Source organism: Xenopus tropicalis, chromosome 4, assembly GCF_000004195.4.
Source record: "Xenopus tropicalis strain Nigerian chromosome 4, UCB_Xtro_10.0, whole genome shotgun sequence".
Classification (NCBI taxonomy): domain Eukaryota; kingdom Metazoa; phylum Chordata; class Amphibia; order Anura; family Pipidae; genus Xenopus; species Xenopus tropicalis.
Genome location: NC_030680.2, coordinates 10595613 through 10667701, shown reverse-complemented (window position 1 = coordinate 10667701; position 72089 = coordinate 10595613). Strand labels below are relative to the sequence as shown.

Genomic DNA, 72089 nt, shown 5'->3' with positions numbered 1-72089 from the left:
TTGCACAGCTTTTTTTTACTGAAGAAGGGCAACTCTCCAGGGCTATAGAGATCTTTATCCTAAGCTTATGCTAAGGGCAGTTAGTCAGTGAGCCAAGGCATCTGGGATCTGTTATCTTGGAAACCCATTATCTAGAAAGCTCTGAATTATGGGAAGGCCATCCCCCATAGACTTAATTTGTAATCAAATAATTCAATTTTTTTCCTGATTTCCTTTATCTCTGTAATAATAAGACAATATCCAGAAACCCGTTATCCATTAAGTTCTATATTACGGGAAGGCCACCTCCCGTAGACTCCATTATAAGCAAATAAGTCTAATTTTTAAAAATCATTTTCTTTTTCTCTATAACGAAACAGTACCTGTACTTGATCCCATCTGAGATATAATTACCCCTTATTGGGGGCAGAACAGCCCTATTGGGTTAATTTCATGGTTAAATGATTCCCTTTTCTCTGTAATAATAAAACAGTACCTGTACTTGATCCCAACTAAGATATAATTACCCCTTATTTGGGGCAGAACAGCCCTATTGGGTTTATTTAATGGTTAAATGATTCCCTTTTCTCTGTAATAATAAAACAGTACCTGTACTTGATCCCAACTAAGATATAGTTACCCCTTATTGGGGGCAGAACAGCCCTATTGGGTTTATTTCATGATTAAATGATTCCCTTTTCCCTGTAATAATAAAATAGTACCTGTACTTGATCCCAACTAACATATAATTACCCCTTATTGGGGGCAGAACAGCCCTATTGGGTTTATTTAATGGTTAAATGATTCCCTTTTCTCTTTAATAATAAAACAGTACCTGTACTTGATCCCAACTAAGATATAATTACCCCTTATTAGGGGCAGAACAGCCGTATTGGGTTTATTTAATGGTTAAATGATTCCCCTTTCTCTGTAATAATAAAACAGTACCTGTACTTGATCCCAACTAAGATATAATTACCCCTTATTGGGGGCAGAACAGCCGTATTGGGTTTATTTAATGGTTAAATGATTCCCCTTTCTCTGTAATAATAAAACAGTACCTGTACTTGATCCCAACTAAGATATAATTACCCCTTATTGGGGGCAGAACAGCCGTATTGGGTTTATTTAATGGTTAAATGATTCCCCTTTCTCTGTAATAATAAAACAGTACCTGTACTTGATCCCAACTATGATATAATTACCCCTTATTGGGGGCAGAACAGCCCTATTGGGTTTATTTAATGGTTAAATGATTCACTTTTCTCTGTAATAATAAAACAGTACCTGTACTTGATCCCAACTAAGATATAATTACCCCTTATTGGGGGCAGAACAGCCCTATTGGGTTTATTTAATGGTTAAATGATTCCCTTTTCTCTGTAATAATAAAACAGTACCTGTACTTGATCCCAAGATATAATTAATCCTTATTGGAGGCAAAACATTTGGGTTTGTTTAATGTTTAAATAATATTTTTTTAGACTAAGGTGTCGAGATCCAAATTACGGAAAGATCCCTTTTCCAGAAAACACCAGGTCCCAAGCATTCTGGATAATGGGTTCCATACCTGTACTAAGATACAATTAATCCTTATTGGATGCAAAACAATCCTTTAGGGTTTAACTAATATTTCAATAATGTTTTAGTAGACTTAGGGTATGGCGATCCAAATTTTAGAAAGACCCCTTATCTGGAGGACCCCCGAGCTGAATTTTGCCTCTATTTTTGCACTTTTTAGTGCATTCAAAAAAAGCCTTAGACCATTTTTTGAGTGTCAGTGGCTGCTGTTACATGAGTACTAAGGGGCTCGCTCCTGTGCTCCCCCCGGGGGTTATAAATGACCCCATAGATGTAGCATTTCTAGTGTTTAGCTTTAGTTCTACTTAAGGTGTAAGTTCTATGACAGCCAGGGTGCTTGCGTAAAAGTTCCTCTCCCGCGGGCAATAAAGTGCCCAAATATATATCCAAGCTTGCTGGGCAATTTCTATTCAACTCAAGTTGGGGGGGGGGCACTTAGGGGCCACATTTTCTGCCCATACACCCAGCTTGTTCCTAGGGAGTATCTCAAAAGCTTTATTCCCTTCAGAGCCTTTTATTTTCGAGACAATTGGGAAGAATGGAAACAACAGGAGACACGGACGTTGGACCAATAGGGGCATGTTTTGGCCGCAGTCTGTTTGTCGGAAACTTGCTCAGCCATTTCCATATCGTCAGGGGAAACATATTTACCCAGCATCTTTCCTCTCTGCTTCCCTTAAATGCACAAACACCTTATTGTAAGGGCAGCGCGAGAGAAAACATTTTTGTTTTTTAACTCGAGTTTTTTTTTTTTTTTTAAAAAAAGGGAAAAATCTTGTCGCTCTTTCCACTGATTAACCCTTTATCCGCCAGCCTCATACCATCTGATATTAAAAAGTTGTACCATGGGGATATAGATTCTGTATTCTTTGGGGGGATCTCATGATCTCATGACAGCCAGCAGCTTTAAGTTAACTTTTAATATGTAACAGAATGGCCAATTCTAAGCAACTTTTCAATTGGTCTTCGTTTTTTTTTTTTATCTTTTATAGTTTTTGACTTGTTTGCCTTCTTTTTATGACTCTTTCCAGATTTCAAATGGGGGTCACTGACCCCGGCAGTTAAAAACTATTGCACTGCTCTGCTACAGTTTTATTGTTACTTTTTTTATTACTTATCTTTCTATTCAAACTCTTTACTATTTATATATCAGTCTCTCTCGAATTGGACCCTAGCAACCAAATAACTGCTGAAATTCCAAATTGGAAAGCTGCGGAACAATAAATAAAACAATAAAATAGCTATGAATAATAAACAATGAAGACCAATTGCAAATTGTCCCAGAATAGCACTTTCTACATCAAACTAAGGACGAAGACACATGGGGCAATTAGTTGCTGTGACTTTTTTTGCCATGCAGTAAATTGGCGACTTATGGAGGCTAATCCCCCCCATGTGTCTTTCACAAAGGTGAAAAATCCCATTAAAGGGGTTCCTGTCACCCTAAGACATAATTCCAAACTTTTTCCTATTGTGTTTGTCTGACACTATAAAATTTGGGGATCCATTTTGGGATCCACAAGTAGAGCACATAGACAGCCATTTTGTAAACACTATTATTGAGTCAACTTTTGCATTATCCCAAAATAATGTGTGTGCGCCACAATGGGGGACCCGATGCCCACGCACAGGCTACACAATTATAGATGGTGAGGGGGAATTTGAGGAATGCAGTGACCTCTAGGAAGTGCTGAATGGAAAGTGAAAGCCCCACCTCTATGCCTGAGGCAGGTCAGGCAATATATGATAGACAGTTGAGGTTTTTAAATACCTTTACAGGTATGGATGTGTTCATAAAAAAAAAAGAATTTGAGTTTCATGTTTAATCTGAAAAGGACTTTTACTATACAACTTTTATGTCTGGGTCAGAGGCAACCCGGCTGGCCACTTTGCCCTCCCCTGAAGACGAAACGCCCACATGTGCAGTGACATCATGGGGGTGCAATGACAAGCGGCAATGGGGGCAAGAGAGCATGGACTAGGGGTAGGCAGAAGAGGTACCTGCCTAGCTTCCCCCCCCACCATTGTTGCACCCTAGGCAGGTTGCTCATCTGCCTACCCCTAGTTCCAGGCCTGGTCTGGGTGACAAGTACCCTTTAAACCAGATGCAAACCTTTACACCAGTTAGTAAAATGCGTCCATTTGGGCTCAAGTTCCCCTGGTGGATGAGGAAGGGTAAGGGGCAGGACACAAGTGGGACAGGCGTATGCCCTTCTATAGGCTCAGTGCATAAAGGGAGCCCTCTGTATAAAGCTAAGCCAAGACAGTTTTTATGACAGGGCCCCCAAGCCTGCTGCAACCCAAATGTTAACCTTCTATATACTCCATGCTGTATGTGTAAATGGGCACAGTTCTGGGCTGAATTATAACTCCCAAGCAGAGGAACAGCAGCTGAAGGGTCACAGTGTGGGCAATGAAAGTGGTTGTTTGCTAACTCAGTTCCCAGAGTAACCTTGCCTTGTTTGATGGTGATCTTCGTTCTTTTTCAGAGAGACGGGAGTTGCAGTTCGGACCTGTTTCAGTGCCAGAACAGCAGCGCACCTGGGAGAGGGCGAGAACAAAGGATAAGGAGGAAGATGGAAATAAAGACAGTACTGCTAAAGAATCAGAGCAGGTACAGACAAAGGTACATTCCTACTGTGTAACCAGAACCAGCAGTCCCAATCACTTGCGGATCTGACTTTTTGTATGAATGGTTTAACTTTGTCCAGGTTGGTCCCCCATTCATTGTATGGGCTCCCCCTAACTTGTTCCCTTAGGAGTAGTCTCTGTTCTACCTGAATAGATTACTGCATGTGTGTTTCCTCTAGACCTCTTCCAAAAGTGCCAAACATCCTCTAGAACCCAATGGAACACATATGAGGGCTCGTTTACTGATGTCTGGGCAGAGTGTAAAGTGCAAAAAAAGATTCAAACTGCCATGTTTTTTGCCCTTTGTACGAAGCAGGCCCGGACTGGCAATCTGTGGGTTCTGGCAAATGCCAGAGGGGCTGCAGTAAGGTGCCACAGACAGTCACTATTTATTGGGCTGGTGGGGGGGCTGTTTGTGCCTCTGGGTACTGGGAATGCCAAGGGGGCTGTAAGGTGCCACAGACAGTCACTATTTATTGGGCTGGGGGGGCTGTTTGTGCCTCTGGGTACTGGGAATGCCAGGGGGGCTGTAAGGTGCCATAGACAGTCACTATTTATTGGGCTGGGGGGGGGGCTGTTTGTGCCTCTGGGTACTGGGAATGCCAGGGGGGCTGTAAGGTGCCACAGACAGTCACTATTTATTGGGCTGGGGGGGGCTGTTTGTGCCTTTGGGTACTGGGAATGCCAGGGGGTCTGTAAGGTGCCACAGACAGTCACTATTTATTGGGCTGGGGGGGCTGTTTGTGCCTCTGGGTACTGGGAATGCCAGGGGGGCTGTAAGGTGCCACAGACAGTCACTATTTATTGGGCTGGGGGGGGGGGCTGTTTGTGCCTCTGGGTACTGGGAATGCCAGGGGGGCTGTAAGGTGCCACAGACAGTCACTATTTATTTAGCTGGGGGGCTGTTTGTGCTTCTGGGTACTGGGAATGCCAGGGGGGCTGTAAGGTGCCACAGACACTCACTGTTTATTGGGCTGGGGGGCTGTTTGTGCCTCTGGGTACTGGGAATGCCAGGGGGGCTGTAAGGTGCCACAGACACTCACTATTTATTGGGCTGGTGAGGGGGCTGTTTGTGCCTCTGTGTACTGGGAATGCCAGGGGGGCTGTAAGGTGCCACAGACACTCACTATTTATTTAGCTGGGGGGCTGTTTGTGCTTCTGGGTACTGGGAATGCCAGGGGGGCTGTAAGGTGCCACAGACACTCACTGTTTATTGGGCTGGTGAGGGGGCTGTTTGTGCCTCTGTGTACTGGGAATGCCAGGGGGGCTGTAAGGTGCCACAGACAGTCACTATTTATTGGGCTGGGGGGGCTGTTTGTGCCTCTGGGTACTGGGAATGCCAGGGGGGCTGTAAGGTGCCACAGACACTCACTATTTATTGGGCTGGGGGAGCTGTTTGTGCCTCTGGGTACTGGGAATGCCAGGGGGGCTGCAGTATGATGCCATAGACAGTCACTATTGGGCTGCTGGAGGGCTATTTGGCCCTCTGTGTATAAGGAATGCCAGGGCCTATGTTGACTCCCAGTCCAGATCTGGTCCGAAGTGTTTTTACATGACCCCTGTGTTATTCCTAGAACCTCTAGGACTCTTCCTATGTATTTTCTACTTTATGTTGTGTTTAGAACTCTTCCATATTCTTTATGTCCTCCCTCACATTTCGTTCCTGTAGTCCATGCATTTTATATTTTCCATAGAACGTTGCCTAGAACTGTCCCCAAGGCTATTCTCATTAGAAATTCTCTGTTTTGCTGGGTTTTTTTCATCAGGTTGATAATTACTTGGATCCCTCCCCTTATGAAACAGATAATGGAGATGTTACATGTTCTGGTTTTGGTAAGTCTCCATTTTAATTCTCAGCTCTCCATACCAATACTTCAGTGGGGTGTATTTATCGCTGGCTGTTTCTGTTCTGCAGAGTTGCTTCCCGGTGAGGCAGAGAGCGAGGGGCCTTCCTACATTCCGTCTTGGTGCCGATCCACTCGCTTGGACTTCCGTACCCTTCCCTCCTGCCAGGAAACTGCTTCTACTGTGGTACATTCACTTTGTGTCTCTCTTGCTTCATTCTCTAATAATATCCTTTTCTGAATCTCAAAGACACTGGCATTGTAATGAAAATGAATACAGAACATTACGGGGGGTAATGTAATGGCAACTGCTAGCTGCTGATAACCCATAGCAGCCAATCAGATGTTTGCTAATACACAGCAGCCCAGTAAATGCTTCCTGCTGATTGGTTGCTGTGGGTTACTAAAACTTGAATGCATCCCCATTTGACCTCGGTTATTGCTAGTCAAGGGACCAGGAACCTGTGGCATAACTAGAGAACTGCGCCCAAAATTATTTTAGGACCTGTCTTAGGGCTGTAGCTGGGGGTAGTCAGAAGAGGCTCGTGCTTAAGGGTGGCCATTCCGATATGCCCACCTACGGGTGGGCTATATCGGGCTAATTCATTCATTTGGCCCTAGGGATAAACAATCGAATTAAAACGATGGGCATAGGCACCGTCAGTTCAGGGACTGCATCGACGAGGTTATGAGGTCCCTAATCCGACGTAAAAATTAAACCTGCCCGATTTCAGGCCAGATGTTGCTCGGCAGGCTCGTCATTAGTGCCCATTCACGGGCAGATAAGCTGCCGATTCAGTCTAAAGCTAAAATCGGCCTGTGTATAGCCACCTTACGGCACAACGCTTAAGGGGCACTAGGCACGTACCTTTAGTCTTCAGGCCCTCAATTCCCTCTAGTCCTTCCCGCTTCACGATGCTCGCTTATCTATCCACCCCCCTCCCCATTGTCATCAAATGTGAGGTGGGACAGGGTGCTGGGTTGCCTAGGCCCAGCAATTCTCTACATTAGAGGAGATAATCTATTTAACACACATATATCAAGACTATGGAGGATTGTGGCGATTCACTGTAAACAGCAGGGAGACCCATTTTTGGTCCCAACCCATAGGTTAAGAATTTGTGGTATAGAGGATCTCTGCAGGTATTGTACCAAGCTGTGCCGGAATACTTGGTAACTTGTCTGCAAATGATTAAATGGCATGCAGGTCACATGCTAAGTCCCAACTTTCACCCACTCACATTGCATTTTTATTGTCTTGTTTTTCTCAGAGAGACCTGATAGAAAACCTTTCTCTGCCTGCTTCCGCTTGCTATTTAGTGGAAAAGGAAATGGCCTGCATACGGCAGACACTTGTCCCTGTATTCATTATCACATTGACTTTCTATGGGATGAAATGTAAAAGAGTATATTATAGGTATCTTGGAGGAGATGTGTTTAACATATACAGATATATGTATATGTTAAACACACAGAAAGGACACAATAGCCTTTACTCAATGTGAAAAACAAAGCAGGCAGGCACTCCGAATTCCCAAAAATGATGTAGAAAAAAGCAGCTGGATACTAATAAAAAATTGTATAGTTTATTTAATCCATATGTAAAAAATAAGAGAAGCCTTACGCGTTTCGTAATGAGCCTATGATTAAGTACCCTTCGGTATGAAATGCATAAGGCTTCTCTTGTTTTTTTACATATGGATTAAATAAACTATACAATTTTTATTACTATCCGGCTGCTTTTTTCTACATCATTTCGGAGTGCCTGTCTGCTTTGCTTTTAACGTGTTTTTCCCATGATGGCTCCCTAAGCTGAAAGGTCTGGGGCATGAGCACCCGGATCTTTACTATTGGTAAGATTTACAACTCCCTTGCTAAGTTTGTGATTATCCTTCAAAGTGTTTTTGGATTTCAATGGCTAATGTCTCTTGCTTTGTCATGGGCCCTCTCAGGAGCAGACAGAGGAAGTGCAGCCTTTTGCGCTGGAGGAGGGGTTTGATTATGACCACGTAGCTCTGACGCCCAAGTTTTCTGTGTCTGAACTGAAATACCTCGAAATGGAAAGACACGGGAAGATCGGCGAGGAAGAAAGCACGGAACAGACCGAAATTTAGGGGAAAACAGAAACGTGAATTCATTTTTATATTTAATTATCCGTTGTAAATAAATAGGCATAAAGTCACACTATGTTTTGTAATGAATATGTCAAAACCAACTCAGAACTTATGTTTTCTAGAAAATAAAAATCCATTAATATATAAGAAAAGATAAAATATGTATAAAACAACAATGATGTGGCGCTTGCAAGCTCAGGGGAAGAGAGATAAAACTGGGGCTAGACATTTGTGTGCGCCGGGCACTGAACTGACGTGTGATTTCCCAGTACGAGCCCACACCTGTGACTGTGCAGCTGAGGACACATTACTGAACTCTGCCGATCAGATAACCCCACCACAGAGATGAGAGCTGCTGATATGGAGGGGCATTCCCACCACAGAGGGGGGCTCTTATGTGGTGAGTTGAACGGTTGGCACAGGTGGGACTGAAAGAACTCAGCGTTTGGACACATTCTCCCAAAGACACCAAAGCCTTTTCTCCCTTTCATAGTGGGTCACGCCAGCCAGGTTGAAGGTTCAGGGGGACCTGCAGGTGTTTCTCCCTGCAGTTTGTGAGCCAGGGAGAAGTTCTGTGGCAGTTTACTCTGTGGTTTCGTATACACGGCCACAGAAAGCAGCTGCAATCCTTTACTACAACTTGATGAGTTATGAAAGCAGTTACCACTGACCTCATGGTGGCATAGAGATTCTTAGGAAACTGGCAAAGCAGGTGATGTCATTTTAATATTTATTAATATTAGTTTGTAATAGTTACCTACAGGTCTGCACTGGGATTCAAAATAGGCCCTGGCATTTCAAGTACCCAGGGGCCCAAACAGTCCCCCAGCAGCCCAATAAATAGTGACTGTCTGTGGCACCTTACAGCCCCCCTGGCATTCCCAGTACCCAGAGGCACAAACAGCCCCCCCAGCCCAATAAATAGTGAGTGTCTGTGGCACCTTACAGCCCCCCTGGCATTCCCAGTACCCAGAGGCACAAACAGCCCCCCCCCCCAGCCCAATAAATAGTGACTGTCTGTGGCACCTTACAGCCCCCCTGGCATTCCCAGTACCCAGAGGCACAAACAGCCCCCCCCCCCAGCCCAATAAATAGTGACTGTCTGTGGCCACCTTACAGCCCCCCTGGCATTCCCAGTACCCAGAGGCACAAACAGCCCCCCCCCCCCAGCCCAATAAATAGTGACTGTCTGTGGCACCTTACAGCCCCCCTGGCATTCCCAGTACCCAGAGGCACAAACAGCCCCCCCAGCCCAATAAATAGTGACTGTCTATGGCAGGCGTCACGTCTAGGGTTCCCTTTGCCTGCTGTGCCAACAAGAGCTCCTACTTGTGCAAAGACTCTCTGGCAAGCCCACATTGTCTAAACTAGAGCTAGATTTGCTAAATGGGTGCACAAGTGCAATTATGGTAGAATGTGAGATAAAAACAGTACATTGTAGGTGAAAAAACCCCAATGATTTGCACATAGCCCTACTTATTTTGCACATAGTGCTGCTTAGTACATTAGACATCTAGACTACTTGTCCTATAGAGCTTAAAGGGTTGGTTCACCTATAACTTTTTATATATAAGCTTTTCATTTTTTTTTTTATTATTATTTGCCTTTCTCTGCCTCTTTCCAGCTTTCAAATGGGGGGTCACTGACCCCTGCAGCCAAAAACTATTGCTCTGTGGGGCTACAATTTTATTATTATTGTTACTTTTCATTACTTATCTTTCTATGCAGGCCCTCTGCTATTCATATTCCCATGTCTTGTTTAAACTACTGCATGGTTGCTAGGGTAAGATCCTAGCAACCAGATAGCTGCTAAAATACCAAATGGAGAGCTGACCAATTGCAAATTGTCTCAGAATATCAAAAAGTTAATTTAAAGATGAATGGCCCATTTGAAACCTTTTTGGCATTTGCATCTCCAAGCCCTGCAACAGGAATCCTTCCTCTTGTGCACTAGGCTTTGGCATTAGGGTTCTTCAGACCATGCCCACTAGTGCCCACTGCAAATGCTGTGTGCACAGTACAATTTCTGGCACAAATTGATGTGTGCTTTGCCTACGATTTGCTCATTTGCAACTTTATAAGAAAATTCACTTTGACCTCAACCAGGTATTACATGTCATGTCCAACCTGTGGCCCTTCAGTTAATGTGGTACTACAGTTCTCAGCACTCTCCATGTTGTATTTTCTGTCATTAGTCATCATTGCTGTCATCACATGGGCAGTTCAGACGTCATATCATGCATTTCTCCTAAACTGTCTGTGGGCTTTTGATTGGTGGAAAGCTCCTCCAGTCAGCAGATTTGTCAGTTACAGGTAGGCGGTTAAGGGCCATATTTCTGTTCAAAGGAGAAGATCTGCAAGAAAAAGTACACCTGAACACATTTGGGATTGTTTGGGATGGAGTTGCCTATCTGTCCCTGGTTAGACTGAGTACAGACAGTCTCTAAAGGTGTGTGAAAGTGTGCCCAATCCATTAGTACCCAGGTTGAAAGTTGAAGGTATGGATCAGAAGTGGGCAAAAGACCTATGGAAAGCACCAGTAACAGAGATGCCCCGGGCAAATAAAAGTGTTCAGATCGACTATCCTGTGGATGGGTTTTTGGCCCTTGCAAGATCCGAGTCCAAAACATTGGAGACAGCCAACTTAAATGTACGAAAGAGACCTTATGAGGAGGTGCATATGGGAGAACATCCCAATTTGGAAAACCTGCCGCAGAGTGCAAAGAGAAGATGTTACTCTTTAGAGATGTCAGCACCACATGTTAACTCTGGCTTTATCTACAGCGAATGCCAACCTGCGCCAACTCTGCCAACACAAACATCAATTCATGGAGCTTTGCAAATACAGGCCGCTCAGCCCTCGGTTAACCAAGTGGCTTACCAGTTACCTGCTCCACAGCTCCAAGGCCATGTTTATCCAACGCCGCCCCGCCTGGACTATTCCAGCTCCTATCTTTGGCCTCGCTTGCCTCAGTCCGGTATGTGCCAGAACGCCCAGCCTCCAGCAGCCACTAAAGACCTTTCTGCAGGGGATTTTGCTTCCCCGCCTGGAGACAATTTTGCTGATTTTTCAGCAGATTTTCACTGATTTTACTTGGTGTGCGTGTGTGCCAATTTCGACAAGGATACATTTTAAGAGCTATTTTATTTTGTAGCTTCAGGTCATGTGATGAAGTTTACAATTTCTAAAATATTGTGCAATAAATTAACACTGCAAGAAACCTGTTCTCAGCTTATTCATTTACAATCACATGAACAAGAGTATATGATATTATTTCCTCATTTGCTTTACTGGGTCTAAATTGGCTTTAGAACGATGTCCTTTGGCATAGTTGTGCTATTTGCAGCTACTCTTAGACGACATATAGTCACTTTTGTGATTGTTTGAGCTCTGACATCACGTAAAAAACTCCCCTGAAAGCCTGATTTTATTCAAATGCTGAAAGGCCACATATACAGGTATGGGATCCCTTATCCGGAAACCTGTTATCCAGAAAGCTCCGAATTACGGAAAGGCCATCCCCCATAGACTCCATTATAAGCAAATAATTCTAATTTTTAAAAATGATTCCCTTTTCTCTGTAATAATAAAACAGTACCTGTACTTGATCCCAACTAAGATATAATTACCCCTTATTGGGGGCAGAACAGCCCTATTGGGTTTATTTCATGGTTAAATGATTCCCTTTTCTCTGTAATAAAACAGTACCTGTACTTGATCCCAACTAAGATATAATTACCCCTTATTGGGGCAGAACAGCCCTATTGGGTTTATTTAATGGTTAAATGATTCCCTTTTCTCTGTAATAATAAAACAGTACCTGTACTTGATCCCAACTAAGATATAATTACCCCTTATTGGGGCAGAACAGCCCTATTGGGTTTATTTCATGGTTAAATGATTCCCTTTTCTCTGTAATAATAAAACAGTACCTGTACTCCATCCCAACTAAGATATAATTACCCCTTATTGGGGGCAGAACAGTCCTATTGGGTTTATTTAATGGTTAAATGATTCCCTTTTCTCTGTAATAATAAAACAGTACCTGTACTTGATCCCAACAAAGATATAATTACCCCTTATTGGGGGCAGAACAGCCCTATTGGGTTTATTTAATGGTTAAATGATTCCCTTTTCTCTGTAATAATAAAACAGTACCTGTACTTGATCCCAACTAAGATATAATTACCCCTTATTGGGGGCAGAACAGTCCTATTGAGTTTATTTAATGGTTAAATGATTCCCTTTTCTCTGTAATAATAAAACAGTACCTGTACTTGATCCCAACTAAGATATAATTACCCCTTATTGGGGGCAGAACAGCCCTATTGGGTTTATTTACTGGTTAAATGATTCCCTTTTCTCTGTAATAATAAAACAGTACCTGTACTTGATCCCAACTAAGATATAATTACCCCTTATTGGGGGCAGAACAGCCCTATTGGGTTTATTTACTGGTTAAATGATTCCCTTTTCTCTGTAATAATAAAACAGTACCTGTACTTGATCCCAACTAAGATATAATTACCCCTTATTGGGGGCAGAACAGCCCTATTGGGTTTATTTCATGGTTAAATGATTCCCTTTTCTCTGTAATAATAAAACAGTATCTGTACTTAATCCCAACTAAGATATAATTACCCCTTATTGGGGCAGAACAGCCCTATTGGGTTTATTTCATGGTTAAATGATTCCCTTTTCTCTGTAATAATAAAACAGTACCTGTACTTGATCCCAACTAAGATATAATTACCCCTTATTGGGGGCAGAACAGCCCTATTGGGTTTATTTAATGGTTAAATGATTCCCTTTTCTCTGTAATAATAAAACAGTACCTGTACTTGATCCCAACTAAGATATAATTATCCCTTATTGGGGGCAGAACAGTCCTATTGGGTTTATTTCATGGTTAAATGATTCCCTTTTCTCTGTAATAATAAAACAGTACCTGTACTTGATCCCAACTAAGATATAATTACCCCTTATTGGGGGCAGAACAGTCCTATTGGGTTTATTCAATATTTAAAGATCTCTTATCCGGAAAACTCCAGGTTCCAAGCATTCTGGATAAGGGGTCCTATACCTGTACTTCATATATTCCTGTAATTATAAACATGCAGTGGATGTATTTGCCCTGCCTTAGACAGTCAATTGTCATTCAATGCTCAACGACCTCCCCAGCCAGGCAGCAGTGTGGTAAATGTAAAGGGGCATCTCAGGCAAAGACTCATTAATCCTTGTGTGAGACACTTCCCCTAATATTAATTTTCGTATTTATAATCCGTGCTGTAATGTGACTAAAACTCAAATAAGTAACTTTCAGTCAAAAATGGGTTGAAAAATATATTTTATTCAAAAACACACTAGGCTACTGTACAAACTAAAAGCCTTCCCAGACGGGCTTACACATACCGAGGGGGAATGAATGAAAGGCAACTACTTGGGGAAAGGTTTAGCGGACGGACTAGAGCCCCGCCTCCAACTCTATGGTATGTGTGACGCCGCGGTACCTGCGCTCGTTGGTTTTTACGTGACTTCCGCATTGTCAGCCTGTGCGTTCCAGGGAGGGATGGAGCTACGGGCGTAAGGCAGCTGGAGGGGGCGGCCCGGGAGCTGCTGCTGCCATTGGGGGCCAGGGTGAGTACTGGGGGCCTTGGAGTAACCTACTTTTACCGGGAGGGATTGTTATTAATGTTTATTTTTACCAACCTTACAGACCTATAACGTGTGGATTTGCTGCTGTGCTACAGCGCCCAGGGTTCATAGCTACATGGGACAGGGAACCCTCAGATTTATTTCTTTATAACAATAATAATCGCCCCACCCGAAGCTTGTGTCGGGGCAGTTGGAGGGCCCTTGGTTGGGCTCCTCTGCTTTTTTCTCCCCATGGGCTCGGTAATAGGGGGGCAGTGAGTAGCTATCAGCCTGCCTGTGCTGTAGGGATCAGTGTTCCAGCCTGGAGGCTAGAGACACCCCCCCCCCTAAAGTGGAGGCTAGAGACACCCCCCCTAGAGTGGAGGCTAGAGACACCCCCCCCCTAGAGTGGCGGCTAGAGACACCCCCCTAAAGTGGAGGCTAGAGACACCCCCCCTAGAGTGGAGGCTAGAGACACCCCCCCCTAGAGTGGAGGCTAGAGACACCCCCCCCTAGAGTGGCGGCTAGAGACACCCCCCCTAGAGTGGAGGCTAGAGACACTGCCCCCTAGAGTGGAGGCTAGAGACACTGCCCCCTAGAGTGGAGGCTAGAGACACTCCCCCTAGAGTGGCGGCTAGAGACACTCCCCCCTAGAGTGGCGGCTAGAGACACTCCCCCCTAGAGTGGCGGCTAGAGACACTCCCCCCTAGAGTGGCGGCTAGAGACACTCCCCCCTAGAGTGGCGGCTAGAGACACTCCCCCCTAGAGTGGCGGCTAGAGACACTCCCCCTAGAGTGGCGGCTAGAGACACTCCCCCCTAGAGTGGCGGCTAGAGACACTCCCCCCTAGAGTGGCGGCTAGAGACCCCAGGCTGCCCCCCTAGAGTGGCGGCTAGAGACACTCCCCCCTAGAGTGGCGGCTAGAGACACTCCCCCCTAGAGTGGCGGCTAGAGACACTCCCCCCTAGAGTGGCGGCTAGAGACACTCCCCCCTAGAGTGGCGGCTAGAGACACTCCCCCTAGAGTGGCGGCTAGAGACACTCCCCCTAGAGTGGCGGCTAGAGACACTCCCCCCTAGAGTGGCGGCTAGAGACACTCCCCCTAGAGTGGCGGCTAGAGACACTCCCCCCTAGAGTGGCGGCTAGAGACACTCCCCCCTAGAGTGGCGGCTAGAGACACTCCCCCCTAGAGTGGCGGCTAGAGACACTCCCCCCTAGAGTGGCGGCTAGAGACACTCCCCCCTAGAGTGGCGGCTAGAGACACTCCCCCCTAGAGTGGCGGCTAGAGACACTCCCCCCCCCCCTAGAGTGTCCGGGGTTAAAGATTAAAATTATTTCTCTTTACCTTCAGCCTCTTTCCAGCTTTCAAATGGGGGTCGCTGACCCCGGCAGCATCTATAGCTCTGTGAAGCTGCAATTCTATTTGTTTTCATATTCCATATCTTTCTATTCATCTCGCATGACTGCCTGGTTGCTAGGGTAAATTGAACTCTAGCAACCTGGTAAACAATAGTCATTCCAAACTGGAGAGCTGCTGAACAAAAAGCTGTCACTTTATGGCTTGTAAAAGACTGCACATAGCGCTAATCTCTGATTTCCCAGCATGCACTGCAGAATTACTGTACTATCCGGTGTTTATCTCTCTCTTCTGCCTATCAGCTGATTAAGCACTTTCCTGCCTTTCATTAACAGATCGGAATCTGGGGAGGAGGGGGCCAGTATGTGTGCCTCGGTCAAGTACAGCACACGGGGTCCCGTCCTCATCCCCAGGATGAAGTCCAAGCACCGCGTCTATTACATCGCTCTCTTCTCCGTGGTCCTGCTGGGCCTCATTGCCACCGGGATGTTTCAGTTCTGGCCTCACACCATCGAGCCTTCCACCGACTGGACCGTGGATAAGCGAAGCGTCCATGGCGTGCCGTCGGTCAAGCTCTTGCCGGACAGCCCTCTCCCAGAGAGGGGGGACTTAAGCTGCAGGATGCACACCTGCTTCGACGTGTACCGCTGTGGATTCAACCCCAAGAACAAGGTGAAGGTGTACATCTACCCGCTGAAGAAATACACCGATGAGTACGACGGGTCAGTGGGGGGCACCATCTCCCGCGAGTACAACCAGCTTCTGAGTGCCGTGTCCCAGAGCGACTTCTACACGGAGGATGTGAGCAGGGCCTGTCTCTTTCTGCCCTCCATCGATGTGCTCAACCAAAACAGTCTGCGCATTAAAGAGACCGCACAAGCGCTGGCACAGCTTCCCAGGTATTCTAACATGTCTGTCACTTTAACTGACCTGTGCAGCTTGCTGTCTGTATCAGGCCCGGACTGGCAAGCTGTGAGGGGCTGCTGTAAGGTGCCATAGACACTCACTATTTATTAGGCTGGGGGGGGGGCTGTTTGTGCCTCTGGGTACTGGGAATGCCAGGTGGGCTGTAAGGTGGCATAGACACTCACTATTTATTGGGCTGGGGGGCTGTTTGTGCCTCTGGGTACTGGGAATGCCAGGGGGGCTGTAAGGTGCCACAGACAGTCACTATTTATTGGGCTGGGGGGGCTGTTTGTGCCTCTGGGTACTGGGAATGCCAGGGGGGCTGTAAGGTACCATAGACACTCACTATTTATTGGGCTGGGGGGGGGCTGTTTGTGCCTCTGGGTACTGGAAATGCCAGGGGGGCTGTAAGGTGCCACAGACAGTCACTATTTATTGGGCTGGGGGGGCTGTTTGTGCCTCTGGGTACTGGGAATGCCAGGGGGGCTGTAAGGTGCCACAGGCAGTCACTATTTATTGGGCTGGGGGGCTGTTTGTGCCTCTGGGTACTGGGAATGCCAGGGGGCTGTAAGGTGCCACAGACAGTCACTATTTATTGGGCTGGGGGGGCTGTTTGTGCCTCTGGGTACTGGGAATGCCAGGGGGGCTGTAAGGTGCCACAGACAGTCACTATTTATTGGGCTGGGGGGGCTGTTTGTGCCTCTGGGTACTGGGAATGCCAGGGGGGCTGTAAGGTGCCACAGACACTCACTATTTATTGGGCTGGGGGGGGGGCTGTTTGTGCCTCTGGGTACTGGGAATGCCAGGGGGGCTGTAAGGTGCCACAGACAGTCACTATTTATTGGGCTGGGGGGGGGGCTGTTTGTGCCTTTGGGTACTGGGAATGCCATGGGGGGGCATGTGTAATGTCGCCCCAGGCCGTGTGTAATTTCGCCCCAGGCCGTGTGTAATTTCGCCCCAGGCCGTGTGTAATTTCGCCCCAGGCCGTGTGTAATGTCGCCATATGACTTTAATTAGGAGCTTTAGAAACAAAGCTGAACTTTACAGAAGCAGACACCCTTGTAAAACTGCAAATAAACTGCTTTCAGGGCTTTCCTGGGTGACTCCATGGGGCTCAACATTGTTTGCAAACTAATTAGACAGGGAAACTATTGGATAATAAGCCAAGGATCATTTTAGCTGTAGTGATAAGCTGTAAGGGTTGCCTGACACGTGACTGAGAGGCAGCTAGTGGGGTACAAGTTTCGTCACAACTAGACGTTCCCTATATTATTCAGGAAACCTAGTTATTCCGGCATCTCCTAATAATGCCCCTGTAATGTGATTAATACCCTAGGGGGAGGGGCTAGAGAAATATAATGTGTCCATGGGAATGAATTGGAATTCTTTGTTGATCTCCTAATGTTTTTGCCAGGTGGGACCGTGGTTCCAACCATCTGCTGTTTAACATGCTTCCTGGCGGCCCCCCGGATTATAACACTGCTCTGGATGTACCCCGAGACAGGTAAGGGGCTCTGCATGACCAAACCCACCTCCTTAGTTATCTCTGTTGATATTTTGGGGAGAATTACTGCACCTTTAAGGGTAAGAACCCACGGAGCGGTTCAGTCGCCCCATGATGGATCTCTGCTATCACGGGCAACTTACCTCTCCCAAATGGCTTTCCTTTGGCAACAAGACGAGTCAATGGTCGAAAGCCCTTCCAATCCAAAGTCTCGCAAAGTTTCTTTCCTGCAGGCAACTTTGCGTGAATTTGGATTGGAAGGGCTTTCGACCAGTGACTTGTCTTGTTGCCCAAGGAAAGCTATTTTGGAGAGGTAAGTTGCCTGTGATAGCCCATGTTGCTGGAGAAATCCATTTCGGAGTGGTATGTCACTCACGGTAGCAGAGATGTAGTTAGTAGTTAGTATGATGTAGTGAGTGCTATTCTGAGACAATTTGCAACTGGTCTTCATTTTTTATTATTGATAGTTTTTTTAATTACTTACTTTTTGTTCCGCAGCTCTCCAGTTGGGGGATTTAAGCAGTCATCTGGTTGCTTGGGGCCAGTTTACCTTAGTAACCAGGGAGTGGTTACAAAGAGTGGCATGTATGAATGGTAGAGGGGCTGAATAGAAAGATAAGTAATAAAAAGTAACAATAACAATACAGCTGAAGCCTCACGGAGCAATAGTTTTTTGGCTGCCGGGGTCAGTGACCCCCATTTGAAAGCTGGAAAGAGTCAGAGAAAGAACCTATAAAACTATAAAAAAAAATAAATAAATCTGGATGCTCTGAATTCCAGATTCAGTTCGGGATTTGGGCTGAATCCAGACTTTTAAATAAATAATGAAGACCAAATGACAAGTTGCTTAGAAATGGCCATTCAGGGACCCACCCCTTTAGGTTTTTTCAGTTGTGGTGCAGCAGGATATTTGGCCACTAGGTGGCAACAGTGTTACACATTCAGTCACTATAATCACATAGTACATGTGCAGGGAAGTATCATTTTCTTACAGAGGTTTGAACATAGGGGCAGTGGGGCACTTATGGTTAAGGGAAAATCGATACCGGCCCTTTAATACCCTATCCTCCTTCAGTCGTTCTATGTTAATATTAGGGCACGTGCTCCTTCAGCATTCTAGGCACGTTGCCTAGGTGTGTAAATATCTGCAGCTCCTACAAAGGACTTTATTGGGAAGGTGATGCTTCTGTGTCACTGGGGGCTAAAGGAGAATTACCTGCCCCTCAGTGCAATTAGTTTCCTTTTTATCGTCTTTTAATTGTATATGCCCAGCCCCATCCAGATCTATGCCGGTGGTCGTGCCACTGTGGCTAATGAAAGATGGCTGAGTTTTGAAGCATCCAGGGGGGGTTGTACCATACAGACTGCCCTGTGTTACCTGTGAGCTGCACTTACATTAACCTGCTGAGGAATAAGTAACCAGCGCTTTGTTCTTCTGGCCTGTCCCCTGTTTGCCCCTGCACCATAATTACAGCAATTATATGTAATGAGATGGGCCTGCGGGTGCTGACAGGGGCAGGGTAGGGACAGGGTTAACACTATCCGTGCCTGCATAACCTGACACTATAGATAATATACATTTTTTGGACACTGTGTAGATGTGGCGCTTGAGTTGCCTTTGTCTCTTACACGTAATCCTTGGGCACCCGAGGGCTTATTTCTGTTGCATTTGTCCCAGTGTAACTGCATATCCATGGGTTATGATAACATGATAGGAGGGTTATGGGAGATAATGTATTCTCTGGGCTTCCCAGTGAACATTTTAGCATCTCTGTTTTATTTCCCCATCAGAGCCTTGTTGGCTGGAGGAGGATTTTCGACGTGGACCTACCGGCAGGGTTATGACGTCAGTATCCCAGTGTACAGCTCCCTGTCTGCAGAGGTGAATCTGCCTGAGAAAGCACCCGGGTAAGGGCACACTGCTGTGTATGATTAGGGCTTTGCCATCTGTTTATTAAATTTGGGGGAAATAAAAAGTATACCCTAAAAATTACGACCGTATCCCTTTATTTCTAAATGACACTGTTACACAGCAGATAATTCCCTCTGCCATTTAAACTTTTATTCTTGAACCAACAAATGTATTTGTAGCTGTAATATCGGTGTGTAGGCGCCATCTCCGTGCATTGTGCCTGAGTCTGAGCTTTCAGCCAGCGCTACACATTAGAACTGCTTTCAGCTAACCTATTGTTTCTCCTACTCCCATGTAACTGGAGGAGTCCCAAGCCGGACTTGGATTTCTTACTATTGAGTGCTATTCTGATACCTACTGGGAGCTGCTATCTTGCTCCCTTCCCATTGTTCTGCTGATCGGCTGCTGGGGGTGAGGGGGGGGATATCACTGCAACTTGCAGCGCAGCAGTAAAGTGTGCCTGAGTCTGAGCTTTCAGCCAGCGCTACACATTAGAACTGCTTTCAGCTAACCTATTGTTTCTCCTAGTCCCATGTAACTGGAGGAGTCCCAAGCCGGACTTGGATTTCTTACTATTGAGTGCTATTCTGATACCTACTGGAAGCTGCTATCTTGCTCCCTTATCATTGTTCTGCTGATCGGCTGCTGGGGGGGAGGGGGAGGAGGGGGGGGCACACTCTCATCTGTAGTGTGCATGACAGACAGGGTCGGACTGGGCAGAGCGACCCCCAACGACCCAGGCCTGTTCCCCCGACTGATAACTACGGTCACTAGTACTTCCTCTCCTATCATGACTGCATATGGTGGAATTGTGGACTGGAGGGGGGGCCCTAGGCAGCAGCCATAGTGGGCCTCAGACCCCCCCCAGTCCAACGCTGATGACAGATCATTGCCGTGCCTTTTGTTTAAGGTTCATCCCTTATGTTCCCATTTCCAGCCCCCGCGCCCACTTCCTCCTCTCCTCCCAGACTTCTTTGCACCCAGAGTTCCGCTCAGAGCTGGAAGCCATTCGGGCAGAGAATGGAGAATCGGTGCTGATCTTGGAAAAGTGCAGTAATTATACCGACGGTGCCGCGGCACACCGCAAGCGCTGCTACAGGAACGTGGTGTACGACTACCCGCAGATCCTTCAGGTACAACTGCTTGTCTGCTGAACTGCTGATGCTGTGACACTTCCCATGATGCTTTGCTCATTTAGCATCATCTCCTTACTCCATTTTGGCTACATTTGTGGAAACACACACCCGGTTCTGAAGTATGTCCCTTTACATGCAGGAGTCCACCTTCTGTATAGTGCTGCGGGGGGCTCGGCTGGGGCAGTCGGTTCTCAGTGACGTCTTGCAGGCCGGTTGCGTGCCAGTTATCATCGCAGATTCCTATGTGCTTCCCTTCTCTGAGGTCCTGGATTGGAAAAGGTAAGAGTTCATTTTTTTTTTTGGTTTTGGAATCTCCAGAAAGTAGTGTTCTGGCTATTCTGTTAGACATCTGCCCACTCCAGCCTTTATAGATTACATTTTTGCCTAATTAACTATATTACAAATAGTTTTTATTTTGAGCAGTCTGTCCATGTGACCCAGTTTCATTTTTACACTGAACTGTTCTTTTAAGCTCCTCCTTACATACTCGCATAAAGTCCTTCTACATCAGTGATCCTCAAACTTTTTAAACAGGGGGCAAGTACATGGTCACTCAAACCTTTTGGGGGGCCGGACCCCCCCCCCCTCCAGCTCCCTGCTGCGTCCTCAAACTATGGCTACTCCTGTGTCCTCCCTCTCCCTGCTGCGCTCCCCCGCTGCATCCTCTCTCTTCCAGCTCTCCCGCTCCCAACTCTGTCCTCTCTCTCCCAGCTCCCCGCTCTGTCCTCTCTCTCCCACTCCCAACTCTGTCCTCTCTCTCCCAGCTCCCCACTCTGTCCTCTCTCTCCCCGCTCTGTCCTCTCTCTCCCAGCTCCCCTGCTCCCTGCTGTGTCCTCCTGCTCCCCGCTCTGTCCTCTCTCCCAGCTCCCATGCTCCCCGCTCCCTGTTGTGTCTTCCTGCTCCCCGCTCCGTCCTCTCGCTCCCCCACTTCCCAATGCCAGGGGTGAGGATGCAGTGGGGGGCCGGGTAAATTACCTTGCGGGCCGTAGCTTGAGGATCCCTGGTCTACATTATCAGGGCTTGAGTAAACACCTTGCAGTCAGATAGACTTGAACTCCGCTATACAGTGGAGTAAATAATTATTTGACCCCTCACTGATTTTGTAAGTTTGTCCAATGACAAAGAAATGAAAAGTCTCAGAACAGTATCATTTCAATGGTAGGTTTATTTTAACAGTGGCAGATAGCACATCAAAAGGAAAATCGAAAAAATAACTTTAAATAAAAGATAGCAACTGATTTGCATTTCATTGAGTGAAATAAGTTTTTGAACCCTCTAACAAAAAAAGACTTAATACTTAGTGGAAAAACCCTTGTTTGCAAGCACAGAGGCCAAACGTTTCTTGTAATTGATGAGCAAGTTTGCGCACATTTTAGGAGGAATGTTGGTCCCACTCCTCTTTGCAGATCATCTCTAAATCCCTAAGGTTTCGAGGCTGTCTCTGTGCAACTCTGAGCTTGAGCTCCCTCCATAGGTTTTCTATTGGATTAAGGTCCGGAGACTGACTAGGCCACTCCATGACCTTAATGTGCTTCTTCTTGAGCCACTCCTTTGTTGCCTTTGCTGTATGTTTTGGGTCATTGTCGTGCTGGAACACCCATCCACGAGCCATTTTCAGTTTCCTGGCAGAGGGAAGGAGGTTGTCGTTCAGGATTTCACGATACATGGCTCCGTCCATTTTCCCGTTAATGCGAATAAGTTGTCCTGTGCCCTTAGCTTGACGGTGGGGACGGTGTTTTGGGGGTCATAGGCAGCATTTTTCTTCCTCCAAACACAGCGAGTTGAGTTAATGCCAAAGAGCTCTATTTTGGTCTCATCAGACCACAGCACCTTCTCCCAGTCACTCACAGAATCATTCAGGTGTTCATTGGCAAACTTCAGGCCTGCACATGTGCCTTCTTGAGCAGGGGGACCTTGCGAGCCCTGCAGGATTTTAATCCATTGCGGTGTAATGTGTTTCCAATGGTTTTCTTGGTGACTGTGGTCCCTGCTAATTTGAGGTCATTAACTAACTCCTCCCGTGTAGTTCTAGGATGCTTTTTCACCTTTCTCAGAATCATTGACACCCCACGAGGTGAGATCTTGCGTGGAGCCCCAGAGCGAGGTCGATTGATGGTCATTTTGTGCTCCTTCCATTTTCGAACAATCGCACCAACAGTTGTCACCTTCTCTCCCAGCTTCTTGCTAATGGTTTTGTAGCCCATTCCAGCCTTGTGCAGGTCTACAATTTTGTCTCTGACATCCTTGGACAGCTCTTTGGTCTTTCCCATGTTGGAGAGTTTGGAGTCTGCTTGATTGATTGATTCTGTGGACAGGTGTCTTTTATACAGGTGACTAGTTAAGACAGGTGTCCTTAATGAGGTTGACTAATTGAGTAGAAGTGTCTAACCACTCTGTGGGAGCCAGAACTCTTAATGGTTGGTAGGGGTTCAAAAACTTATTTCACTCAATGAAATGCAAATCAGTTGCTATCTTTTATTTAAAGTTATTTTTTCGATTTTCCTTTTGATGTGCTATCTGCCACTGTTAAAATAAACCTACCATTGAAATGATACTGTTCTGAGACTTTTCATTTCTTTGTCATTGGACAAACTTACAAAATCAGTGAGGGGTCAAATAATTATTTCCTCCACTATAAGAGCTCTTGACTCCTATTAAATTCAGAAGCTCCGTGACCAATTTCCCACTGTGCTTTTGCGTGTTCTGTTGTAAGGACGTCTGCATGGATAGCTCTCTCCTCCCCAAGTCAGCTTTCTGGGTGCATTCCCAGTGCTGAACAAAGCAGCCTCTGTCTAATACCTGTCTTTGATTCTTTGATCCAGAGCATCGGTGGTGATACCAGAAGAGAAGATGTTTGAAATGTACAGCATTCTACAGGCCGTTCCTCAGCGGCAATTGGAAGAGATGCAGCGTCAGGTAATGTGTTTGACTCCTGGAGACTTTGCATGATTGTCTTGTGCCCTTATGGAATCCACAGAGCAACATGTTGGTGAAGAATAATAACCCATTAATGTGGATTTGCACAATGCGTTGCACTACCCTTGACTGGCCTGTAGGTGTCTCCCTTGGATTGACATTGATACAGTGATTAATACACATGACTGCAGCTTTTAGCTTTAGCATATTTTACCAACCTCATTTATTCTTACATGGTTTTGATTTAGAGGGTGGCGGAGCTTATTTTTTCGCTTTCGGTTTTTGTAAAATAGTTTTTAATTTTTTTTTCCATTGTTTTGGGAAACGACATGCCTCCTTTTACTGTACTAGCAGAATAAAACCAGGGACTGTTGTTATTTTCCACCACGGGGGTGGGCTTGCACGTCACATTAGTAACTAAAAATGTAGCTTTTTTTTTTTTTCCCCCACTGATGCAATAATTTTCCTTGGAACACAAAGTTTATAGGGCCTTTAAAAAGGCCATTAAATGAGAAATAGACTTTTTTTATATCAAGTTTTTTTTTTGTTAATGCATGAATTGCCTTTTAAACACACAGTAATGAGCACTTCGTGCATACTAAACTGTTTGCTCTATAGCTGTATTTATTCATGTGTGGGGCCGCTGTATAGATTCCCTTAGACAGTACAGTATAACTTAATAGAGCTTCTCCAGCAGAATCCTGCATTGTAATCTGATTTTCCCATGGGGCTAGCCATATTCTTCATTTCCCAGGGTTCCACAGCCATGTGACCTGTGCTCTGATAAACTTCAGTCACGCTTTACTGCTGTGCTGCAAGTTGGAGTGATTTCCCCCCCCTCTCACCCCCAGCAGCCGATCAGCAGAACAATGGGAAGTGAGCAAGATAGCAGCTCCCAGAAGGTATCAGAATAGCACTCAATAGTAAGATATCCAAGTCCGGCTTGGGACTCCTCCAGTTACATGGGAGTAGGAGAAACAATAGGTTAGCTGAAAGCAGCTCTAATGTGTAGCGCTGGCTCCTTCTGAAAGCTCAGACTCAGGCACACTTTACTGCTGCGCTGCAAGTTGGAGTGATATCCCCCCCCCTCACCCCCAGCAGCCGATCAGCAGAACAATGGGAAGGGAGCAAGATAGCAGCTCCCAGTAGGTATCAGAATAGCACTCAATAGTAAGAAATCCAAGTCCGGCTTGGGACTCCTCCAGTTACATGGGAGTAGGAGAAACAAGAGGTTAGCTGAAAGCAGTTCTAATGTGTAGCGCTGGCTGAAAGCTCAGACTCAGGCACACTTTACTGCTGCGCTGCAAGTTGGAGTGATATCCCCCCCCCAGCAGCCAATCAGCAGAACAATGGGAAGGGAGCAAGATAGCAGCTCCCAGTAGGTATCAGAATAGCACTCAATAGTAAGAAATCCAAGTCCGGCTTGGGACTCCTCCAGTTACATGGGAGTAGGAGAAACAATAGGTTAGCTGAAAGCAGTTCTAATGTGTAGCGCTGGCTGAAAGCTCAGACTCAGGCACAAGGCACTGAGATGGCGCCTACACACCAATATTACAGCTACAAATACATTTGTTGGTTCAAGGATAAAAGTTTAAATGGCAGAAGGAATTATTTGCTGTGTACCAATGTCATTTAGAAATAAAAAGTACCATATAAGCAAGTGAAACCCTAGCCCTGGAGAGGTGGAAACAGTTCTGTGATTTATCCCTATTGTGCCTCCTACAAACAGCTTTTATTAGCCCAGTGGCTATTGCTTGAGTAACCTCTCGCCCCCGCGGGGGTCTGTAGGGCAGCGGCACACAGGCCAGCTCTCCCCCTTGTGCTTCTTGAATTTTTTTTTTTTCCCAGAGGACCCTCTTTTACTGGCAGGGTCCTTAGAGAATAAGCCTCTCATCCTACCCCCTGTAAATCAGGGATGGGGGTTGGATATTTCCGCCATTAAGTCTCATGGAAAATAACTGCTTGCGTCCAGCGAGTTATAAATATAATAATGGGGGGAAATTGGGGCTTGAGAGTTTAACAATTGGTGTGACTTGACTGTGCCGGGCCCCCCTGCAAAAAATCTTTGTAGGAGCCCGGCACACAGCAGTTACTACCTGGGACTGCACCACAGGTAGGAGGGGGGGTTATTGCTATGGAGGAAGCAAACCTCATGATCCAGCCCTCCCTGTTCCCCTCCGGGCCGACACATTGACATCCCCAGTGGATATCACTTTACTTGTCCTTTAAAAGACCACGTCCCCCCGCGCTTTTTTGTTCTGCTCTCCCACGGAAGAAGCTCCATCAGTGTTTCCCTATAAGCAGCCCCTTCATCTTTATTGCGCGGTCCCCCTTCTCACACGTGCGTAACGCCAGCAGAGCGCAGAGCGAGAGGCAATAAAGCGCATGATATACGATGGCATTTTTGCTGAGAGTGGGGCTAAAGGGAGCGCTTGTTTAAGGGGACGTGCCGGTGATTAGTGCGAGCCGGTGCAGTCGTTAGCAGCACTTTCACTAGGGGATTGGCTTTAATAAGTAGGAAAGAAACCACTAAACTCCCTTAGATCTCCCTTTAGTATTTATTATTTGCCTGTACTGCGCAGTGACCCGTGCCGGTCTCCCCGGCCCAAGGGGGGGGCACTAAAAGCAGGAATATTGCACTCAATAGGGGGCTGGATCGTCCCACTGGGAAATGGGGGGACCCAAGCGCAGCCCCGGGCCGAGGGGAAATAACCCATCTGAGTTATGGTCCGGCTCGATGTAAAATGTCAGCTCCGATTTGCCGCTCAATATTTAAAGAGTGCAGCCCCTTCGTTTTAAGCCCCAAACCAGGCGAAGTTGGAAGTGGCCGAGCCAAATTAGGAGCTGCCTAACGAGGCAGGTTTGGGGAGTGATGGATGACTGGTGGCGCTGGGCCAAAACCGCAGAACATTTAAAGGGCTACAGAGCTTGACTTTGCTTAAATCGACTTGGACAAGCCAGAAACTCTGATAGATGCCAGCCCGAGGTCCTGGTTCCTTTGTACCTTCCCGTTCCCATACCTAGCCGCGGGATTTACACCCCCATAATGGGCTGCTCTGGGTCTAATCATTATATACGGACATGCCCCCGCCCAAATCCCTATAATTGCTCATTGTAAACACACGAATAGATCAAGCGTCGCCTTGTATTTGAGCGGTGCCATTATGGAGATGCAGATACGTCCCCAGGAGGGAGGGGCAGCCGCCATTTTTTTGGTGTCTCGGATGCTTTTGGCACCACCAGGAGAGGGAGCTGCTAAACGTAATTGCAGTTTGCATGCCTTACAGCTATAGGCTTGGGAATGATGGGCTATCTGTAGGCCTTCTACTGGTTATATAGATCCACCACCGGGGGGCAGCATGATGGTTGTACCCTCGGCAGAGCTTGGATTTAGGGGGGACAGTTCAGTAAGGCAGGGCAGCCCTTCAGCAGTATGACTTTTATTGCACCCCCTTATATAGCGCTGCTAGTTAATATGTATATAAAGGCACCTCCGACCCACCTTGGTTGGGGTCTCGTTCAAGTGCAAAGCTCCCGCGGGACCTCTCATTACAAGCATCTCCCAGATTGTAAACCCTATGGCCTGGCATGACGGCCATTAGTTAGACTGCGTCTGTGCCTTTTATTGCCCTTGTCGGGGCGGATATTAGGTCAGAAGCTATGAAAAAAAAAGAAACTAAATGAAAGTTGTTGGTAATTTCTGGGTTAACTTCCCCTTTACAATCCACGAATGAAATCCAAGGAAATGGTCCTATTTCATTTGCCCCTGGATCGTTCTCAGGTCTAAATATCTGCCCTTAGAGCCTTTCTAGCCGGTGCAATATGGAACCCCCCCCTCCCTTTTCTCTTTCGCATGCAATCTCCACAGGGCTGTCGGTAACCCCCCGAGGCTGTAAATCAAAACCATTTTATTTGATAGCCCACTGGGGCCCCCACTTTCCTCGCGACTTTGTAACTCAAGAGGTTTGAGCATGAGGTCAGCATCCCTGAAGGTAGAATACTTGGCAAAGCGGGGATTTCAAGTCAAGGAATTATGGGAAGCAAATGATGGGCTTTGGGACTCTTGTTAAATGCAGTGTTCATGTACGTAACCCCGGCATAGACTTATGGTATCTCTCTGTACAGGCTATGGGCAAACTTAGGGGGCTGTTCCTGCTGAATTGTGCTTAGTACAGGGGAATCCCTAGGCTGCCATAGTTTTATGGTATCTCTCTGTACAGGCTATGGGCAAACTTAGGGGGCTGTTCCTGCTGAATTGTGCTTAGTACAGGGGAATCCCTATGTGCCATAGTTTTATGGTATCTCTCTGTACAGGCTATGAGCAAACTTAGGGGGCTGTTCCTGCTGAATTGTGCTTAGTACAGGGGAATCCCTATGTGCCATAATGTTATGGTAGCTGTGTTTGGCCTAAGTGTCAGCTGTGAGAGAGCATTAATTTTGCTGCCACCCCAGCCCTTGTTAATTTGCCCTATGGCCTAGGGTTAGTGAGTATATTAGAAAGGACTAGAGCTTTGTATTAGAGACGTGGCCTTGACAGAAGAGAGAGGTCAGCCAACTAGACCAGATTAAAGGGACAGGCAGGACCCGTTGGCCACACTGTGTAACTAAAGAGCCCGGTTATAATGCAGTTTACACGACAAGAAGCCTGTAATTGGCACTAATGTGAGTAAATTCAGATTAACACTAATGCCTCGTTTCATGCTATTTTCAGTCAGACCCAGTAATTCAGGGCTAATTCTGAGCGCGCCCGTCACTGCCCTGTGATTTCATTCAGCATTAGGTCCTTGTATAACCCCCATTGCTACTGATATTTTTCCCTTGGGCCGTTCCTTTTTTATTTATTTTTTTAATATGCCCCAAGTTGTACCCCACTTCCTGGTTGCTAAATCCGCTTTATTTCTGTGTTCCAGGCTCGCTGGTTCTGGGAAGGGTATTTCAGCTCCATGAAATCCATCGCTTTGGCGACGCTACAGATTATTAACGACAGGATCTACCCCTACGCGGCTCGCTCGTACGAAGAGTGGAACGACCCACCCGCTGTGGTAAGGAGTAAAGGGGATCACGGGCACCCACTATTATACCCCATAGATTATCTCTAATTGGGGGGTTGACAATAAAGGCGAAGGAAAGATAAAATCACTGGGGGGGTGCCAAACTGTTAGGCACCCCAGTGATTGTAATCGCTTACCTTATACCCCGGGATGGTGCCCCTGTTGGGAGAAAACTGCACTGGCCCGGGGTAACTGTGACTCTCTACTGTGCAAAGACTGAAAAAGGAAGAACTGTCTCGCAGTTACCCCGGGCTGGAGCTTTTTTTTCCCTAACAGGGGCACCAACCTGGGGCATAAGGTAAGCGATTACAATCACTGGGGGGGTGCCTAACAGTTTGGCACCCCCCAGTGATTTTACCTTTCCTTCTCTTTTAATGCCACCCCCCCATATAAAGTCTACACCTAACATTTGGCATTTTTACCTTTCCTTTTCCTTATGACCATTACAGTGTAGTGAAAGTTGAAGGGCAAGTGCAGGCTATTTTTTGATTGGTGGAATGTTACCCAGTGCCCTTACGGTGCAGTAAAGGGGGCCAGTTGGGCAGCTTATCTGCCTGCGTAAGGGCACCATTGACCGACATCTGGCCAGAAATTGGGCAGATCTCAATCAGGCAGGTTTGATATTTTCCATTGGATCGGTCACTGCATTGGCTCATTGATTCCGACGCTGCCTATGCCCGCCATTTCAGGGTAGGGAAGGACAAAATTCCCTCATCTCTGAATCCATTGAGTCTCTTTTTTTTTAGATATATGCATGTCTGGAAAGGCTTTTGGGAATGTAGTATTACAGTTCAACCACAACGGCAGGCCTCCTACTTACTGTAGAGTGTACGTATGAACCTCCTATGAGCCCATAAGTACCACCGTTGTTGCCCACTATTATGGGTGGGCATCTTGTCTTCCAGATGTGGGGTGCCCTAGTGTTTTAGTTCAGCAACATCTGTATGGCCCTTAGTTACCCAAGCATTGCACTCAGCTTGGACTAGTTTAAAGCTGTTTAACTTGCCCACTTTAGCCACAGTTGTTGGCCAAAGCGAAGGGGGCATAGCCGTTTCCTAACGCCAGCGAAGGGTTAATCTCACTGGGCCCATGCCCTTTAACCACAACACGATGAGAATCAAACTGAAATTCTTTCTCAGAGTATTCTGTGGAAATACATTGTGCATAATTGGAGCAAAACACAGAATAAATCAAGACTTTTCCTTTTTGTAAGGTCTGGTAAATCATAATTGAAACCACATTCGGGCCGAGGTTGGTATTTGTGTGGAAAAAAAGAGAGAGGGAAGAGACGGCAAGAAACAACGTAGAAATACAGGGAAAATCTTGTGATAAATACGCGTTCATGTGATACTGTACCCCCTACTGTAAATAATAAGGATATTAGCAGTCACTGAGGGGTTCTGTGACCATATAAAGGCACAAGGCTGCAGGCTGAGTTATACAGGGAACTCTGAGTATCACTCATGTATTATAAGGGATAATGTACCCCCTACTGTAAATGATAAGGATATTAGCAGTCACTGAGGGGTTCAGTAACCATATAAAGGCACAAGGCTGCAGGCTGAGTTATACAGGGAACTCTGAGTATCACTCATGTATTATAAGGGATAATGTACCCCCTACTGTAAATGATAAGGATATTAGCAGTCACTGAGGGGTTCTGTGCCCATATAAAGGCACAAGGCTGCAGGCTGAGTTATACAGGGAACTCTGAGTATCACTCATGTATTATAAGGGATAATGTACCCCCTACTGTAAATGATAAGGATATTAGCAGTCACTGAGGGGTTCTGTGCCCATATAAAGGCACAAGGCTGCAGGCTGAGTTATACAGGGAACTCTGAGTATCAATCATGTATTATAAGGGATAATGTACCCCCTACTGTAAATGATAAGGATATTAGCAGTCACTGAGGGGTTCTGTGCCCATATAAAGGCACAAGGCTGCAGGCTGAGTTATACAGGGAACTCTGAGTATCAATCATGTATTATAGGCAAAATAGATTGTAAGTTCTGCCGATACATTGGCATGAAGTTACCCGCTATATGCCAGCCAGGGTGGCACCCGTAGCTGTAAATCGTTCATTCCGAGGACGCTGTTCCGCCCTGAGAACAAATGACAAACATTGACATTAGCGCGGTTGGGTTTCACAAGCTGCTCTCACCCTGCCGCTATAATGGGGGCTATAAATGCCCCGTTGTGGTGCCTTCTGTCAGCCAGTAGTAGTCTCCCCCCCCCCCCCCCCAGTTCTCCTCCCTCGGACCCCGGTGAGTTATTGGCTTTCACTGGGGCCTGATTTCTCCTTTTGAAGGGGAGAAGGTCAGGAGGTCTCAGACAGCAGACAGACAGGCAGGGGGTCGGCTCTGGAGAGCGCTCGCGCAATGAGCTTTAAAGGGCCCATTTGAAAGTGTTTGTCTTACAGGGGGCACTTGTTAACTGGAAACATTTCATGTCTGACCTGCCCTGCCTGTCACTGCCTTAATGGTTTTACAGCATGGAGCGCGGTTATTCCCAAGTCATGGTGCAAAGGGTCCGCCCTAATCCTGTCCGGATACATCATGAATATACAGGGCTGAAGCGGGCCTTACACGGGCAGATTTCAATGGGCGGTTCCCCTTTAAGTTAACTTTTACTATGTTATAGAGTACCCTATTCCTAGCAACTTTGCAATTGGTTTTCATTATTTATTTTTAATAGTTTTTTAATTATTTGCCTTCCACTCCTAAATCTTTCCAGCTTTCATATGGGGGTCACTGACCCCGGCAGCCAAAACCTATTTCTCTGTGAGGCTACGATTTCATTATTATTGTTATTTTTTATTATTAATCTTTCTATGCAGGCCCTCTCCTGTTCATATTCCCATCACTCGTTTATACCACTGCCTGGTTGCTAGGGTAAATAAGACCCTAGCAATCATATAGCTGCTAAAATACCAAATGGAGAGTTGCTGAACAAAAAGCTAAGTAACTGAAAAAACATCAAAAATCAAAAAATGAAGACAAATTGTCTCCGAATATTATTGTCTACATCATATTTAAAGTTAAGGGGAACTAACCCTTTAAGCTGCTGATTCAGCCCTTGAAAGGCCAAGTTGGCCGCTTATCTGCCCTGGCCGACTGTGTGTCTAATTAATATCTGGTTTAAAATGATCTTATCTATTGAGATTTAAAAGGGCCATCAGGTAAGGGCCACATTGGTACATAGATACGCTAGTAATGATATCGGACCCCTTATCCGGAAAGTTTCCGAATTATGGAAAGGCCATCTCCCATAGACTCCATTTTATGGGACCTGTTGTCCAGAATGCTTGGGACCTGGGGTTTTCCATTATTTGGATCTCTATAACTTAAGTCCACTAAAAAAAAATCAACATGAAATAAACCCAATAGGGCTGTTCTGCCCCAATAAGGGGTAATTATATCTTAGTTGGGATCAAGTACAGGTACTGTTTTATTATTACAGAGAAAAGGGAATCATTTAACCATTAAATAAACCCAATAGGGCTGTTCTGCCCCAATAAGGGGTAATTATATCTTAGTTGGGATCAAGTACAGGTACTGTTTTATTATTACAGAGAAAAGTGAATCATTTAACCATTAAATAAACCCAATAGGGCTGTTCTGCCCCCAATAAGGGGTAATTATATCTTAGTTGGGATCACGTACAGGTACTGTTTTATTATTACAGAGAAAAGGGAATCATTTAACCATTAAATAAACCCAATAGGGCTGTTCTGCCCCCAATAAGGGGTAATTATATCTTAGTTGGGATCAAGTACAGGTACTGTTTTATTATTACAGAGAAAAGGGAATCATTTAACCATGAAATAAACCCAATAGGGCTGTTCTGCCCCAATAAGGGGTAATTATATCTTAGTTGGGATCACGTACAGGTACTGTTTTATTATTACAGAGAAAAGGGAATCATTTAACCATTAAATAAACCCAATAGGGCTGTTCTGCCCCCAATAAGGGGTAATTCAAGGTAAAAATGCCCTCTGTGCCTATTGGCTGCCTCAATCCCTAGGACGATTCTAACTCAGGATTTGGCACCATAAGTGAGTATATGGCACGGTGCCCCTTGCTGTGCCACTACCTGAAGGCACACTACTTGGCAGCTGGTTTAGTACATAGAGTGATAGTGGGCAGTTAGTAGAAATGGCCGACCTCCGTGTGCTTTTGCTTCTAGCACTCGATGGGTTAATTCAGTGCATTTAGGCCCTGGGGGGTTTATAAGGCGCAGCGCTGGGTCCCATCACAAGCCCAGGTGCTCTGAAGTCTGACTTGTTTACACCGTGTTCCCCGGCACACTAATTGCTAGTGGCACAGCCTACTGACTGGTTCCATATGCACCGGCCGCCTCCTGTGCATCCCAGGGCCCCCGCTGCCCCCGACAATGGGCGCCTTGTGTATAGAGAACATGTCAGCGTGATGTGCACCTTAACCCGTTAAATGTTTAACTAATCAGCGTGTTTTCATTCCTTCTGTCACCAGAATGCCAGTCACGTCTTAATCTAGTCCAGCCCAGGCGCTCTGCTCAGTATCAGCCAATTAGCCGCTGTGCCTGTACAGGTGTGGGATCTGTTACCCACAATGCCTAGGACATGAGCTTTGTAATAGGGAGAAGCCTTTCAGCACCAGTAATCGGCTCTTTGTTCTGGGCCAGGTACTGTACCTAGCCTTACTGTACGGGTGGGGGGGGCAAGCTATAACATGCCGCTCTGCCTCGTTGCAACCTGCACCCAATAGCGATGAGCCAATTTTTTGGGGCCCTGTAATGGTACCAGGCAGGGCCCAATCCGCACAGCGTATTATCCAGCAGATACAGCACATTAACTCCTAATGGAAAATCTCATGTATTATATTTCTGCTTCCCATTCAGCCCAGGTTGCATCATTTTTAATCACAGAATTCTTACTATGTTTTCATTTAGATCTGTCCAAGTATTTGTTCAAAACAGACAATAACCCAAACTGGTTCTGATGTATCCATAATTCATTTGCCACTAGGGGCACCATTTAATTACATTTTAGTTGGGTATTTCATTCACCTATGGCAGCATAGGAATTCCCCTGTACTAATCACAATTCAGCAGGAACAGCTCCCTAAGTTTGCTCATAGCCTGTACAGAGAGATACCATAAAACTCTATGGCACATAGGGATTCCCCTGTACTAAGCACAATTCAGCAGGAACAGCCCCCTAAGTTTGCTCATAGCCTGTACAGAGAGATACCATAAAACTCTATGGCACATAGGGATTCCCCTGTACTAAGCACAATTCAGCAGGAACAGCCCCCTAAGTTTGCTCATAGCCTGTACAGAGAGATACCATAAAACTATGGCACATAGGGATTCCCCTGTACTAAGCACAATTCAGCAGGAACAGCCCCCTAACTTTGCTCATAGCCTGTACAGAGAGATACCATAAAACTATGGCAGCATAGGGATTCCCCTGTACTAAGCACAATTCAGCAGGAACAGCCCCCTAAGTTTGCTCATAGCCTGTACAGAGAGATACCATAAAACTATGGCAGCATAGGGATTCCCCTGTACTAAGCACAATTCAGCAGGAACAGCCCCCTAAGTTTGCCCATAGCCAGTACAGAGAGATACCATAAAACTATGGCACATAGGGATTCCCCTGTACTAAGCACAATTTAGCAGGGACGGCCCCTTAGATTTGCTCACTATTGGTGATTATCACTGCCCCCTAATGGTCGGAGCCGGCACTGCAGCAACCTTTAATTTCAGCAAATTTGCATGGAAACAAAAGTGCCTTTAACAAGCAGCGATGCAGTTTGTGTCATAAAAGCCAGAGCCTGAGCGCGGCTGAGTGTATCCATGCCCTGGGCTAAGGGACTCTGAGCAGAGCCAATGCACTCTGTGGCTTATTGTTAATGTATTCATTTATTTTGCTAAAACTGCAGTTTCAAACATCAACAGACCTGTGTGTTTATTGATTGGTGTCCAACGGTGGTGCCCATTTTCCAGGCTGGCTCACTGCCCCCCCCCCCACCTTTCCTTTCCCACTGTCTGCCCTGTGTAACTCTCAGGCTCTTATTGGGAACAGACCGTGTGTATCCCCTCGTGCCAAACCCTCTGGCTTCCCTCTCTTTGGCAGGAGCGGCCCAAAAGCCTTTAAACGGGTCGCCCTCATTAGAATTCAGATTGTGTAATTCTGTAAAAGTCAATCTTTAAACCTACTCCGTTATACCCCCCCCCCCAGATTTAATTTTAACAAGCTCTTTTGCCCCCCACCCTTTTTCCTAAGGAAAGAACAGCCGTTTTGTTGTGAGTTATTTAATACGTCTGTGCCGCTGCCGCTCTACTTTTCTCTTTGCGTGCCCATTTTGTGCCATGCCGCTGAACTCTCAGGGGGGGCGAAAAGGCCAGTTGGCACGATAAGCAGTGTTTTTTTTTTATTTTTCAAATGTGACCGTCTAACCCCCTTATTCCCCTTTTCTTCTGCAGCAATGGAGCAGCGTAAACAACCCCCTCTTCCTGCCACTCATCCCCCCTCAGTCCCAGGGGTTCACCGCCGTGGTGCTGACGTACGACCGGGTGGAAAGCTTGTTCCGCGTCATCACTGAAGTCTCCAAGGTCCCAAGCCTGTCCAAGCTGCTAGTGGTGTGGAATAATCAGAACAAGAACCCCCCCGAAGGTAAGGGGAAAGGGCTAACTTAGCCTTTAATTGTTCAGCAGAGCCTTCCACTCATTGGACATTGCAAGGAACAACATAACGTATGTCCAATTTGGCTACTCACACACTGGGCCAAGTTAGGCTGGTACAATTGTTTGGTCCTAGGGCTAAAGGTCCCCATACACGGACAGATCCGCTCGCTTGGCGATGTCGCCAAGTGAGCGGATCTTCACCCGATTTCCCCACCTCTGGGTGGGCGATATCGGGGAGCGTTCAGGTAAAGAAAAAAATAATTAGATCGCTTGGCCCTTGGGCCAAACGATCGAATTATGTTGGCGGCAATGGGGCAGTCGGTTCGGGGACCGCATCAACGAGCCGATGCGGTCCTGAACCGACTGAATTTTCTAACCTGGCCAATCGATATCTGGCCAATTGCAGGCCAGATATCGGTCGGGCAGGACCCTCGTTTCTGCCCATACATGGGCCGATAAGCTGCCGAATCAGTCCAAGGGACCCATATCGGCAGCTACTATCGGCCCGTGTATGGGCACCGTAACAATCATAAAGCAGGCTGAGGAAAAATCAAGCCTGTCTAATCGACATCTGGCCAATTTTCGGGGTGGCTTGTTGGAGGGCCCCATACACAGGCAGATAAGCTGCCAAGTCGGTCTTAAGGACCTGTATTGGCAGCTGGAATCTGCCCGTGTATGGCCACCTTAAAGGCCCCCATACACGGGCCGATGGTAGCTGCCTATATAGTTCCCTTGGACCGATTCGGCAGCTTATCGGCCCGTGTATGGGCACTTCCTACAGGCCTGCCGACCAATATCTGGCCTGAAATTGGCCAGATCTCGATCGGGCAGGTTAGAAAATCTAGTCGGATTGGGGCCGCATCAGCTCGTTGATGTGGTCCCCAGACCGACTTTGCCTATACCCGTCATTATATAAAACGATTGAATTACCCTGGATTCTCCAAATATCACCCACCTGTAGGTAGGGATATCGGGAGAAGATCCGCTCTGCCAGTGTATGGGGACCTTAACTCCCTTCCCTTGCTGTGCTGAGTATATAAGTCATTAGGAGCTATGGGACAAGGTGACTTTGGGCGCCCCCCCCCCTCCGAGCAGCAGGATAATACATACCATAGGTCCCTATGAACCAGTACATCAATATTTGGTATCCAGGGTGCTTAAGGCACTGCCAGAGGTGTGGAGCGAACGGACAGTATGGACCCGCGTCCCATCCGGCCTTCACGCTTCAAAGCCGCTTCCATTTATTGACCATTAAAGGCAGGATGTTTGCGAGGAGTTAAGCCCCAGGAATGGGTTTGAAGTGAGTAATTCTCTGGCAGGGGCAGATAAGACCTTGCTTATTGCTCTGCTTGGATCATAGCTTTTTATGAGTCCTTGCTATTAACCCGAGTGATGAAATGCCTGGGCTTTAATGGTATCCCAGTCTTTATCCCTCGCACAGGAGCCCCTGACGTCACCCTTCCTTCCTCGCGCTTGGGGCAGAGCGGGTTGTGGGATAACGGTGCTGCAAGCGGAGCAAGGACGGACTCACTGACAGATTAATGCAGCAAAGGAATCCGAGCCGCCCCGGGATAAAGGGGAAAATGTTCCTCGTCTGTCCGCACAAAGCACCGGCATAGTGTTCTGCACACAGGGGCGATATGAAGGATAGGGTGTAATGTACAAATGCAGGTGGATTCCGCCTCCTGATTGGTACATAGCGCCTAGAAAAGTTCATGATGTTATTTAGAGTGGTAATTGCGGAGCCTACGTTCATCCTAAAGAGATCAGCCTTTTAATTGGCTTCCTCTACACTGAACCGTTATGTCATTTTGCAAATAGCACAGACTTTTTAGAATATGCAAGCAGACTAAGGAAAACAATTTGTCATTCTGTGTCCGTGATACAAATCCGATGTGATACCCATTGTAAGCAGCAGTCCTGCCCTGCTTTATGGCTGAGATTCTAGCTATCTGTATAACAGAGCATTCTGTCACAGTGGCACAGATCCTATCTGATCCCCCCATTGTAAGCAGCAGTCCTGCCCTGCTTTATGGCTGAGATTCTAGCTATCTGTATAACAGAGCATTCTGTCACAGTGGCACAGATCCTATCTGATCCCCCCATTGTAAGCAGCAGTCCTGCCCTGCTTTATGGCTGAGATTCTAGCTATCTGTATAACAGAGCATTCTGTCACAGTGGCAGAGATCCTATCTGATGACAGTTGACAAGTATCTCTAGGGACTGAGAAGAGATGGAAATTACATTATTCCAATGGAAATAGGCAAAAGTAAAAATGTTAATTTCTTTCCTTGCAGTTTCTGTTTGGCCAAAGATCCGGGTTCCACTAAAAGTCGTTAAGACCACTGAGAACAAACTGAGCAACCGCTTCTTTCCCTACAGTGAAATTGAGACAGAAGCCGTTCTGGCTATCGACGATGACATCATCATGCTGACATCAGACGAGCTTCAGTTTGGTTATGAGGTAGGGCAGCGCCATATTCTCCCCTTTGCTTTCCTTCCTTGCCTCCCCGGAGTGTATACGGCTTATAAATGATGAAGTCTACTTATGGTAGCGGGGCAGGGGTTATTATTTATTTATTTCCGTAGTTTTTTTGAATTATTTGCCTTCTTCTGACTCTTTCCAGATTTCAAATGGGGGTCACTGACCCCGGCAACCAAAAACCTATTGCTCTGTGAGGCTCCAGTTTTATTGTTATTACTTTTAATTACTTATCTTTCTATTCAGGCCCTCTTCTATCCATACACCAGTATCTCATTCAAACCACTTCCTGGTTGCTAAGGAATTTTTTATCCCTAGCAACCAGAAATTCCCTAGCAACTGCTGAAATTCTGAACTGGAGAGTTTCTAAACAAAAACTGAAATAATAAAAACAAAAAATAAAGACCAGTTGCCAGTTGTCTTTGACTAGGACTCTCTACATCTCAATTGCCAGTTGTCTTAGACTAGGACTCTCTACATCTCAACTGCCAATTGTCTGAGACTAGTACTCTCTACATCTCAATTGCCAATTGTGTGAGACTAGTACTCTCTACATCTCAATTGCCAGTTGTCTGAGACTAGTACATTCTACATCTCAACTGCCAATTGTCTGAGACTAGTACTCTCTACATCTCAACTGCCAATTGTCTGAGACTAGTACTCTCTACATCTCAATTGCCAATTGTCTGAGACTAGTACTCTCTACATCTCAACTGCCAATTGTCTGAGACTAGTACTCTCTACATCTCAATTGCCAGTTGTTTTAGACTAGTACTCTCTACATCTCAACTGCCAATTGTCTGAGACTAGTACTCTCTACATCTCAACTGTCAATTGTCTGAGACTAGTACTCTCTACATCTCAACTGTCAATTGTGTTAGACTAGTACTCTCTACATCTCAACTGTCAATTGTGTTAGACTAGTACTCATTATAGGGGATTTTTTAGCCTAAAATTATTATTAATTTCTTGCTCCTTGGCACAAAATAAACTTGGCTTTGCTGGAAAGCTGGGAAAGAGGTTCCATTTAAACTGTTTTACGGGATCAAGAGCAGAATGGCGCAGTGCCAGTCAGTGTCCTCTGTCTTTGATCACAGAGACGCCAATAAATCTATTGGAATACGGCCATTTTTCTCTTGTGGGGGGTAGAGGGTACACTTGTTCCCAAGAGAAATGAGTGAAATGAGGTTGTGTGCCAATGGGCTGCCTGCAGGGTTCCATAAGGGGCACAGAACATTTCTCCTCATCCCGGTGCCATGCAAGCAATGTGTTCCCCCCGGCTGAATGGATACTGGTATCTTCCTGTAGACAAACACAAGGTGTAAATGCAAAATGAAAGCACGTTGCCCTTTAATGGCTCTTGGCGAGGTCGGGAAAGGTAAGAGTGTGCTTTGGAATAGACAGATAGGTGTGTCCCTTTCATCGCTTAGAAATGATTGTGCCTGGGCAGAGTTAAAGCAGCAGGGCCGCTCCAGCCAATGCCCCAGAGGAACGGCCGAGGGGAGATCAGCGGCGAGCCATCATTCTTCACGTGAAAGCTTTGTCTGCGCTGACCCTTTCTTCCACTTCCAAGCCAGTAAATCAGCCTCATTTAATGTTGCCGGTAGCATGTTTAACATTTCGGGGTGCTGCTAATGATCACCCAGCCTGTTCTCATTTGCCTGTAGTTTTGATCCTGTTGTCAGCAGAGCCGTTATGGATGAAGTGGCCAGAATGGGGTTTGATTGTATCCAGCTGCCAGTGGCGCAGTCAGGGGGTGAAGCGTCTACGTTCGGCAGCAATACGAGCCTGTCACTGCTCCCGGGGTATTGGTCAGGGGGCTGCTAGGCCTTTGCTTCCGGCCAGGTCATACTTGGGGTACAGCGGAATGGCTGCCTTTGTGACTTCACTCAGTGAAAAGGGTTCATGGAATATTAGTAACTATATATATATATATATATATATATATATATATATATATATATATATATAATATATATACATTTTTGCTCTGAATTACTTCCAACGGCACCAGCTGTGCATGCTGGGTAGTGTAGTCTGCCTGCCCAGTATAGAAGAATAAATCCTTATGTCTACTCTCCCTTTCTCTTTCCTTACCAGGTATGGCGGGAGTTTCCAGACAGGTTGGTGGGATACCCGGGCCGACTGCACCTGTGGGACCACGAAATGAGCAAGTGGAAATATGAATCTGAATGGACAAATGAGGTGTCGATGGTTCTGACCGGTGCTGCTTTCTACCACAAGGTAATGTCACTAGGGTTCAGGTAGATTGTATGGCTCCTTTCATGGGGCAGTGCCAGCCTGGGAAAAGTTGGTGATCATGTTTAAGGTCCCCATACACGGGCCAATTGTAGCTACTGATATGGGTCCCTTAGACTGATTCGGCAGCTTATCGGCCCGTGTATGGGCACTACCGACGGGCCTGCCCGACCGATATCTGCCCTGAAATTGGGCAGATATCGATCGGCCAGTTTAAAAGATTCAGCCACTTTCTTCCAACTCTTTGCAGTTTTTAAATGAGGGGTCACTGACCCCGGCAGCCGTAAAAACTATTGCTCTGTGAGGCTCCAGTTTTATTATTATTTTTTACTTTTTGTAACTTTATTTTCTATTTAGTCCCTCTCCTATTTATATAACGGTCTCTCATCCAAACCCCTCCCTGGTTGCTAAGATAACTTAGACCCTAGCGACCAAACTGCTGAAACTCGACTGGAGAGCTCCTGAACTGAAAATAAAATAACTAAAAAACTGCAAATAATAAAAAATGAAGACCAATTGCAAAATATCTCAGAATATCACTCTACATCATACTAAGTTAACTCAACCCCTTTAATAAACTTGCTTAGGGCACAGGGAGATTTTTGCCCACCTAGGACTTTAGATACTACAGATCTCCGTAAACTAACCAAGCTCCCCTCTTGCCCCCAGTACTTCAACTACCTGTACACCTACAAGATGCCCGGCGACATTAAGAACTGGGTGGACGCCCACATGAACTGTGAAGATATCGCCATGAACTTCTTAGTGGCCAACGTGACTGGGAAGGCACCTATTAAGGTAAATGGTTCCAGGTGAATTGAGGCTTTGGTTTCCCCCCCTGCCAGATCCATAGCAACCAATATCACTAATCTGCTACCCAGGCCTGGGGTGTTGATTGCCCAAGTCTGACTGTGAATGCCAGCGTGTTGCCCAGGGGGATTCTGGGAAACGAGCAGCGGTAAGCGTAGAATCCCTATATAGAATGCCATCTGTCTGCCCAGGGACAGCTGACTCCGGAATCTTAATTAAAAATTTCACTCCTAGGGAATGTTAATTTAAAAGTGATCTTGCAATCATCTTCCCCAATCCCCGGCATTACTGGGGGGTATCTTGGTGTCACTGTGGGCTCTCTGATCCCGTGCCCTTCACGCATTCATTTCCCCTGGTGTCATCGGCACGGAGGTGGCATCCCTATACATGCCAAGGCAGGGCCCGTCGGTTGGTAGCCCTGCGTTTGTGCCGCTTCAGAGCGGTGTAAATGCCTTAATGCCCCCCACCCAATCCCTGTCCTTATCTGTCGTGCCTGGGATTAACCCACATTGCTGCTGCGGGAGAGGGGAGACGCCCCGTGTAGGTGAAGGTTACTCGCAAGCATGAAAGCTCCGCGAGAACAAATTGTGTTTACACAGAGACCTCAGTGGTGTGAAAAGTCATTAAAAGGGAATTAAAGGGCTTGTCATCGCCGCTATTTCCAGTGGCAAAGAAGAGAAGGGGGTTGCGGCGGCTGGAATGCAGATCCTTAGCGCTGTTTTTATTAAGTCCCTATGGACTTGCCTTTGCTTTTGCCTAACTGCCGACTGGGCAGGGATAACTTCTGTTCTGCATTTATTGATCAAACGTATCGGGTACCGATTGGGGTACCCTTGTGCCCCCTCTCTCTAGGTGACCCCCAGAAAGAAGTTCAAGTGCCCAGAATGCACGGCCATTGACGGGCTGTCACTGGATCAGACCCACATGGTGGAGAGGTGAGTGGATCGAGCTTGTAGCAAAACTATATCTGATACCTTTGGGAGAGAGTGCCGGTAGTTTAGGTCCCAGCCAGACCTGGGGGATACAAGGTGCTGTGCCTGGTCATGGAACCTCTATACAGTCCTACATCTACAACCCTACCCTTTGTTCAACAGCTTTCCAGAATTTCAGCAGCTGTCTGGTTGCTAAGGTCCAATTAAACCTAGCAACCAGGCAGCCGTTTGAAAGAGACAGGACTATAATTAGAGGAGAGAGGCCTAAACAAAAGATAAAAAGTAACAGTAAGTATAAAATCTATAGCCACACATAGTTTTTTGCCTGTTAACATTCAAGTTAACTTTAAGAATGTTATAGGTAGAATGACCAACTCGTATCAAATTTTCAGTTGGTCTTAATTTTTTACAGTTTTTCGTTATTTGCCGCCGCCTTCTGATTTACTCTACTGGGAATCACTCACCCCAAATGCAAAACATGATTTGAATTTGCTACAGTTTTATTGTTATTGTTACTTTTTATTACTTATCTTTTATTTAGGTCCCTCTCCTATTCATATACCAGTCTCTCATTCAAACCACTGCCTGGTTGCTAAGGTAAATTGAACCCTAGCAACCAGATAAGAAATTCCAAACTAGAGAGTTGCTAAACAAAAAGTGAAATAATTAAAAAAAAACAAAACCCCACAAATAATAGAAAATGAAGACCAATTGCAAATTGTCACAGAATATCACTCTCTACGTCATACTAAAAGTTAACTCAAAGCTAAACAACCCCATGGAGTTAACGTTTAGTATTATGTGGAGAGTAATATTCTGAGACCATTTGCAATTGGTCGCCATTTTTTATTTGTAGTGTTTTAGGTATTTCGGTTTTTGTGTAGCAGCTCTCCAGTTGCGAGTTTCGGCAGCTATCTGGTTGCTAGGGTCCAAATTACCTTAGTGACCAGGGACCTGAATATTATTATTATTAACATTTATTTATAAAGCGCCAATATATCCCGCAGCGCTGTACAATAAGTGGGTTTCATACATTGGACATACAGAGTAACCAATAACCGATACAAGAGGTGAAGAGAGCCCTGCCCAAAGAGCTTACAATCTACAAGATATAGAAAAATAAGTTATAAAAAGTAACAATAACGATAAAACTCTAGCCTCATAGAGCAATAGCTTTCTGGCTGCCCCCATTTGAGTCAGAAGAAGAAGGCAAACAATTTAAAAAAAACTATAACAAATAAACAATGAAGACCAATTGAAAAGTTGCGGAAAATTAGCCATTCTATATAACATACTAAAAGTTAAGTTAAATTTCTAGCAGTGAGCGTCGGCGCTGTAAGGAAAGAGCAGGTTGGCTGGGAGTTCTGGAGGCCTTTATCTGTGTTAGGATCGCCATATGTCTGGGCTTCCGGCATTGGGGGCTTTATCTTCATGCAGGGGTAGATCACAGATTGCTTTCCTGATCTGGCTGTCATGCACGCTGCTCTAGGAATGGGAGGAATGTTTAGGGGAGGAATGGAAGGCAGAGCCTACAGGAGCCTCCAAAGGTCTCTAGCTGCCTGCCTGGCCCTGAGAGGGGATTAACTGCTTCCCTTCCAGAGAGATGTATTTGCCAGCAGTCTGGGGAGCCCTGCACTTTTTATGGGGTAAACATAATGTTACGGGGCAGTTTTAGGGTGAAGACGCACAGAGCTACTAGTAGCAGCTACTTGTTGTGGCTACTAAAACAGACAATGCTGATCATTTACTGATAACTGTCTCTATGTGAGTTTTAGCAGAGGCAATTCTCCGTATTGTCTATGGCAGGGGATTTTAGCCGTGACAAGTAGCTGCTACTAAAGTAGCCCAGTGTGTCTTCACCCTTATCCAAACAACAATCTGCATCATACTATTTAGTAACAAGAACTCTCGCTGCACTAGTTACATAGAGAACATTCATATAGTTATATTGCACCACTGGGGTCCTGGGTTTGATTCCTACTAGGGGACAGTCTGCATAGAGGTTGTATGTTCTCTATGTGCCTGTCCGGGTACTGCAGGTTCCTTCCTCAGCCCAAATACATGCAGGCAGGGTAACTGGCTCCCAGTGTGCTAGGGAGGTAGATTGTCAGCTCTTTGTATAGACAGCCTCTGTATAGCAGTTGTTGGCACCATATAATTTATTTTCACATTCAGGTTTTGTATATTCCCTTCACTCGCTGGTTATAGCATTGCCCTTATGTAGTGCAGTGCCTGTGGGGTGGGGTTGTCAGGTCTGTAGAGTTATGGGCTCCCCCTCAATGCGTGAGAGTAACTGTGTTCTACACAAGGTTCCAGTGGGGAGGAACATATACAGTGTCTGCTGGGAAGGCAGGGAGAATGCTGTGTCTGATGAGTGAGAACATACAGCCCAGCAACCTGACTGCAACTCTCAAACTGAATGTCTCCTCTGGCTTAAGTTACCCTTTCTGTGTTATGGTATCTCTCTGTACAGGCTATGAGCAAACATAGGGGGCTGTTCCTGCTGAATTGTGCTTAGTACAGGGGAATCCCTATGCTGCCATAGTTTTATGGTATCTCTCTGTACAGGCTATGAGCAAACTTAGGGGGCTGTTCCTGCTGAATTGTGCTTAGTACAGGGGAATCCCTATGCTGCCATAGTTTTATGGTATCTCTCTGTACAGGCTATGAGCAAACTTAGGGGGCTGTTCCTGCTGAATTGTGCTTACTACAGGGGAATCCCTATGCTGCCATAGTTTTATGGTATCTCTCTGTACAGGTTATGAGCAAACTTAGGGGGCCGTTCCTGCTGAATTGTGCTTAGTATAGGGGAATCCCTATGTGCCATAGTTTTATGGTATCTCTGTACAGGCTATGAGCAAACTTAGGGGGCTGTTCCTGCTGAATTGTGCTTAGTACAGGGGAATCCCTATGTGCCATAGTTTTATGGTATCTCTATACAGGCTATGAGCAAACTTAGGGGGCTGTTCCTGCTGAATTGTGCTTAGTACAGGGGAATCCCTATGCTGCCATAGTTTTATGGTGTCTCTCTGTACAGGCTATGAGCAAACTTCCTGTTGAATTGAATTTGCCACTAGGAGGAGTGGGTGGGAGATTTGCTAATACCCCTGTGCACAGACATCCCCATAACCAGTGAATAACCGTTTTCCCCCTTTTGCCTCCCGTATCTGCGCAGATCTGAATGCATCAATAAGTTTGCGTCTGTGTTTGGCACTATGCCGCTAAAGGTGGTGGAGCACCGCGCTGACCCCGTGCTGTACAAGGACGACTTCCCAGAGAAGCTGAAGAGTTTCCCCAACATTGGCAGCCTGTGAAAGGGGGCGGAGCCTTCTGTTTCAGAGCGACCGCAGCGCCATTACCCCCCCCCGCCCACTTTAGTCTTTCCATTTCACTCGCGTTTTATTCGTGATTTTACCACATCTCTCCGAGCTGCTCTCTCCAGTTATAACGGTCGGACCTGTTAACAGGCGTCTGTGTGTTTTTATATTAAATACCTGCCAGCGACCAATCAGAACCCAGTATGGATACTGCTGAGCCTTTCTTATAAGTGATGGTATGGAACCAGTTGCTGCGTGGGACACATACGTGTAAATGTTTTATTTATATATATATTATATCTGTCGATAAAACTAGAATGATTGGCAGCGGCAGGAAGGTGCCAGGCTGGCCAATGACATGTGGGCTTATATAGTGCAAGGTGTTTGCCAGGTAACCTTTTCCAGCCAATCAGAAGTTTGCTATCGCTCTCCAGACCTGCAGCTGATTGGTTGGTTTGGGTTAATGCACCGGGGCAAATACGTCTGATCTTTCTCCATAAGCCCCTACCCCTACTATACACTGACCCAGTCCGTATATTTCAGTGGCCCTTTCTCATACGCGTACATTTCATTCTCTTTTATATTGGTCGTGTTTTTATATTCTTATATTTTGTAACATTTTTACTTTTTTCTTTTAGATTTCATCTAAAACTATTGAAAGGGGCTGTTCACCTTTGAGTTAACTTTTTAGTATGACGTAGAGAGTGATATTCTGAGACAGTTTGCAATTGGTCTTCATTTTTTATCATTTGTAGTTTTTTAGTTATTTCACTTTTTGTTCAGCAGCTGGTTGCTAGGGTCCAAATTTCCTTAGCGACCAGGGAGCAGTTTGAATGAGAGGATGGTAAATGAATAGGAGAGGCCTGAACAGAAAGATAAGGAATAAAAAGTAACAATAACAATAAAACTGGAGCCTCACAGAGCAATAGTGTTTGGCTGCCGGGGTCAGTGACCCCCATTTGAAAGCTGGAAAGAGAAGTAAAAGGCAAATAGATCAAAAACTATAAGAAATAAATAATGAAGACCAATTGAAAAGTTGCTTAGAATAGGCAGTTCTATAACATACTAAGTTAATGTAAAGGTGGACCGCCCCTTTAATGTTATATTTTTTTAACGAATAGGAACCTGCCATGATACAGTGCGGCCAAATGAAATTAAAAAATGGAAAAGCAGATAAAGCAGAGCTGCTAGGAATGTAAAAGCCGCAGCCAATATCAGGAGTCAGGAGTGATCCATCATAGAGGGCAGAAGGCTGTAAGGAACCAAAAACATGGCCGCCGCTGCCCCCAGGGAAGGCAAGTAGGTGTTACTTTGCTTCCTCATCATTTATACAGCGTCAGCAAGTTATACAGCACGTAACAATAATCTATAGCAAACAGGGAAAAAATAGGGGCCCAGCTCACAAGAGCTTACACTCTAAAGCCCTGCATACATTACTTTGCCTAATGGCTGCTGCTGCTGCTATTTGCCAAATAAAGTTTGCAGACAGGAACTAAAATTGTATGGATTTATTTATACACCCAGTCCAGAGGCATAAGGCCACACCCCCAGGTCTGCTCAGCCACGCCCCCCTCAGCTGCTTGCTTTGGGAACAGGTTTGAGAGACAGTGGGGGGGGCCTAGGCATGGCTGGACCAGCAAGCAGAGCCAATAACCCTTATGGAACGCCAATAGGATTGCGACAGCCGAGATATCTGATTGGACGAGACCTGCTTGTGGGCAGTTCTGCATTTACTCCTAGTGTGGATTCATTTGGACTCGGCAGCAGCAATGGGATCTTCTTGGGGGGGGTCATTTCTGTGCAATAACAAATGGAAGAGAACTGTTTTTCCATGATTAAATAGCAAAAATAATGTTCTTTTTTTAAATTCTATCTGATTTGTAGCATTTTTAATTCTTGTTTCATGGGTAATGTAAGAGCGAGTGTGAAGCTGAACTGCAAATAATATATGATTTGTTTAAAAACACAATTATTTCCTTCTGTATGCCATATTTTATATTCTTTTATCTTGGGGTCGGCATCACCAATCAGTGCTAATATAATATTTTCGTATTTCCCTTTAACCACACTGAAATAGTGATTGGACAGTTTAGGGGAGCTATGGTCTCCTTGCCGTCTTGTTCTACAGCCTCCATGCTTTCTGGGCCTACAGACTTTTCTTACCCCACGGTCTCTCTCCCATCATGCCCTTCGGTCTCCCTCCCATCATGCCCTTCGGTCTCCCTCCCATCATGCCCTTCGGTCTCCCTCCCATCATGCCCTTCGGTCTCCCTCCCATCATGCCCTTCGGTCTCCCTCCCATCATGCCCTTCGGTCTCCCTCCCATCATGCCCTTCGGTCTCCCTCCCATCATGCCCTTCGGTCTCCATCTCATCTTGCCCTACGATCTCCCTCCCATCTTGCCCTTTAGTCTCCCTCCCATAATGTATTTTGGTCTTTATCCCATCATGCCTTATGGTCTCTATCCCATCTTGCCTTATGGTCTCTATCCCATCTTGCCTTACTGTTTCCATCCCATCTTGCCCTATAGTCTCTATTGTCTCCATCCCATCTTGCATTATGGCCTCCATTCCATCTTGCCCTATGGTCTCTATCATCTCCATCCCATCTTGCCTTATGGTCTCTATCCCATCTTGCCCTATAGTCTCTGTTGTCTCCATCCCATCTTTCATTATGGCCTCCATTCCATCTTTTGCCCTATGGTCTCTCTCATCTCCATCCCATCTTGCCTTATGGTCTCTATCCCATCTTGCCTTATGGTCTCTATCCCTTCTTGCCTTACTGTCCCCATCCAATCTTGTCTTGTGGTCCCTGTCCTATCTTGCTTTACTGTCTCCATCACATCTTGCCCTATGGTCTCTATCGTCTCTATCCAACTTGCCCTACAGTCTCCATCCCATCTTGCATTATGGCCTCCATTCCATCTTGCCCTATGCTCTCTATAGTCTCCATCCCATCTTGCCTTACTGTCTCCCTTACATCTTCCTTTACTGTCTCCATCCTATTTTGCCCTGTGGTCTTCATTGTCTCCATCCCTTATTGCCCTCTGACCCCCATCCCATCTTACCCTCTGACCCCATCCCATCTCCCTTACGGTCTCTATCCCATATTTTATTTATTTCATTTGCATGGTTTCTTTACAGAGGAGCTTATCGTGCCAATATAGACACTGCCTGTGCAGCCGAGTGGTTGCTTTTTGGTGGCCCCCTTAGATTTGTGTTGGCCTTATTGTGTGCAGAACCCAAGCACTCACCTGTGGGACCCTGCTATAGTCCGCTTTGGTTAGGGGGCAATGTAGGAACCAGTAGCTCTTGAGCAGCCACAACACCTAGGTTGCTAAGTTCTGGTATGAGAAGAAGGCAAGTTTCCCATTGATGTCAATGAGATGTGGGCAGCTTTTAGCACATTGTTAACCACTATCCCAAAATATAACATCACAATGATAAAACCGCTGTGTGTCCCACTGCCTAAAGGCAACCAATCAGTGTGCAGGTCAAAGATATATCCCACAATCCCCTGTAGATAGACACTACACTGCAATGGTTCTACAGAGGCTGGCAAGGGTTGATTTGCTGCCCCCTCACCATGAAGCAACCGGCCGCGTCTGGACTACACTATGGAATCAAAGACTTTATTGCTCGTCTATAAATTCCTCTTGAGCTGTTTTATCTCTGTTTTTGTTTTGTTATTTTTATTGTTAAAGAGAAAATAAAATGAGGCGTTTGTTATGTCCAGGTACCAACCTGTAATCATTAACTTGTACCTTCTGCTTGGTTCCATGGTTCTCATTATATCTGGTGCCTGCATTGGTTCCATGGAGCTCCCTATATCTGGTGCCTGCATTGGTTCCATGGAGCTCCCTGTATCTGGTGCCTGCATTGGTTCCATGGAGCTCCCTGTATCTGGTGCCTGCATTGGTTCCATGGAGCTCATTATATATGGTGCCTGCTTTGGTTCCATGAAGCTCATTATATCTGGTGCCTGCATTGGTTCCATGGAGCTCACTGTATCTGGTGCCTGCATTGGTTCCATGGAGCTCCCTGTATCTGGTGCCTGCATTGGTTCCATGGAGCTCCCTATATCTGGTGCCTGCATTGGTTCTAATGGAGCTCCCTATATCTGGTGCCTGCAATGGTTCCATGGAGCTCCCTGTATCTGGTGCCTGCAGTGGTTCCATGGAGCTCCCTATATCTGGTGCCTGCATTGGTTCTAATGGAGCTCCCTATATCTGGTGCCTGCATTGGTTCCATGGAGCTCCCTGTATCTGGTGCCTGCAGTGGTTCCATGGAGCTCCCTGTATCTGGTGCCTGCAGTGGTTCCATGGAGCTCCCTGTATCTGGTGCCTACATTGGTTCCATGGAGCTCCCTGTATCTGGTGCCTGCAGTGGTTCCATGGAGCTCCCTGTATCTGGTGCCTGCATTGGTTCTAATGGAGCTCCCTATATCTGGTGCCTGCATTGGTTCCATGGAGCTCCCTGTATCTGGTGCCTGCAGTGGTTCCATGGAGCTCCCTGTATCTGGTGCCTACATTGGTTCCATGGAGCTCCCTGTATCTGGTGCCTGCAGTGGTTCCATGGAGCTCCCTGTATCTGGTGCCTGCATTGGTTCCATGGAGCTCCCTGTATCTGGTGCCTGCAGTGGTTCCATGGAGCTCCCTGTATCTGGTGCCTGCATTGGTTCCATGGAGCTCCCTGTATCTGGTGCCTGCAGTGGTTCCATGGAGCTCCCTGTATCTGGTGCCTGCATTGGTTCCATGGAGCTCCCTGTATCTGGTGCCTGCAGTGGTTCCATGGAGCTCCCTGTATCTGGTGCCTGCATTGGTTCCATGGAGCTCCCTGTATCTGGTGCCTGCATTGGTTCCATGGAGCTCCCTGTATCTGGTGCCTGCATTGGTTCCATGGAGCTCCCTGTATCTGGTGCCTGCATTGGTTCCATGGAGCTCCCTGTATCTGGTGCCTGCATTGGTTCCATGGAGCTCCCTCTATCTGGTGCCTGCATTGGTTCTAATGGAGCTCCCTCTATCTGGTGCCTGCATTGGTTCTAATGGAGCTCCCTGTATCTGGTGCCTGCAGTGGTTCCATGGAGCTCCCTGTATCTGGTGCCTGCAGTGGTTCCATGGAGCTCCCTCTATCTGGTGCCTGCATTGGTTCTAATGGAGCTCCCTCTATCTGGTGCCTGCATTGGTTCTAATGGAGCTCCCTGTATCTGGTGCCTGCAGTGGTTCCATGGAGCTCCCTGTATCTGGTGCCTGCAGTGGTTCCATGGAGCTCCCTGTATCTGGTGCCTGCAGTGGTTCCATGGAGCTCCCTGTATCTGGTGCCTGCAGTGGTTCCATGGAGCTCCCTGTATCTGGTGCCTACATTGGTTCCATGAAACTTACAAAGGTTGTTTCCTGCATTGGTTCAGTGGAGATCACCGTGTCTGTGTTGGTTCCATGAAACTTACGGTTGGTGCCGGAGTTGCCCAAGGACCTATGCATTATACCAAAGCCCTGACTAGTCTGAGTTCAGGGATCTCTAGTCCGACTTGTATCCATGAAAGCTGCTATAGTGCACGATGGAGCAGCCGCATTCTGCCGAAACTCCTACCGTCCTGTCACTCCCCAGCCAGGGCAGTCACCACTACAGCTCCCACCCCAATGTATAAAAGCAACAGACACAAGTCTATAGATAATTCTAATTTATCCCCAGAATGGCTCTTTAGGAAACACATACATGTCCATCATCGCCGATTTCTCCTATTGAGCCCTAATATTTCCGCCAGTCGCCCCTAATCAGAGCGGAATTCTGCGCGCTACCTCGCTTTCTGCCTTTGATTCTCGCCCCTCGCTGCTCTTTCTCCATCAACACTCGCCGGCCTGTGCCGACTCTATGAAAGCAAAGGGGGACGGCTGCCAAATCTTCCCCTCCGGTATCTCCCACCGCCATAATTCTGTCGTTCCCCTGAACTACTCGCTGCAGCGCTTCTGCCTCCTTCATATTTGGCAGCGGACGGAGAAATAATTCCTTCTAGTGGCAAAATTAATGATGTGCCATTTTCGAAAACATTTTTAAAAGCAAAATCCATTTCTATATATATTTCCCCATTTGTTATGGGTTTGTACTTGGAAGTAGAAGCAGACTGTACCGTGATAAAGTCACCTGAGGTGGAGCAGGCGCTTAACTGTTTTGTTCCAACAGATTTTAATATCTCCAGGGGACTGTGATGGTGCCCTACACAACTCCATCTGTAAGTTCAGCCTGTTCCAAACTATATCTAGGGGACTCTGATGGTGTCCTACACAACTCCATCTGCAAGTTGAATCTGTTCCAAACTATATCTAGGGGACTCTGATGGTGTCCTACACAACTCCATCTGCAAGTTGAATCTGTTCCAAACTATATCTAGGGGACTCTGATGGTGTCCTACACAACTCCATCTGCAAGATGAACCTGTTCCAAATTATATCTAGGGGACTCTGATGGTGCCCTACACAACTCCATCTGCAATTTGAACCTGTTCCAAACTATATCTAGGGGACTGTGATGGTGCCCTACACAACTCCATCTGCAAGTTCAATCTGTTCCACACTATATCTAGGGGACTCTGATGGTGCCTTACACAACTCCATCTGCAAGTAGTTAACTAGTTCTACACTATATCTAGGGCACTGTGATGGTTCACTACACAACTTCATCTCCAAGTTGTTAACTAATTCCAAACTATATCCAGGGGACTCTAATGGTGCCTTACACAACTTCATCTCCAAGTTCAACCTGTTCCAAACTATATCTAGGGGACTCTGATGGTGGCCCTACACAACTCCATCTACTAGTTGTTAATTGGTTCCAAACTATATCTAGGGGACTGTGATGGTACCCTACATAACTCTATCTGCAAGTTCAACCAGTTCCAAACTATATCTAGGGGACTCTGATGGTGGCCCTACACAACTCCATCTACTAGTTGTTAACTGGTTCCAAACTATAGGGGTCTGTGATAGTGCCTTACATAACTCCATCTACAAGATGTTAACTTGTTTCAAACTATATCTAGGGGACTCTGATGGTGGCCCTACACAACTCCATCTACAAGTTGTTAACTAGTTCTAAACTATATCTAGGGGACTGTGATAGTGCCCTACACAGCTCCATCTCCAAGCTGTTAACTAATTCCAAACTATAACCAGGGGGCCAGGAATGGTGTCCTACACAACTGCATCTGCAAGTTAAACCTGTTCCAAACTATATCTAGGGGACTGTGATGGTGCCCTACACAACCCCATCTACAAGTTGTTAACCTGTTCCAAACTATATCTAGGGGACTGTGATGGTGCCCTACACACCTCCATCTACAACTCCATCTACAAGTTGTTAACCTGTTCCAAACTATGTCTAGGGGACTGTGATGGTGCCATACACAACTCCATCTACAAGTTGTTAACCTGTTCCAAACTATATCTAGGGGACTGTGATGGTGCCCTACACACCTCCATCTACAACTCCATCTACAAGTTGTTAACCTGTTCCAAACTATGTCTAGGGGACTGTGATGGTGCCATACATAACCCCATCTACAAGTTGTTAACCTGTTCCAAACTATAGGGGACTGTGATGGTGCCCTACACAACTCCATCTACAAGTTGTTAACCTGTTCCAAACTATATCTAGGGGACTGTGATGGTGCCCTACACAACTCCATCTACAAGTTGTTAACCTGTTCCAAACTATATCTAGGGGACTGTGATGGTGCCCTACACACCTCCATCTACAACTCCATCTACAAGTTGTTAACCTGTTCCAAACTATATCTAGGGGACTGTGATGGTGCCATACACAACCCCATCTACAAGTTGTTAACCTGTTCCAAACTATAGGGGACTGTGATGGTGCCCTACACACCTCCATCTACAAGTTCAACCTGTTCCAAACTATATCTAGGGGACTGAGATGGTGCCCTACACAACTCCATCTACAAGTTCAACCTGTTCCAAACTATATCTAGGGGACTGTGATGGTGCCCTACACAACTCCATCTATGAGTTCAACCTGTTATAAACTATATCTAGGGGACTGTGATGGTGCCCTACACACCTCCATCTACAACTCCATCTACAAGTTGTTAACCTGTTCCAAACTATATCTAGGGGACTGTGTGATGGTGGCCCTACACAACTCCATGTACAAGTATAGTATTAGACAAGATAATGCGCGTATATTTTGAGATCCATGGGGCATGCTTCCACTTTACCTTGTTTTTGGAAGAGATCCTCCAGTTTGTGGGGCTTCTTTGCTTCTCACACCTTGTCCTGCCCCCCCCCCCCATATCTCTGGGAGTCTCAGCCTCCTGTTTCTAATTGTGCTAATCCATTGTGCTTCTTGTCAGCAGCACAGAGGGCATTTTAAGTGGTTTTGCCAAGAGTTTTCAGCCTCCCCCTCGACCTCGTGTATCATATTTTACCAGTGACAAGTCTGGCAGAGGCCGGGAGTGGAGGGGAGAGAGGTGCTGATGGCTGCTGCATACTTGCCGGGGAAATTCATCAAAGCTTATGTGAAACCTCAGCTGGATACTCTGTCTGACTCACCGGCTCATAAGTGGAACCAAACTTTGTCCGGTCAGGATCCACTTCTATGGGGGGAGTTATGTTTGGCCGAGAGGGAACAGATTGGGGTCCTATTCTGTCTCAAGATGGGTCCTTGCTCTGGTACAGGCACAGCAGGTACAGTAATCTCTAAGTGGGATATATAGAAAAGCTATTTTAAAGGGGAACTAATGCCTAATAAAGAAAGGCCCCCACAGACAAGATCTGTGCCCCTGAAGATGCCCCCAGTAGCCCCCCATCTTCTTTTCTGCTGATTACTAGATGGCACATACTCTGGGCTGCTGGCACTTACCTGCACTTAGGGCCCCACTCACTATATACAGTATATATACACTATAACTGTCACTATATACAGTATATATACACTATAACTGTCACTATATACAGTATATATACACTATAACTGTCACTATATACAGTATATATACACTTTAACTGTCACTATATACAGTATATATACACTATAACTGTCACTATATACAGTATATATACACTATAACTGTCACTATATACAGTATATATACACTATAACTGTCACTATATACAGTATATATACACTTTAACTGTCACTATATACAGTATATATACACTATAACTGTCACTATATACAGTATATATACACTATAACGGGCACAATATACAGTATATATACACTATAACGGGCACAATATACAGTATATATACACTATAACTGTCACTATAAACGTTATATATACACTATAACGGTCACTATATACAGTATATATACACTATAACGGTCACTATATACAGTATATATACACTATAACTGTCACTATATACAGTATATATACACTATAACTGTCACTATATACAGTATATATACACTATAACTGTCACTATATACAGTATATATACACTATAACTGTCACTATATACAGTATATATACACTATAACTGTCACTATACAGTATATATACACTATAACGGGCACAATATACAGTATATATACACTATAACTGTCACTATAAACGTTATATATACACTATAACGGTCACTATATACAGTATATATACACTATAACTGTCACTATATACAGTATATATACACTATAACTGTCACTATATACAGTATATATACACTATAACTGGCACAATATACAGTATATATACACTATAACTGGCACAATATACAGTATATATACACTATAACTGGCACAATATACAGTATATATACAATAAAACAATCACAATACACTTGCACTTCTGGTTCCGACTCCTGAAATAATGGTTAAAGTCCAAAATCAAACAAATGATGAGGCACAGAGCCGCGTGTAGAAGTACCGGCACTTTAATAGCACAAATGACTGTTATACAGAGCTGGCACCAGAGCATATATACAACTTGTCCTTTAATACTGCAGTGTTACATTGTGAGTCCAACCCAGGTTTGGTAAGCGAAAGCGGATTTTAGTCATGGAAGCAAAAAAAAAAAAAATTGTTGCGTTTGTTAAAGATACAAGTAATTACAGTGAGATTGGGCCTTGTTTGTACTCTCGGTGGCAAAAGGGTATTTTATCCCCCCCCCACATATGTGGATCAGTCTTCTTCAGTAGTATTAAATAGGTACCTTTCCGCATACACACAGATTGGATGGAAGGGCATAGAGCAGAGTATAGGGCTTGATCATGGGGAAGGGGGGTCCCAGTAAGTAATGTGGGGTACATAGATGACTGTATCCTTCTTTATATATATGTAGGAGCTCCCATACTGTTTGCCTTCTGCAAACATTGCTTATCATGTGCCCAGAGCATTCCTTATTGTTAATGATGTATAATAGGTGCCATGTTGTTTCTGTTAAACAAGACAAATGAGGGTATAGCTTATATATAGCTTATATATTTTGTTCCCAGAACATTCCCTCTCTATAATGATGTATAGGAGGTGCCACATTGTTTCCTTTAAACAGGACGATATGAGGGTATATAGCATATTGTGCGCCCAGAACATTCCTTCTTTGCATCATCTTTTATAAAGGCTTGTAGGAGCTACCATACGGCTTAGGCAATATTTATCGATCCTATGGCGTGTCTGGGTGTCCAAGCCACCATCAGGGGGGCAGGGTTCTTGGCGTACTCCAGTCACATACCCTGTGGCAGAGGCGGAAAAGGGACAAAGGGGGCAGGATTTGAGAATAATGAGTCGTGGTTTGGGTGGATCAGAGGAATGACCATGAATGCATGATGCTTTTTGGCAGAGCCTTCCTCCAAGGGGTCCTAGTAGCTTAGTATTATGGGGAGGGGGGCGGCTTGATTACTCATGGCAGAGCTGTGTGTATCATATATACATGGGAATGGCAGCTCCCATAAATACAAATATACAGAGAAGGAATGCTCTGGGCACACAATAAGCTGTACCCCCATACTGTACTGTCTAAGGGAAACACTATGGCACCTCCTACCCATATGTATAAATACAAATATACAGAGAAGGAATGTTCTGGGCACACAATAAGCTGTACCCCCATACTGTACTGTCTAAGGGAAACACTATGGCACCTCCTACCCATATGTATAAATACAAATATACAGAGAAGGAATGTTCTGGGCACACAATAAGCTGTACCCCCATACTGTACTGTCTAAGGGAAACACTATGGCACCTCCTACCCATATGTATAAATACAAATATACAGAGAAGGAATGTTCTGGGCACACAATAAGCTGTAACCCCATACTGTACTGTCTAAGGGAAACACTATGGCACCTCCTACCCATATGTATAAATACAAATATACAGAGAAGGAATGTTCTGGGCACACAATAAGCTGTACCCCCATACTGTACTGTCTAAGGGAAACACTATGGCTCCTCCTACCCATATGTATAAATACAAATATACAGAGAAGGAATGTTCTGGGCACACAATAAGCTGTACCCCCATACTGTACTGTCTAAGGGAAACACTATGGCACCTCCTACCCATATGTATAAATACAAATATACAGAGAAGGAATGTTCTGGGCACACAATAAGCTGTAACCCCATACTGTACTGTCTAAGGGAAACACTATGGCACCTCCTACCCATATGTATAAATACAAATATACAGAGAAGGAATGTTCTGGGCACACAATAAGCTGTACCCCCATACTGTACTGTCTAAGGGAAACACTATGGCACCCCCTACCCATATGTATAAATACAAATATACAGAGAAGGAATGCTCTGGGCACACAATAAGCTGTACCCCATACTGTACTGAGGCACACAGCATGAATATGGGGTACCTAGAGTCCCACTGAATACAAGACAGCAGGTGAGGCTTGGCTGGGGCAATAGGTATTGGCTGTAGGGGCAAATCAGGACTTCTTCCAATAAACATGTACAGGGCAGAAATCACGGCTCATGTCTGTGTGACTGGGCCCCAAACACTTGGTTTCCAGCTTTGCCACTTCCTCTGCGGATTCCGACTCCTGAACCCCCTCTTTCCAATTGCTCATTTTTAAAACCTTTTGTAGCCTAAATATAAAAGGCTGGAAAACCTCAGCCGCCCCCGTCACCCCGCCGGCACTTACAGGGAAATTTACAAGCTCAGCCCTTGTTGCACTAAAGCACCGGGAGCAGAAATGGCTTCCCTGGAGCCGCTCCAAGTCCCTGGCACATAAGGGAATCTGTGAGGCCGGGGGGGCTGATGGGAACACTTAATCCAGGGGTGTGGGGGGGGGGGACATGGCTTCCTGGTTAGTGCTCGCTAATACCTGCGGATCTTATAGAGGAGAGTGAATGGGCCCAGACTGTCACCCTGATTCATGGGCCCTGCTGTCAGCATTTATATTGGTGAGAATCCCCCCCCCCCCCCACCCCGTATGGCTAATGGAAACTTAACCTGAATCCCCAAATGCTTTTTAGGAACTTCATGACTAAAGTTGCCTTCTATAACAGTTTGGTCACTTGGGCGGCCAAGTAACATGTAGATCCAATGAAGGCAGGGGGCATTTAATTCATGGTCATGCCTAGTCTCCGCCCCTTAGCACCTAAACCCCGCCCACTCCCCTTCAAGCCTTGTCCCCTTCTCACTTCTGCATCTCTTGGGTTCCCTCTACTACGGGGCCCCTGATTGGAGCATTCCCCTCCCCCAACAGTGACCCTGAGTTCTGTATCCCATCCCCACAAGGCAGTCCCCTGGCAAATCCCCATTATTTACAATCCAACCTGCTGTTTTCTGGGTGTTACTACACTACCGCTGGGGTGGTGGTGGGGGGTTGCTGGGAAAATATCCCCGTGGGCCCCGGCACTTGCCGGCGCTCCCCCTGCCCGACCGTTCCTCCCCTGACACGTTAAACTTACGCTCCCTCAGGGGAGGACGTCGGGTGAGGGACCCTGCGGGGGTTAGGGGGGCCCCGGGGGGGGGGGGGGGTTAGGGGACGCAGCCGGCAGGGGCATCTGAACCTGGCCGACTCCCTCCCGATGACTCATATATGGGTGGGATCAGACCCCCTAGGGGCGGGGACAGCATTATTACACAATCAAAGGGGAGGAGCCCTGCTTGAAGTCTAATCCACCTGCATCTGGGCCTAACCTTCTTGCCCAAACCCGGGTTCCAGGTCAACCTGCTATTCCACGCTTACAGCCCCATTCTCCGACACAATCTTGCCTTACTATACACACCATGCCACAGTCACTGAGCCCCTCCCCCTGACACCATCTTGCCTTACTATACACACGGTTCCACAGTTACAGCCCCATTCTCCGACACAATCTTGCCTTACTATACACATCGTGCCACAGTCACTGAGCCCCTCCCCCTGACATCATTTTGCCTTACTATACACATTGTGCCACAGTTACAGCCCCATTCTCCGACACCATCTTGCCTTACTATACACATTGTGCCACAGTTACAGCCCCATTCTCCGACACCATCTTGCCTTACTATACACATTGTGCCACAGTTACAGCCCCATTCTCCGACACCATCTTGCCTTACTATACACATTGTGCCACAGTTACAGCCCCATTCTCCGACACCATCTTGCCTTACTATACACATTGTGCCACAGTTACAGCCCCATTCTCCGACACCATCTTGCCTTACTATACACACCATGCCACAGTCACTGAGCCCCTCCCCCTGACACCATCTTGCCTTACTATACACATTGTGCCACCATTGCAGGAAAAGGATAAATACTTGGGGTACAAGGGAAAGTCCATTTTCATGCTCCCCCCCTTCACTAAAGACAGCCCGGCCCCCCCATGCCTTCAGTGAAATGAATGAGACCCCAAGGGATCCACTCAGAGACCCAGGGATACAGTACAGCACAAAGCCTTTGGATCATCCCAGGGACTTGTCAGCCATTCCTTGCCCTGAGGCCTAGTTCTGGTTCTGGTTCTGAAAGCAGGGGGAGTCCGGTAGAGTTTGATAACACTTGGCTGCGGATCTCAGTTCTGGCTGATACTCCTGAATTTCTGTGAATATAGTGCTCAGAGGGGTCCGCCATTCCCCTGGCCGGGGGTGCAAGGGGCAGGGGGTGGTGGGGGGTCATCCCTGATTATGGTTGTGCTTTACTCGTCGGCTCCCCCTCTGGCTGCAGTTGAATATTATGTTCCTGTTGGCCTGCGATGCTTGCTGGGACAGCGGCTAAGGTTGCCACCTTTGACCTCGGCAAAAACCGTACAAGGGGGGCGGGCGTAAAGTCACTGGCGGCGGGCAGATCTGTCATGTTGCCCACGACATGGCCGCGCTGTGTTCTTTGGCTTTCATCCTGAGCGCCGCGATGCTGGAGCTTTTGCGGTCGGGCTCGGTATTCAAGTCGTACCCATTAATACCGGGGCCCATGGCCGCGCTGCCGAAGAGACCCCCCATGTGCGTCTGCCCCACGTGAGCTCCGGGACCCGGGACGCTGAGGAACTCCGAGACTCCCCCCGCCGAGTGAGGGTGAGAGTGGGGCGACATGCAGGAAGAGACGGTGTCGCAGGGCACGACGCAGGCCGGCACCGGGGAACCGCCGCCATTATTCCCGATCCACGAGGGGTTCTGTATCTGCGGAACAAGGGGAGAAGAACATGAGAGTAAAATCCCTGCTCTCCATTAGCGACGAGCGAATTTGTCCCGTTTGGCAGAAAATTCGGCGAAACAATTCGCCAATGGCGTAATGCGGAATTTCGCTGCGAATCCACGCCTGCTGAAAAAACCCGCTCATCGCTACTTTCAATGATCTGTCGGCGCTGGGGGGGCAGGTGGGGTGCCCCATTAGGGTTGATGTTTGACTGCAGCCTCCCCCGTCCCATAGGGAAAGGTGAAGGGGAGTTTGAAAGGAAAGAATGCTGGGGGGGGGGGGGGGGTCGGATCTCCAGATGTGGCCTGTGGAACATAGCGTGGGGCTAGCATTCCTGCCGGCTCCCTGCCGACCTTTTACCTTACTCCCTTCATGCCCCCCCCCAGCTGCTGATGAAATGCAATCTAATGGCAGGGACCTGTCCCCCCCCCCCCCCCCCCCCCCCAGCTCCTGTCTCAGTAATAGCCCTACCTTTGCTCCAATCAGGGTTCAGGCAGGTTTAAATGGTGGGGGGGGTGTTTAGAATCATAGGTTGTAAGGAGGATGCTGGGAGTTGTAGTTGAACAGCAGCTGTAGGAATGTAGATCAGAAAGCAGCTCACCTGGGCATAGTTCTCCGCTCGAGTCAGGAGGGGCAGCTCATAGGCCGAGGAGAAGTGAGTGCGCACCTGTTGCATCTGTCCGAACCGCTCCCTCTTCCTCCACTTGGCCCTTCGGTTTTGGAACCAAACCTTGGAGAGAGGACAACAGACAAAGTGAGTGGGGGCTGAGCATACAACTCAGTGAGTAGCACTCAGAGAATACAACTCAGTGAGTAGCACTCAGAGAATACAACTCAATGGGTAGCACTCAGAGATACAACTCAGTGAGTAGCACTCAGAGATACAATTAAGTGAGTAGCACTCAGAGAATACAACTCAATGGGTAGCACTCAGAGATACAACTCAGTGAGTAGCACTCAGAGAATACAACTCAATGGGTAGCACTCAGAGATACAACTCAGTGAGTAGCACTCAGAAATACAACTCAGTGAGTAGCACTCAGAGATACAACTCAATGGGTAGCACTCAGAGATACAATTAAGTGAGTAGCACTCAGAGAATACAACTCAATGGGTAGCACTCAGAGATACAACTCTGTGAGTAGCACTCAGAAATACAACTCAGTGAGTAGCACTGAGAGATACAACTCAAGGGGTAGCACTCAGAGATACAATTAAGTGAGTAGCACTCAGAGAATACAACTCAGTGAGTAGCACTCAGAGATACAACTCAGTGAGTAGCACTCAGAGATACAACTCAGTGAGTAGCACTCAGAGATACAACTCAGTGAGTAGCACTCAGAGATACAACTCAGTGAGTAGCACTTACAGAATATAACTCAGTGAGTAGCACTTAGAGAATATAACTCAGTGAGTAGCACTTAGAGAATATAACTCAGTGAGTAGCACTCAGAGGATACAACTCAGTGAGTAGCACTCAGAGGATACAACTCAGTGTGTAGCACTCAGAGGATACAACTCAGTGAGTAGCACTCAGAGGATACAACTCAATGGGTAGCACTCAGAGGATACAACTCAGTGTGTAGCACTCAGAGAATACAACTCAGTGTGTAGCACTCAGAGGATACAACTCAGTGGGTAGCGCTCAGAGGTACAACTCAGTGAGTAGCACTCAGAGAATACAACTTAATGAGCAGCACTCAAAGAATACAACTCAGTGAGTAGCATTTAGACTATACTTAGCTCAGCTAAAGAAGTGAAACCTTGCTCCTGACAGAGTATTCAGTGCACAATTCACTATTCCCTCTTACTGCCTCAGGGAATCAACATGGCAGCTCCCAGCTCTATGTACAAACAGAAATACGCGGAGAGGAAATCTAATGCATTTGAATAAAGGGACCATGGCTGTGGATGATAGGGCTTGCACGGTGGTACCCAGTGACTGCTCCTAGCCATGGCGGGTATGTGCGGCGGGTATCCCCCAGGCCAAGCTTTCACTTGAACCTAGCGCCCCATTAATCATGGTGGACAAGCGAGGACACTGGATGAGAGAAGCACGTTTTTGGCGAGTGCTGTATAAGTGCATGTTACGGGGGTCTCCTCGCTCTGTCAGACCCTCCGAGGGGGTCATTAATCAGACATAAGGGCCTGTGTCCCAGAGCAAGGGGGTCCTCTTAAGCCTCTGGTTTCAATTTGGCACGGTGGATAAGGGGTGAGAGCGGTGGAGGCCAGAGGTGCCACGGGGTGGTGAAAGTGCCCTCACCCTGGGGCAACAGCCTTGTACCAGGAATGTAGGGGCTTAGAGAGAACTGTGCTGCGCCTGTCTGCCCCCAAATCCCCATCACTAATAGGATCAGCCCCCTACTCAGTCCCAGTAGGGACATCTAGGAGCTACATCCCTTCTCATGTGTTCAACTGCCACCGATTAACTTACCCTTTTGTTTGGGCATTCAGCAAAGGATAAGTATACCTGATTTATAGGGGGTTTTATTTTCCTTTAAAGGGGAACTTCACCCAATTAAGTAAAGAATCCACTCTCTTTAAGAAAAAGCTCAGCTGTTACCTTCTGGGGCACGAAACCATTATTTTTCCCAGTCCTGCGCTTAAGGGCAAATGCCCATACCTGGTGCACTCTTACCTTCCAATTTGTGCCTGTATGTTACCCACCCACTTAGATTGTAAGCTCTACGGGGCAGGGACCATACCTATTGCACTCTTACCTTCCAGTTTGTGCCTGTATGTTACCCAACCACTTAGATTGTAAGCTCTACGGGGCAGGGACCATACCTGTTGCACTCTTACCTTCCAATTTGTGCCTGTATGTTACCCAACCACTTAGATTGTAAGCTCTACGGGGCAGGGACCATACCTGTTGCACTCTTACCTTCCAGTTTGTGCCTGTATGTTACCCAACCACTTAGATTGTAAGCTCTACGGGGCAGGGACCATACCTGTTGCACTCTTACCTTCCAGTTTGTGCCTGTATGTTACCCAACCACTTAGATTGTAAGCTCTACGGGGCAGGGACCTCCTTCCTACTGTGTCTCATACCAAATGGCACTTATTGTGTTTATTTATTATAACACTTGTCCTCCCTGTGTGTAATTCTGTATATTGTAAGTTTGTACAGCGCTGCGTACCCTTGTGGGTACATGCTTACAAATAGTAAGTTTTCCAGACCTATTTGGACCTATTTTAGTTGTATTTGAGAACAACAGTGGGGAGAGTGAGACCCCCCCCCCCCGGGGGACACCAGGGTGTCACTTGGTGGTCCTAAAATGTATATCCTGCATTATACAAATCTCCAAATAGCCGGAGGGGGGGGCTTGGCAGCACAGTGGGATCCATAATATTCTACATTAATATCGCTCTCTCCAAGCTCCATCCCCCCCACCCCCCGGAGCAATTATATTTTGGGGTGGGGGGTGGGTTAAGGGGAAATGTGAGAGGACACTGCCGTGTCCTGGGAAAACGGTGCGGCATGTGGGGGTCAGATAACTACTTCTTGTTTTCATTACATCTTTAATTTCCTGCAGCCTCTGCCTTTCTCCCTCTGCGCCACCTCCCATGGCGGGGGGGGGGGGGGGGGATGATGGGAAGGGACCCTGACGTGGGGGGGCCCAGAAATACATACAGATAAGAATAGGCGCAAGAGCTTCTGCATGGGGTTAGGTGGGCACAAGAGACAGGGGCAAGTAAACTCACAGCTGGGCTAACCTGGCATTCACTATATAATGTAAATCTATAGGGTAGTTAGGGCTGGTTATGGGGTAGGGCAGCGAGGGCACTAGACATGGATCTCCCCCAAATGCCAGCTGCAGAACAGAAACTTCCAGCTGTTGTCATAATTTTACTGAATTTCTTTTTATGAGGAATCTTATGGGCTGTTCCTGCTGAATCATGTGGGCAGATTTTTGTCATATCTCTCAGTACAGGTTATAAGTAGGGGCGCCATTTTGTTGCAAGATAGATATTTGAGTTGAATGAACTGAGAAAATCCTTGAGGTTTTATTTGCTGACTGGGGTTCCCTGGAACTACACAGAAACCCAGATCTAAGCCTATGGGGGCACTGATTATTCTCATGGGGGGGCATCTTCCTTGTAGTGGTTTGAAAGGATGGAGATGACTGAGTGGGGTGTAGAACAGATAAAGTACCTCCCCTGCAGTACATATATAAACAGATAAAGTACCTCCCCTGCAGTACATATATAAACAGATAAAGTACCGCCCCTGCAGTACATATATAAACAGCTAAAGTACCGCCCCTGCAGTACATATATAAACAGCTAAAGTACCACCCCTGCAGTACATATATAAACAAATAAAGTTCCTCCCCTGCAGTACATATATAAACAGATAAAGTACCACCCCTGCAGTACATATATAAACAGCTAAAGTACTGCCCCTGCAGTACATATATAAACAGCTAAAGTACCACCCCTGCAGTACATATATAAACAGCTAAAGTACCACCCCTGCAGTACATATATAAACAGCTAAAGTACCACCCCTGCAGTACATATATAAACAGCTAAAGTACCACCCCTGCAGTACATATATAAACAGCTAAAGTACCACCCCTGCAGTACATATATAAACAGCTAAAGTACCACCCCTGCAGTACATATATAAACAGCTAAAGTACCTTCCCTGCAGTACATATATAAACAAATAAAGTACCACCCCTGCAGTACATATATAAACAAATAAAGTACCTTCCCTGCAGTGCATATATAAACAGATAAAGTACCTCCCCTGCAGTACATATATAAACAAATAAAGTACCACCCCTGCAGTGCATATATAAACAGATAAAGTACCTCCCCTGCAGTACATATATGAACAGATAAAGTACCTCCCCTGCAGTACATATATGAACAGATAAAGTACCTCCCCTGCAGTACATATATGAACAGATAAAGTCAATCAGCAATCAGTCAGTCATTCGCTTTGATCAGACCACTACAAGCTAGAAACTGAAAGCAGATATCTGATTGATTGCTGAGGGCAAAGGTAATGATACAGTTTAGTGGCTGGCCAACATTCCACTCATCCAGCTATTCTGCCTGTTGAGCCAAAGCAGTTCTGGGTTGGCCAGGGACCCAATCATTTGTCCAAATACTTGGAAGCGAGACACTCTCCCATGAAAGATCATAACTTGCTAGGAAAATCACCATACTGCCTGCTGCTGTGCCATTTGTAATCACTCAATGGAGCCCGTCTACTAAGGATAAGTTTAGCCGAGTCTCCAGTCAAGACATTCAGATTATTAACATTACATGCCATAGGAACCAGACCAGGTGGGAGGTGAGGGCTATTTTACCAGCCTCGCCAGACATGTAGATCACAGCATATACATACATAAGCCAGATGTTAGGAGTGATGCTAAGTACATCGTCTTGGGTTACAAAATCCATCAATGGGTTCTATTCTTTGGGTTCTAGTACAGAAGCCCTATGTAATAACACTTTCTTAACATATCTCAAGAGTTATCACATAGGGCTTTATATACAGGCCTGTCCACTTGGTGGCCCACTGGCTTTAAGCCATGGTCTCCACTCTGACAAAGATCTCCATAGAATTCTTTGTACAACATCAATGCTTTATAATAATATGGGCCACCTTAGCCTATGGAAGATTAGATAACTGACCCATGCCATGAATAGTCTTGGACATCCCTGTACCAAGGAGATCATTTATAGAAACAAAAATAGCCCCACACCCCATCACAAAAACCTAAGATGCTTATGTTGAAGGCCCCAAACTCCATCACTGATTCCCAGCCTAGACCATAGACGCAAAACTGTTTATCTTTGTGGGCTGACCCATTACAGAGGGAGGTTCTGCTCTTTGTTGGTAGAAAGGAACCCACTGTACCTGGACTCTTGCTTAACATATCTCAAGTGTTATTACATAGGGCTTTATATACATTCAGGCAGGCCTTTCCACTTGGTGGTCCACTGGCTTTAAGCCATGGTCTCCACCCTGACAAAGATCTCCATAGAATTCTTTGTATAACATCAATGCTTTATAATAATATGGGCCACCTTCGCCTATGGAAGATTAGATAACTGACCCATGCCATGAAAAGTCTCGGACATCCTGAACCAAGGTGTTGGAGATCATCGATAGCCCCACACCCATCACAAAAACCTAAGATGCTTATGTTGAAGACCCCAGACTCCATCACCGATTCCCAGCCTAGACTGTAGACACAAAACTGTTTATCTTTGTGGGCTGACCCATTACAGAGGGAGGTTCTGCTCTTTGTTGGTAGGAAGGAACCCACTGTACCTGGACTCTGGCCTCCGTCAGGTCAGTCCTCATGGCTAGCTGCTCCCGAGCATAGACATCTGGGTAGTGAGTCTTCTGGAAGACCTTCTCGAGCTCCTCTAGTTGGTAACTGGTGAAGGTAGTCCTGTTCCTTCTTTTCTTTCCTTTGTTGCTTTCAGATTCAGTTTTGTCCATAGGGAGGTCTCCGCTGCCTCGGTCTTGGGAGCCCTTCCCTGCAGTCTCCTTGCTGGTAATGTAGCCACTATCCATTCCCTGGTGGTCACTGTTTGGGGTCAGGGCGCTCTCTTTCGCTAAAATGACAAATGAGGTAGAGATATATCAATATTGGTAGAAGAAATCCCAGCCTGACACAGGGTTCGATTCCTCTGTTGGGTATTTGTGCCCAAGGGCAGGGACTATATAACCTAATAATAATTGCAATGGGGGTTCTTGTGTGGCAATTCTTGGGTCTAAACCCAGATCATTTCCAGTAGCCCATGTACTAGAAAATACAGAAAGGTTTAATAGTACAGGTATAGGACCTGTTATCCAGAATGCTCAGGACCTCAGGCTTTCCGAATAAGGGATCTTTCCATAATCCCCACACTTTAAGTCTACTAAAAAATTATTTATACATAATTTAAACCCAATAGGACAGGTCTGCCCCCAATAAGGGGTAATTATATCTTAGTTGGGATCAAGTACAGGTACTGTTTTATTATTACAGAGAAAAGGGAATCATTTAACCATAAAATAAACCCAATAGGGCTGTTCTGCCCCCAATAAGGGGTAATTATATCTTAGTTGGGATCAAGTACAGGTACTGTTTTATTATTACAGAGAAAAGGGAATCATTTAACCATAAAATAAACCCAATAGGGCTGTTCTGCCCCCAATAAGGGGTAATTATATCTTAGTTGGGATCAAGTACAGGTACTGTTTTATTATTACAGAGAAAAGGGAATCATTTAACCATTAAATAAACCCAATAGGACTGTTCTGCCCCCAATAAGGGGTAATTATATCTTAGTTGGGATCAAGTACAGGTACTGTTTTATTATTACAGAGAAAAGGGAATCATTTAACCATTAAATAAACCCAATAGGGCTGTTCTGCCCCAATAGGGGTAATTATATCTTAGTTGGGATCAAGTACAGGTACTGTTTTATTATTACAGAGAAAAAGGAAATCATTTGCTTATAATGGAGTCTATGGAAGATGGCCTTTCCGTAATTTGGAACTTTTTGGATAACGCGTCCGGATAAGGGATCCGATACCTGTACATGATAGGGTATGAGTATTGAAGAACTGGGGGACCCAGTTCTGGTTGGAATGGAACCTAGCACCCAAGAGCTGCAAGACATTAATATTCGTCACACATAACAAGAACAATTAAAGGGCAACATAAACACAACTGTATAATAAAAATGAATTTTTAGGCAAATTTCCCCTTTTATAATACAAAAGAATCCTTCTATCGCCATAGTTTATGGTTACTGCCCCTTTAAGCGCTCAGCTCTCTTGTCAAACCCCTCATCTCCCCCCCCCCCACCCTCGGCTGCTGCATTTGCAGGGGGGCCAGAGTTCACCAAAATCAAATGCTCCCACAGCTCAAGGATTTAGCTCCAAAGGCTTCAGGAACTCAACTTTAAGTGACCTCAGAAAGTCATTTTATCTTCCTGCGCCTACAGCAGCACATTAGATTGTCAGCTCCTCTGGTGGCTCTGATTCATTGCAGCCACAAATGGCACACACCAAAGGGAAACCTATGATCCTGCAGAGCTGCAAGAGGATTTGTGTAATCCCCCCGGTGCTGCTGGGGCCCCCTGCTCTTCGGGGCTATTTTTCTTATCTTTCAGAGTTTACGATTTCCTTTGGTAAAGGTGAAGCCTTGCAGGAGATAGAATAAAGCCCAGGGTTCCATCTGATATATCAATTCCTGAAAGTAATCAGGCAAGATGGTTAACTCATTGGGCGCCGACCTCCTGTTGGGTAATTTTCCCCCAGTTTAAGGGAATAGGGGCCGGGTGAGTTACAACCTAAAACAGCCCCCTATTGGCTATCGCCTTATCAGGCGATTTTCCATTTAAGCTTAGGGGGCCCCTAAAGACCCATCTGTTTAGGGAATCATATTCATTGTATCTAAACTGATCAGACATTTATATATGTATCATCAATCATCCATCAGTATCCACATTCCTTTGGTTTCAATGTACCCCTGTAGATTGTAAGCTCTTGCGAGCAGGGCCCTGTGATCCTACTGGTAATTGGCTGGCGATATATAAATAAATGATGAAGATGATGATGAGGGGGTTTTGTGTTATTTGGAGCCATGTTTGTGGGATACTAAAGGGTTTAGTTGGTCCCCCGGGGCTGCTATCCCAGCAACTGCCCTTTACCTACCCCCAGCCCACTACCTTATACTTTGTCATGATCAGGGGAGGGAGGGCAGTGGGGAAGTGGTAGGTGGTTCTGGGTTATTATTATTAACATTTATTTATAAAGCGCCAACATATCCCGCAGCGCTGTACAATAAGTGGGTTTCATACATTGGACATACAGAGTAACATATAAAGCAATCAATAACCGATACAAGAGGTGAAGGGAGCCCTGCCCAAAAGAGCTATCTATCTATCTATCTATCTATCTATTGGTCTATATATCATCTATCTATCTTTCTGAATGTCTATCTAATATCTATCTATCAATTATCTATCTATCAATTATCTATCTATCTATATCTCTCTATCTATTGATCTATTATTAACATTTATTTATAAAGCGCCAACATATCCCGCAGCGCTGTACAATAAGTGGGTTACATACATTGGACATACAGAGTAACATATAAAGCAATCAATAACCGATACAGGAGGTGAAGAGAGCCCTGCCCAAAAGAGCTATCTATCTATCTATCTATCTATCTATCTATCTATCTATCTATCTATCTATTGGTCTATATATCATCTATCTATCTTTCTGAATGTCTATCTAATATCTATCTATCTATCTATCTATCTATATCTCTCTATCTATTGATCTATTATTAACATTTATTTATAAAGCGCCAACATATCCCGCAGCGCTGTACAATAAGTGGGTTCCATACATTGGACATACAGAGTAACATATAAAGCAATCAGTAACCGATACAAAAGGTGAAGGGAGCCCTGCCCAAAAGAGCTTACAATCTACAAGGAATTACTGCATTACATACATTGGGCATACAGAGTAACATATAAAGCAATCAGTAACCGATACAGGAGGGGAAGAGAGTCAGTGAGACCCATGAAGGCCAGTGTCCTGCTGGCCCGGTCCGACCCTGAGCTGTGCCCTCCTAGGGCACCATCTAAAAGCAATGGGACATGGGGCCACTTTGAAACAAGGGGCCATGTTTCTGTGCAGCCTGAAAATTGTCCCCCTCGTGCCCGTCAATAAGCCTTTAAACAAGGTAGTCTGAAAAAGAATCCATGCACTACCGAAAAACTTCAAGCTTGGAGTGGGTAAAGAGCTTTCATAACAGTGCCGAAGGGGTGTGGGGGGCTAAACCTGCACCCATAGCAGCACCCCTTAAGTAGTCAGAGAAAGCATTCCTGTGTGTTTCCAGGAACTGTTTTACCAAAAAACATGAAGCCTTAGAGCAGGGAAAGAGCATAAATGCAGAAGAGGTGCAGGGGCTACACCTAAATCCATAGCAGTGCCCTGTTAGTCGGAAAAAACATCCACATGTTTCCATGAATAATGGAGCTTAAAGAGGTGACTGTAAGGCATATCCAGATACTAGCTGGCCATAACTTCTCTGTCTGTCTGGCCCATAAGGGTTGGTACCTCGATAACAGGCCAAAGGTAAAGAGCCTAAATGGCAGTGCTGCAGAGATGCAGGGGCTATAGCTGTGCCCATAGCAGTTTTAAAACTTTGAATTATTTGATTAAAATGGAGTCTATGGGAGATGGGCTTTCCATAATTCGGAGCTTTCTGGATAACGTGTTTCCGGATAACGGATCTCATACCTGTAATTCAAAAATTATAAAACAAAATAAAAAATGAAGGACTAAAACATTGGACGCTAAAGTATGGGCTGTAAGGCATATCCACATACTGGCCAGCCATAATTTACACCCCTATTAGTGTTACCTCTATAGCATTTGCTCTCCATCTGCTAAAAAACAAAACAGAAGAGAGGAGGCCAAAGGGAAAGCGCTTTACTGACAGCGCTGAAGAGATGCAGGGGCCAAAGCTTAGTGATAACCTGGGCAGCAGCCTATAACTCTGACCCGTCAGGACTTCTATACTGATAGGGAGACTTTGAATTCAGCCCAGAGACAGACAGGCGGCTCTGCAAAACCTAATGGCTCCTCTCACAGGAGTCAAAGACCATAAAGAAAATCCCAGTAAAAAGGAAAAAAACCTGTGCAATGTAGATAAAGGGTGGTGACAGATCTGCATCACGGAGGGTCAGGGATACAGGAGGCCCCAGGGCCCCCAATAAAGGGGAATGATCATTATTTTAGTGAAATGACAATGAGTTCATGGTATGGGAGTCAATACGGTAGTTGTGATTGAAAAAAGACAGAAACCCATCAGGTTCAGCCCTTGGCTCAGCTCGTTCCTATGTGGATTGACTGACATGGAATAAAAGAAGGATCTGTAGCGGAACGGTAGAAAGTTCCATCTTGTTTCCAAAAGGATCAGTGGTCGCCATGTTCTAATACGGAGTATGGGGGCCACTGACATCCCAGAATAATATCACTTTAAAGGGGTGGTTCGCCTTGAAGATAACTTTTGTTATAGAAAACCCGATTCCTGGAAACTTTGCAATTGTTTTTATTTATTTTTTATAGTTTCTGAATTATTTGCCTTTCTCGTCTGACTCTTCCCAGCTTTTATACGGGGGTCACTGACCCCGGCAGCCAAAATCCATTGCTTTACAGTGTTATTGTTATTGCTTTTTATCACTTATCTTTCTATTCAGTCCCTCTCCTATTCATATTCCCACCTCTCGTTCAAGCCACTGACTAGTTGCTATGGTAAATAAGACCCTAGCAACCGAATAGCTGCTGAACAAAAACCCAATAATGGAAAAACCATACAACTCTGGGGCAAACTATTTACACCATACCCACAGGATTCTGATCATTTACATGGTACATTCCTGTTCCACAGAAACCAAGTTCAAGTTTATAAGGGGCAAACCAAAATTTTGCATGGGAGGGGGGCTACCAATTCCAAATTGTACGTATTTGACATATATTCCTATAATAAAAGGGGTACCTTGAGGTTGGAAAGCCCCAGTGAAAGCTGAACCAGCCTTGATAATTAAAGTGGGTGTGAAATATAGACCATTTTTGGCCTACAACTCCCAGCATGCTCCATTCTCCAGCATTAGTTTGTACAATCCATCCTACTGCCACCGTATTATATTGTGGAAAGCAGATTTTTCACTTCAAGTCTCTGAATTGTAATACAGCACTCCTGTAACAAATCATTTTGTCAGCAAATCATTTATTCAACATAAGTACGGCTATTATCTGCTATTCACTGTATCCTTGTACTTTATAAGTAACAGATTATTAAACCAAAGAGGAGAAATAAAGTGTTTCGGTCTGAAAAGTATTAGACTGCGTATGGCACAGGGTTCTCATTCCTTGTTCCCCTTGTGCTTCAGCATTGGTCTGGCCCTGGTAGCCCTCATCAACCATACAGATAATATGTACCCAGAGCAGCAAATAAGCACTCCCCCCAAATCTCCCCCTAATTGGCCTTCAGGCTGGGCCCCCTTAGCCCATAACAAGGTTACAGATATATAGAAACATTGGGGTAACAGTCACCCTGCTATAGTTCCAGGGGTACCCAGGGCACAAATAAGCACTCACCCCAAATCCCCCCCTAACTGGCCTTCAGGCTGGGCCCCCTTAGCCCATAACAAGGTTACAGATATATAGAAACATTGGGGTAACAGTCACCCCACTATAGTTCCAGGGGTACCCAGGGCACAAATAAGCACTCACCCCAAATCCCCCCCTAACTGGCCTTCAGGCTGGGCCCCCTTAGCCCATAACAAGGTTACAGATATATAGAAACATTGGGGTAACAGTCACCCTGCTATAGTTCCAGGGGTACCCAGGGCACAAATAAGCACTCACCCCAAATCCCCCCCCTAACTGGCCTTCAGGCTGGGC

General features: G+C 46.0%; 3 protein-coding genes across 5 annotated transcripts in view; 2 read left to right on the top strand and 1 right to left on the bottom strand.

Moving 5' to 3' along the window:
• The window catches only part of c11orf74 (chromosome 11 open reading frame 74), a 14029-nt gene extending 5733 nt beyond the window's left edge, over window positions 1–8296 (top strand). The window contains exons 3-6 of one of the 3 annotated variants that reach the window (NM_001197154.1): window positions 4050–4186; window positions 5958–6024; window positions 6107–6222; window positions 7988–8296. In NM_001197154.1, the coding sequence (NP_001184083.1) occupies window positions 4050–4186; window positions 5958–6024; window positions 6107–6222; window positions 7988–8149 (482 nt within the window). In that variant the 3' untranslated portion in view covers window positions 8150–8296. The remainder of the gene's footprint in view (window positions 1–4049; window positions 4187–5957; window positions 6025–6106; window positions 6223–7987) is intronic. The other 2 variants (XM_012961283.3, XM_012961284.3) reach the window with 2 other exon arrangements.
• A 5414-nt stretch (window positions 8297–13710) lies between these two features.
• ext2 (exostosin glycosyltransferase 2) lies at window positions 13711–45234 on the top strand. The gene is given in 14 exon segments (NM_001127415.1): window positions 13711–13787; window positions 15475–16038; window positions 17460–17549; window positions 19341–19457; window positions 20399–20594; window positions 20737–20876; window positions 23420–23513; window positions 28424–28555; window positions 35037–35226; window positions 37535–37701; window positions 39820–39963; window positions 40648–40776; window positions 41641–41723; window positions 44896–45234. Coding segments are annotated over 13 exon segments (2157 nt in total). The 5' UTR covers window positions 13711–13787; window positions 15475–15502; the 3' UTR covers window positions 45035–45234.
• A 13427-nt stretch (window positions 45235–58661) lies between these two features.
• The window catches only part of alx4 (ALX homeobox 4), a 46009-nt gene continuing 32581 nt past the window's right edge, over window positions 58662–72089 (bottom strand). The window contains exons 2-4 of the mRNA XM_004913349.4: window positions 65931–66220; window positions 60237–60365; window positions 58662–59619 (exon numbers count right to left, since the gene is read on the bottom strand). Of these exons, the coding sequence (XP_004913406.1) occupies window positions 59296–59619; window positions 60237–60365; window positions 65931–66220 (743 nt within the window). The 3' untranslated portion in view covers window positions 58662–59295. The remainder of the gene's footprint in view (window positions 59620–60236; window positions 60366–65930; window positions 66221–72089) is intronic.